Here is a 71,303-nt window from a genome sequence, read left to right as displayed (position 1 = left end):
CTCTATTGGCCGAGCGATGTGCGCGCCACCAGGAAGGACCCTGAGCCAGAATGATTGTCCAGAGACAACCCAGAAGCTAAGCCTATCACCATAAAACCCGAGACTGCGAGCCACGTGGCAGAGCAGTCCTCCTGGGTTCCCTTACCCTGTGGCTCTCTGCCCCAGCGCCCCTTCCCAATAAAGTCTCTTGCTTTGTCAGTAAGTGTGTCTCCTCGGACAATTCATCTCCGAGTGTTAGACAAGAGCCCACTCTAGGGCCCTGGAAGGAGTCCCCCTTCCTGCAACAATAGTATCTTACCTCCTCTTGAGAGGGGCCGACGGAAGTGATGTGAAGGCAAAAGCCCTGTACAGAGTACGGGCGTAAATGTCTCTGTCATGTCATTTAAAAAAGGACTTTGAGTACTAAATGCTTTGTGTGCATCATTTAATCTTCAGAACCATCTTCTAAAATAGAGAAGTAGAGGCACGGAGAGCTTCCATAATCTGCCCAAGGACCCACAGCCAGCAAAATGGCAGGGGTGGGACTATGGGATTAGAGCCAATTCCACCTTATCTCCCTTCCTCAGGGAGTCAACACACCCAGCTCCTGAGAGAGGAGGGAAGCAGAAGCTGTGACGAGAGGGGTTAGGGGTGGTGGAGTCGGGGGATGACTGAGACAGCAGTCTTCCTTCTGTCCTCAGTATTCCAAACTGGCATTCTCTATCTGGACAATCAAACCTCCTTCATATATTTCTTGTTATTCATTTATCCAGCAAGTACTCATCAAGCATCCTCAGGCTCCGGGCAGTGTGCTGGGCACTGGAGAAAACGAAATGACCCCTGCACCAGCCCTCGGCTTCCGGACCATCCTGTGAGAAACCAGACCGGCAGAGCACTGACAAGATTGTCTTAGGGTGGTGGCACAGAGGTAAACACGGGCTGCAATAGCACACAGACAAGTGCCCAGGAAAGGCCCCTGGAGGCAATGACATCTGAGTTCTGGAAGAGATGTCATTGGTCAGGTGAAGTGGAGGAAAGACGTCTGTCTCCAGGCAGTGAGTTCAGCAGGGCCAAGAGGCCTTATGGCATGAGTGGTTAAGAACACAGGTGTTGGGGCTTGAACCCCGGTCATACCAGTTAATGTCTCTGTGATTTAGTGCTCCCCTTGATGAAATGGAGATTAATACAAGTAAGCCCTTAACATGCCTGGCACGTGGTAACTGCTGTCTCTGCGCTGGCTGTTACGGTTGGAGCTTAGGTTTTACGTGGGCTGACAGAGTGTGTGTATGCATGTTTGTGTGGTTAAGGATGAGGCTGGAAGGGTAAACGGGAGCCAGATTATGAAGGGCCTTCTAAACTAAAGTAAGGACTGTGAACAGGGAGATAATGGGGAGGATTTGAAGGGGTTATTCCCTACTCGCTCATGTCACAGGCTCTGAGACTTACTTTCCCCTCATCCTTCCTCCCCCGCCCCCCCCCAAAGTGTTCTCACCTTGAAGCTCCATCTCTTTCCTCACTTCTTCCTCCCTGCTCACCACCACTCACTCCTCTTTGCTCAGAATTTGAATAATTCCCATCCAATTCTATGCACCGAATGGTCAACATGGGGTGGCAGAACCGGTGGCCTGGAATCCCGAGCTCAAAACTATAACCAGTTTCATGCCTAACAAGTCTCACTTTGCTTTCAGCAGCCTGAGGAAGGAAAAGAATCAGGAGGCTGTCCTAGCAGGAGGGTCTGCACCCGAGCCCATGCATTCATTCCCAGCCTGATTTGGGTTGCTTCAGGGAGTCAACCAGTTAGCCTCTGTCATTTCACCTTTTCCTGCCAAAATGAGTTAACAGTCTTCTTAAGCAGAAATGTTAATTTGACAAGCGGGCCTTCATGCTCCTCTGTGGTCTAGCCCAAACTCTTTTGCGTAATATTGGGGATGGCCATTGCTAGCAGAGTAAAATGTGAACTCTCGGTGTCCCCTAAGACCCTTCATAATCCATCCTAGTTTGCCTCTTTAGCCTCACCCCTCATCAATTTCAGCCTTTCTGAACTCACAGGACCCTTCCATAGCAGTCAAATTTAACACCTGGCTGTGATTCTACCAATGTTGATGTCTTTAGAAGATCACTTTGCCTTATCTCAAGAGTAAAGTGATAATACTTAGTCCGGCACCATTTTTCTTAGGGTGTGTCGTATGATACTCAATACCCCATGAAGATCTCCTACTCCTCTGGATTCCTGTCCTCTACTGGGAAATACTAGGTTTCCCTAGCACTGGCTTGTCATGTACTTCAAAACAAAACAAAGTCAATCATCCCCAAATCACCTTTATTGGGATGATTATTCACATGGCTGAAAAGTCACCCTTTTAGAGTGATTTTAATTCAGTGGCCTTGCTATTCAAATTGTTGTACCACTATCACCACGAACTCCAGAACATTTTCATCACCCCAAAAAGAATATGTGGCCCATTAGCAGTCACGCTCCACTGCACCCACTCATCTATGTTGTCTGTGGATTTGCCTATTCTGAACATTTCATATAGATTCATACCAAGTGTGGCCTACTGGGTCGGGCTTTGCCATGTACTCTTAATGAATCCTCAAATCAATCTTGAGGTAGAAATTTCCCCACTAATTCGTGTCCCTGGCTTCAGTTGTCCTTTATCTAGCAGCACCTATTGACTCAAGGAAATTGACAACCTCCAAAGCTGTTAAGGGACCTACCCTCACTGTGTTGGCCCCTGCACAACAGGAATAAAAAGTGTGGAGGTGGGTGAGCTAGCATGCTCGCGGCACGTTCTCTGGCATGACCACCCTGGCTTGGTGTATCAACGACAAAACCAACGCTCCGCAAACATTACTTAAAAGTATTTTTTTTAAATTTTATTTAACTTTAATTTCTGAGGTAAAATACTTTTTTTTCTTTCAACTTCCATAACAAAATACAGAGCTATCAGATACCCCTGGAAAAAATATGTATATTATACATATATTTCTATAACATTACATCATATATATATAATATATATATGCAAAAATTTGAATTTATAGAAAGCGGAACATCTAAAAGGCACTGCACAATGGAGTTAAGATTACTTACATTTTATGTACATATACACACTTTATTCTGCTTAAGCGGATAACTAGTGAAGTCATCTTTCACATGTGAATTCCCCAAAATCCCTGCATCGCAATTTTATAACTCAAAGAATGCCTAAATATTTCAAAACAAATGAACTGGTAACTTTTTTTCCCCCAAGAAGAAACAAAAAAATGGAACAGTTCTTGAAAGATTGGATCAAAGTTTTTTTTCTTTTGAACAAAATTTAAAAGTATGTTCCATTACTGTCTACAAAACAAAAAACACAAACATAATTATGGAATAAATAAAAAACAAGGGACAAACAGCCAACTGACTCTACCCGCTTGGTGAGAAGTGGTATACTTCAACTATTTTTTTTTTTTTTTTTAATGCTTCTGAAAGTTTCTTGGCCCACTGAGGACTAGGGTGCAGTAATTCCCTGTGTTAGTTAGCGAGCTGGGTTTAATGCAGTGCAGCTTGAAAACTGGGGGTTGAAGGGACTTAGTGAATTGTTTATATTTCACTCCTAGACGTTCTTAAAAAAAAAAAGAAAAGCTCAGCAAGGCTGGATGCCCTGAAGAGATCTCTACTGTTTTCTTCTCTAGAGTCAAAAAAGCAAACAGTTTGAACAGGTTCTTAATACATGTTCAAGATCTGTATTTGCAAAATGTTAAACATTTGGCACAGCAAAAGGTGGAAAAATTGGGGAGGCAAAATACGTCTGGTGTCGTCCCCCCCTTTCCACCTGCTGTTCAGTGATGAGATGCTCGCGGAAGAGAAAGGCCTGGCTTTGTGCCAGGCTGGTGACAGGTGCTGCCCAGAGTGGGCTCAGGGAAGAAAAACTATCTCCCACCCCTTTGCTCCAGGAAATATCAGTGACCTCCACATCCCCTGGTCCACTTCCCGGGCAAGCCCAAGTCTGGCTCTGTGTAGGACCCTCCCCCCAACCCCAGTGTGCAGTGCAAATCAACCAACAATTTACTGGTGGAATGGCAATCAAAGGAAACAGTTAAACACCAAACAATTTCTTAAAGCCAAAAACAGTTTTCATGGAGTTGAACATTTTTTGAGTGTGTTTTTTTCAAGTGTAAAAGCTGTGACTTTTTATTCAAACAGAAGCAGCATCTAGGAATTAATTCTGGCACTTGGGTTCTAGGGGGTTACAGGTTTGCATCACGGATTTTTCTCCCTCTTATTTTAAAGGCCTCATGTTTCTATTCCTGAGTTCATACTGACACCTGCCGGCCCTCCCCTCTAGTGGACAGAGACGGTGGGCAGCCAGCCTCCCTGGTTAGATTGGGCAATGCCAAGCAGAGATGCCTCTTCCACCTGCCTGGGCTTGCTTTCTGATTCGAGGTAAGTCGAGGTACAGAGAAAGAAACCGACAAAAACACAACCAACCAAAGGCAGCCTGACCAAAGCCTGAGTTGTTAGGGACCATTCTCCTAATCCTTTTCCCAGGGAAAGACAAGTCACTCACGGAATTTGAATCAAACAAGGGGGAGGACAACTGCCGAAAAAGAGCATGACGGACTCAAGTCCTCTTAAGCCACCTAACAACTCACCACCGGCTCGAACCTCTCCTGGGCCCCTCTCTCACGCTCGCACTCCAGTTTAAAATAGACGCCCCCCCTCACCATGAGAAGACAACCCTCAAGTGCTTCTTAGTACACTGAGTTCACCTAGGCTGAGATGGAGCCAGGAATCTCTCTCTCCAATTTCTAGACAACATCCCTGTGCCCACTCCTTGCCCCTATCAGAGACGCAGTTCTTTCTTCTCTCTGCTGCTCGTGGATCTGAGCCATGTTCGGTATTTCTGTATACTACTGTGTACTTACATGTGCATGTGCGCACACACACACACAGACAGACACACACACACACACACAGTTGGCTGTGGCTTCTTTCTCTCTGCCCCTAATCCAGGCTCCTTTCGATTCATGTAAGATCAATACTTTCCCATTCCTTTGAAGTTGCTGGAAGGGAATTTCCCATGAAGAAACAATTCCTGGGGTCTCATGCAGGATAGTCAATTGATCATGAGAATTAGTACAATCTAGGGGAATGGGTATGGCAAGAACGGCAACACCACAACAGGACAGACACCCACTGCTTCACTTACACCAGGCCTCTTGGCATCTGTCTCCCTTCTGTGTCTCCCGTCTACCGCTTCTTTCAGCTTCCTAAACATCCACTTGTACCCCCAGCTACCTTCTGTGTTTCCAGGTTTCATCTGCCCTTAACTCCCACAATCCTGCCTTTTTGCTACCTATCCCAATACATCAAGTGGGGATGATTAAATACCAGCTTAAAATTTAACCATCTTCCAACACTCCTGGATTATCCGAAAAGATGTCTATGCCCTTTTACAGGTTTACGTTGACAGACCCGTATCATGTTGAAGTATGTTCATTGTTAAGGCTTTGACTTAAGAAGACGATAAGAGAACCAGACACTGCAGAAAGACATCTTCAACTCTGTCACGTCTCTCAGTCAACTCGCTCAGTCACACGTTGGTTTGGCTCCCCAAACCCACGATGGAAAAAAAAAAAAAGAGCATTTTTGTGTTTTTGTTTTTAAAGGCATTGGGTTACATCCTCCTGCCCTCTTCTTTCTTCCCTGAACAAGAGTTTATAACTCCTCATGGCTTCTTAATAGGTGAAGTAGGTGAAATGTCCAAGAAATTCACAGCAGGGCTTCCTGTCTCAACAAGGAAGCTGAAGGCTCAGCGCCTGTGCCTTGCCAGCCCCGCTCTAACTGGCAGTACATTTCACGTTTCCTGAAAACATTTTATAAAAAGGAAAAAAAAAAAAAAGAAGCCAAACAACAACAACAAAGGGAAAAAGAAAAAGAGCAACACCTGAACATCCTCCTGCCCCCATAAGACTGAGATTCTTATTCCTCCCCTGAAATAATTATAAAGAAACATTTCAGGCAAAATACTTAGTATTAATGGTCTCTCACTGCTCAACCTCCCAACCACGCCCCTTTCCCTTTTATGTGTATGTCTCAGAGCAAAATAAATTCATTAATGGCTTTCCACATATAAATACAATAGAAAAGAAACAAGTCTGGAACCTGAACTATCATGGGACCAAACAGTATCTTGGCCCTCTGGGAGTTTGTCAGAAAGTGTAAGCCTCAACAGGAAACAGAGGCTCTTTCTTCTTTCAGTTCAATACCCTTCCCATGTCCTACTCACCAGGAAAAAAAGTGTGTTCACATCTCATCTAATTTACAACAGAAGATACCCCCATCCTATCCCCCAAACGTAAAAATACAAGTCTATGCCCCTAGAAGGATCAAACCAGCCTAATTCCCTCCCACCCCCCCACCCTGAAATCTTGCTACATAAATACATGTATGTGTTTGATTATAGTATAAACAGCTCCCAATCAGCTTCCAGTTCTAAGCGTCAGCAGCAGCCGTTGCCAAGCCCCGGGGTCCTGACCCATTCCAGAGGAACTTGCCATTCTTACTCAGCTCCCGGGCTTCGGGGTCATCATTCCAGCGCCGCTTCAACCGAAGCTTGGGGGGCATCAGGGCATCTTCTTTCTTCTCAGGTGCACCGGGCTCTTTGCCAGGCCTGTCCTCACTGTCTTCAGTCACCTCTAGGGGTTCTTCACTTGGGGTGCTAACGGGTACAGAGGGCCAGACAGGCGGTGCAGCCGGGCGGGCAAAGATGGTGCCTTTTTCCTCTTCTGTGGTCCTGCTTGGCACACTGCCCTCTTCTTGACAGCGCTCCTCCTTTTCTCGTGCCGACTGCCTGAGACTCTCAGGATCCTTCTCAGAGGCTGGTTCCACCTTAATTCTCGGGGGGACAGGAGCCAGCGTGGGAACAGTGACAGGCGCTGCCTCCTCGCTGCTCTCCACCCTCTCCCGGTTCTTCCGCCCGACAGGTGGGGGCTGCAGCTTGATGGAAAACTGGGTTGACTCCTCAGGATGCATCTGGCACTGCAGCGGTGGAACCATGAGCCCTGGGTAACGAGGAAATGTCCGCGGACTCAGATGGTAGTTGAACACAGAACAGGCTTGAGAATGAAGGTAGTGTTTCATTTCCTCAGGGTTGAAGGAGAAGCAACTGCTGCTGGTGAAGGGGCTCAGGCCTGGCGACGGGCTATAGGAGAAGATGGTGGGAGTCAGGGAGAGGGCTGGTGAAATGGGGACATTCAGGACGCCTCCACGGCTGGGGATGGGAGAGATGGCGAAGGGACTATGGGGGTCAGGGTACATCCCTGGCCTAGAGAACAGGGGAAGCATGATGTCAGGTTTGCGCTTCTGATGGCCAATCCCTCCGCCGACAGCATTTCGGGAGGACATGAGATCCACACCCCGGCGCCAGTCAGCGGCCGAGCCATCCTCCAGCTCCGAAAGCTCCACCTTTCTATCAGTGCCAGTGCTTGACTCCTGGCCAGAAGCAGTTAGGGAGCTAGCAGAGAACCGCCCTGGCTGCACATCACTGGTTGGAGAATGGGTGTCCAGAGGTGGGAAGTGGAAGCGGGAAGAGGCTGTTGGCACTGGTGGCGCACTCTGGGGAACCACACCTGTGAGGGAGGAAAAGACAAAAGGCCACTCTGGAGGTCCGGTCATTCATTATCAGCAATTTTACTTATGCTAAACAAGTACAAGATGTTGAAGAGCAACAGAAAATAAACATTCCGGCTGGACTGAATCCCTCAGCTGCCTGTCTCCTCAGCTTCCTATACTCAGTTTAGTCGCCACCTTTCTCTAGAGTCTTACTGTCTTCACAGTACTCATTACTATCCAAAATATCATTTACGTGTCTATCTGTATTCTAAAACATAAATCCCATGAAGGCAGGGACCTCCTATTATTTGCAAGTAGATTTCCAGCAGTTCAGGGCTTAATAATGAGTGGGTGCTTAATAACTACCAGTTGAATGAATGAATGGGTATTACAGCCTTCTCCTCTGCAACTCTAAATACTGTATATATGTCACCTGCTTTAACTCTCAGCTTTGCAAATCATCTTTTCTTATTTTCATAACTTTGGCCATATCTATAAAGTAAGCAAGCAAACCAAAAGCAATGAATGAAACTGGGAACGATATGTATGTAAACAATGCATTAAAAGGCTGAAGACCCTGCCCCTCACATATATGAACACAAACAAGACCACATTTTAAGAACAAAAACAGATCACAAAAAGAAGCTATGTTTGTTAAGGTAGGTTCTCATGGTGTACCTTTTATCATTTCTGATATACAATCACTACTTTGTAGAGATTCAAAAATTTTTAAATCTCTCCAATCTATTTTCTATTCTACATATACTGTATAATGATCTCCACTACCATCCTGCTTTCAAGCACTGAGGACGCTGCGAGAAAGTCGAGTACCTACCACTTCTCCCAAAATCACAGAGTAAAAACTGAAGCTCTAGGCCGAAACCAACACTGTGCTACACATGTCAACTTCAGAGCCTCACAAGTTAACTCCCCCAAAAGGTCCTCCTGACAATCAGAGCATAAGAGAGGTATGAGGCCTCAGGGACCCTTTGGGCGCCTGGGAGGCATCAGTGGCTTCTATCACTGATGATGTCAGGAGGGCTATTTTTACTCTGAGGGAAGGATAAAGGAGAAGAAAAAATAAGAAAAACCCAAATAAGTGAGGTGTGGTGATCCAGGAGAAGAAACAAAAAAGGTGCACGAGATACGATGTGGGTAGGAATTGCTTGCAGTCTTCTATTCTTGTTTATAATTGAGTCATCCTCAGATAGGACTCTGGAGTCGGTAGGTATGTGCAAGACTGTAGCTTTCTTGGCACATGTGCCTGAGTAAGACTGTGCCAGAGCAGCATTTCAAAATGATGTTCCACAGAAAACTGGTCTGCAGCTCTTTTTTCTAAAACCACTGATTTAATTGCACAATTAGGAAAAACAGATGGATGACCTTGAATATAATTTGAGTGGAGTCAAGAGGGTCTCCAAAGTATCACTTCTACTAGCTTATTACAATGGCTAAAATTCTATTCTTTTTTGATTCTCCTGGATCTTTATTTTGTATTAAGAGCACATCTTTCAAAAGCAAAAAAACACTTCTATGTGTTCTGAAGGACTGAATAAGTATAATGTGTGTGGGGGAAGGGAGGTGGTAGAGAAGGTCTCATCTCCTAAACAATTTAGTTCTTTGCTTTGTTTTTTCTAAATTGGAGGCTATCTCAGTCCCTACACAGGCTAAGGTACACTGTAAATCTGCAAAAAGGAGACAGAATACATAGCATTTTCCAAATGCATTTAGAGGGAGTGAAGGAAGGCAATTTGGAGGTGGCATTCTGGATCCCTCACCTCTGAGTAACTGCAGCAGCCCTATTTTTATATGTTGTATCAGTATGTTGAGATAACAAATCTAAGACTTTGTCTGAAAACTAAGTTTGCTGCTAAAAGAAGTATGAATAACACTGCTTTGAAGAAGACAACCTTCGTGGAGCCACTATGAAATCAGAGTAGTAGTAGTAGGTAACCAACTGGTTTTTGAACCCCTTTAGCAAAATGGAATAAGGCCCTTGTCTAAGTTCAAACCCCGGCCCTACCACTTAATAGCTGTGTTACTCTAGGTAACTTACTTACTTTTCCGTGCCTCAGTTTCATTACCTGTAAAATGGATAATAACAGGACTAATCCTCATGCTATGAAAACTACAAGAGTTAATATTTGTAAAGTCCTTAAACTGGTACCAGCGCATAGCAAACTGCATGTGTTTGTTAAAATAAATAATTTTTTATTAGACAATAATCATGATTAAAAAAGCAAAACTTTAAAAGGCATGTATCATTTAAATATGGACCATATATTAGATAATAGTATTAGAGCATGTTAAAACTTCCTGGGTATGGTAATGTTATTGTGAGTAGAAGGAGAATGTCCTTGTACTTGGGAGATACATACTGAAGTACACAGGGATGAAGTGTCACATCTGCAACTTAATCTCAGAAGATTGAAAAAGTATATGGAAATATAAAGCAAATGTTTATCTATTGATTAGTGAATCTAGATAGAGGATATATGGGTGTTCGATGTTCAATTTTTTCCTCAATTTTTCTGTAGCTTTAAAGTTTCCTAAAATAAAGATAAAAAAACTGGGGTGGGGTGAAGTGAGGTCTCAAGTCCATCCTTGAACTGGTCTGCTCTCTCCCCACACCCTGACAGGCAGCATTTTTACTAGTATCTTCTGTATCTTTCCAAGGTTTCCTATGTAAGTACATTTAAAAAATACATTTTAATGTAAATATTAAAAATACATTTAAACATTAAATATTAAAAAATAATAAAAAAATTTAAATGTATTGCTTCTATTTTTAAAAACACACAGTTCAAAATAGCCCAACTGTATCAACCCACCATCTAGACAATATCTCTCTAGCCTCCAGGATCTTAATCCACATAGCTCTGCTTCTTCGAGCATTTATCACATTCCACATTGTATTCCGAATTGTGTTAAACCTCATATATCTTATCTCTCCTGCTAAATTTTAAGTTCCTTGAGGGAAAGAACTCCCCCATAATCTTTTTCTTTTTCTTTAGGGCTTAACACATTATCTGTTGAACAAATGAATGAATCGAAAACCAGAGAAGGAATGTATGATCTATTTCAATAGCTCAATCTCTCAAGAATTGTTTCCTGAGAAAGTGTCCAACAGATAACTGTATTCAAGCCACTCTGATCAATCTTTGACTTTGCTGTCATCCTTAATTTTTTTTTTTTTGGTGGCACGCAGGCCTCTCACTGTTGTGGCCCCTCCCGTTGCGGAGCACAGGCTCCGGAGGCGCAGGCTCAGCAGCCATGGCTCACGGACCCAGCCGCTCCGCGGCATGTGGGATCTTCCCGGACGGGGGCACGAACCCGTGAACCCGTGTCCCCTGCATCGGCAGGCGGACTCTCAACCACTGCGCCACCAGGGAAGCCCTGTCATCCTTAATTTTATCATTTGTAAAATGAGGGTACTGAGATGTATACTTTATTTGGCTAGGAGAGTTGCATGAGTTAATTCACAAAAACACTAGGCAAAAGTACCTCCATTAAGTAGATGTTCAATAAATGTTACATTCCTTTGTCATCATAAAACAAAGTTAACCTGAAACATCTGGTCTATCTGGGTAAAAGTTCTCTATGAACTAATGACTCTAGTTCTTTGGGGTTATCTGTAACCAGGATGTAAAAACGAAGTAGTATCCCTAAAAGTTTTGCTTTCCCCATGACTTTTTGATTAGGATCTTGAGCTTAGTTAAGGATCAATGTTGGTTCAACTACCTTCAGGCACGATAGGCGGTGCTAGGCCACTACTGTTAGGTTTCTAGACCAGAGTCTTCATATAGTGAGGGTCCAGATTTCCTTTCCCTGGAAAAGCATATTACTCCCAAGGGCTGATGAATGCCCCATTCCAGGTTGTCCAAGTGGCTGGACTTGTGGGTTTTCAATAGAAAAGAAATGGGTCAAAGACAGAAGAACAAGACTCACACACTCTGGTATACCCAGCTAGAGTCAAAATTCCTCTAGGTACACAGGAGGGGGGTAAGGGTGAAAAATAGAGGAAACAAGATTCCAGTGGTTAGAACAGGTTTGATTTCCTAACGCCTCTCCCTCAGGCACAAGGAAAGAAAACAGGTTGTCATTAGAGAGATGCATTCCAATACCACTTTTATTTTTTTTTTAAATGCATGCCCCAGGGACAGAAGGGAGTGGTTACAGAAGAGATGGAACTGTAATGATAGCAGCATCAAGCTAAAACTGCCCTAACTTGTTGTGTGTAGTAATTACATATCTGCCACGGATCTCAGCATTATATTCTCTCAGCCACACCCCTGATCTAATTTTTCAGGTTTCTTCCAACTTTTCTCTGAGAAGTTGTAATACTACAGAATCACAATCAGATTTCTTGGCCTTGTACAATGCCATAAAGACAGAGCATTAATGGACTGCTCAGAAACTAGTTAAACACAATCTATTTTCTTAGGCAGGGGTCTGATTTGCATCTTAAAACAAACAAACGAACAAACAAACATCCTTATCAGAGACTGCTTTCTGCATCCCTGAGAGGCAGACCCAAAACCTCTGTGAGAAGCTGTCATGGAAACCTGTCCTGTGGAGAGCCTAGAGGGGAAGCCTTGCAGCACTTCAGAGGAGAGAAGGTCAAGTAACCCCAGAGTCCTGTTCTCTGAGGCGTTGTTGGTGCAGATCAAAGACACTGCTTTTCACTGCAAACATATGAACCTCCTTTCTGTGATCAAGGATGCTGTGGTTTTGATGATATTCACTTGATAAGGGTGAGCTTGGTTGTTTCATAGAAAATCGGAAGTGTTTGTAGAAGCTAGTTCTTGTCTATGAAAGAGCCACTGGGCAGGGTGTTAAAACTCTGAGTCCTGAACTTAAAGATCAACACAAACCTATGGAACACCATTCCTAAAGAGGACAATGCAATAATATCTAGGAGATGACAAATAATATGCAGAAAAAGGAACCAAATAAACCAAATCTATCTTGATGCTGCAGAGTCTATCACTTCCTGTGAGATGGATGGGAAAACTTGAGCAAGAACGCAGAGGAAATCCAGGGGATCATATTACTTTGGTGTTTCTAAATACCCCTTAAATGTGACAAATCCTAGACCTGGGTTGTTTGTTGTTTTTTTTTTTTTTTTTACACTGAAGGTCTCTCTCTTTCTGATCATTTCTACAACTGTCCATTCAAGGATAACTCAAACATGTGTGTCTCAAACTGAATCCTCCTCCAGAAATTTAGGTTCATATTTGACTCTATAAACACATGTCTCTAAAAGTCCCATCAACTTCCTAAATCAACATATGCTTCTGGAATCCTGAACCCCTGCTGGGATCACCTTTCCTTTTCCCAGTCACACTGAGCAGATAACAGAAACCATCGGTGTGTTTTCCCTTCATAATGTACCTATATCCTAGATTTCGGTTTCTGAGGGTCCAGAAGAAAGCTTCTGAGAGAAGCAACCAACTAGGCAGGGTATTACAGCATTATATACTGGGACTTACATGATCACATATTAGACCTGGGTTTTTAAAATTCCTTTTCAACTCAAAATTTATTCCCCACCAAGAGAGGTTTGCATCTTACCACTTGACCGTATGTTGATGAATGGGTAGTTGGGCATCACCAGCTTGTTGAAGTTAAATTTATAAGTAAACCTTTTCCCTTTTGTTTTATGAAGGATCCTCTTGTTGTAATAGTATCTGTAAAAACAGGAATGCACGTCAATTTATCTTCTAGCTACTGACAGTTTTCGATATACTTAGGTAACCACTAAGATCAACAATTCTTGCTGAGTATTACTTGCAAACATCACTATCATTCTTTTGCAGCCTTGCCCTTAGGTTAGAGCTGGGAGACCTAAGAGCATACTTTTCCCATTCAATTTTCAACTAAATTCTAGTCCTTTACAAAGACAATCTCACTTTGAGATCCTGAACACCTATCCTAGCCCCAACCACTTTCTTCTCTCTCTCTCTATGGTTTCAATTCTTTAGTCCATTTCCTTCCTGTTCCACTGTATGTCACTGCCTTGTTTCTCCTTTCTGCCTTGCCCAGGTGGGGGCAGACAAATCTCCTGGGAGACCTGATGTGGTTAGTCTGGAGGCCTAAGCTCAAGGCATAGACAAAGGAATGTAGAACTGTTTTATGGTGGCAGGTCAAACAATGGTACACCCTGATCTGGAAAACAGCAGTCAGCCTGGCCTACTTCACTTTCAAAAGGAAGTGAGAGGCTCCAGCGATGCTGCTGCCCAGATTTTACATTCAGGATCACTAACAGTGAAGGAAGGCAAGGGGATTTCAATGTACGTAGAATCTTGAGGCTTGAATCTATTCAGTGGCATAGGTTATAAACTGGCCCCTGGAGGGCTAAAGGGTTATGAAATGTAAAGACTGACAAGGGGAAAAGAAAACCTGCAAAAACTTATAGTGACCAATCTTTAGACATGCTGGAGCAACCTATGAACTGACAACTCACTGAGCTCACTGACTGGTTCCTGAATAGCTAGGGCACTACCATGCAGTGAGTGCTCTCTTGTGTGCTTGCTTCACTCTTTTTCTAGTTTCTTCCAGGAGAGCCTAAAAAAGAGAAATTCTAAGAGATTTCTAACAGGGAAGTGTAAATTAATCTTTTGGATTATAAATGAGCTCCAATCCAGGTTTCACCACACATTCTCGCCCACTACAGAGCAGAATTGGCTGTCAGGATCCAGTGCCAGCCACGTTGGAATTCCCTCCTACATATAACCAAAGATATGCCTTTTCTCCTCCTGTGCCTGTGCTACCCAGATTCAATAGCTCCCACTCCCACTTTAAAGCTATACCTAAAAAAAAAAAAGCTACACCTATTCACTAGTGTAGTCTCTTATCACCTGATACCTTTTTTATCTAACATTCACCAAACTACTTAAGTCTCCTTCCAATCTGTTAACACAATGGATTTGGGAATCCTTTCCCTCACCTCAGGGCCCGGCTCAGCTTGTCATAATTCATCTGTGGTTTGCACTTCCTGCGGCCCCAGAGGCGGGCCACCTCGTCTGGATCCTTGATGACAAACTCCCCGTACTCTCCCTGCTGCCAGGCGATGACATGGCGGAACTCCTCCTTCTGCAGCAGCTCCAGGATGAAGTGCCATAGCTGGATCTGCCGGGAGCCCGGGGACGACTCTGTTTTATAGGCCCAATCAGGAAACTGATACCCTTTAATATGAAAAGGGCAAGATCAAGGTAGTCAGGAGCTAGGAACATACATACCTGTATCCCCAACCTCACATTCCAATGCTCAGAATCTCTAGAGTGCTGTGCAAACATGCCACAAACACACTTTCGGTCAGCTGGGGCTAACCACAATAGCCGAGAGGAAAGCAGAGAGAAGTTACCTTTCCTTGTGGCAATCATTAAATCTGATAAGAGCTGGGCAGCAGCACCCAGGTGTCTAATCTCTTACCCTTTCAGATCTTACTAAATCTCATGCCTACTTTCTGTAAGGACTTGAAAGTTCCAAAGGGAACAAAAAGGAAAGATAATGTTTTAGGAAAATACAACCTTACCCTCAAGGTTGGAATTGTGTCTCTAACAGGAAAGAGACGCTAAAGCTCGGGATAAGGGTGTGGTGACCAGACATGTTAACATTCATCCACAGGAAACAAGCCTACAACTGTCCTAGCAGTATCTACCCTGTCAAGAGGCTGGCAGCCATGGTCTGGCATTTGTGAACCAAACCCAAGTGGAGAGAAAAGGAACCACTGAGGGACATTCCAGGTATGTCAGAAGATGATTAACTTCTGCTCACCTCCACCTCCTTCTGGCTTTTCCACGATGCTACAGCCTGCTTTCATTTTCACCCTCCTGCTGAGAGATACAAGCCACATCAATTACTTTAAGGTGCTATTTATTTATTATCCTCCCAATGTTTTCTGGCACAGCCTTTCCCCAAACTTCTTTTTCCCTGTCTTTCCCTCCTTATGTAACCCACTTTCTTCCAAACATGTCACCTCCAAACTGCTAATCCCCAAGTCATCAAATGATGGTGCTCAAGTCATCAGCTTCAAAGGCCATAATTATCTCCCACCTGCCTTTAAGCCACAAATTGTAAACACTGTTTTTAATATTTGCTTTCTTCCCCCTGACCAGTCCTTCAAATGTAAAAAAGAAAGGGTATGGTGAAATGAGTCCAAAAACGCAGCCAAAACAAGTCAAACAGTTTGTCTTCTATTACTAGACAGGCCCAGATGCCAAGATACACAAGTCTGAGTTCACCCAGATGTACCAGTTTAAAGAAGAGTTAAAAAAAAAAAATCCAAAGCCATCTGATTGCCACTCAAGAATGAACATCTGATTTTGATTTACTTTCCTGAATTATGTGAGATGGGAGAAGGAAAACTTCTCCCAGTCAGAAACTGCCCCTTCCTCCTTGAAACAACACCCTGGGATACATTAAGTAAACACACCATATGTACAGTTACTCTATACAAACACACGCACACACTCCCCCAATTTTTCTTTGAGAAAACATTTTACATTTTCTCCCTTTAACAGGAAGAAAAAAAAAGCAAGCATTTCTGGGAACCTTCTGTTCAACAAGTGGAGGGAGTCTGGCTGTGATTTGAATTCATTCCACTCAGATTTACAGTTCCTTAATAAATTTCCTGTTCCCAGCAGCAAGCAGCCTGTATCAGTCAATCCTTTAACAAAAAGGAGGGAAGGGTAAAACTGCCAGAGGGATATGCGGGCAGAAGGCAGATCTACCCTCAGCCAGGCAGTTCCCCAGGGTGAATGACAGGCCCTCAGTACCAACATTAGCAGGAGTCTGGAGGCAATGTAGGTGCCTTAGTGACCCTAGGGTGGGGTGGGTACAAATTCCTAATCTTGAAATTTCATCTAACCTAGGATTCCTCTAGATCCTTTGAATCTTTTTTCTCACCATACACATTAAAAAGACCAGCAAGTTTCGGGCTATGAAACTACCAGGGAATGAGGACGAGATACATACCCCAAAGGAAGGAAAAAACAAACATAAACACAGACACAGAGTCACACACACAAAATACACAATAACAAGGCCCCAGAGCTGAGGCAGGAGTTTCCTCTCCCGGCTGCTCCCATCTCCGTGACAATGAGAGAGGAAAAACACTAATTTCCCCACGGCTCCAGGAAGCTGCCCTGGACGCTAACAACTAGATTGCTCTGTCGGATCGCGGGGTCTTTATTCTGCCACCGGAATGCCTTCACCCACCACGACTCTGAGATCCAAACCCCGCTGCAACAATGACTTGCCCAGGAAGCTCTCTCCCGACATCCCAACTCCCCGATTTCACCCATAAAGGCCTCCCTCCCAGGGGCCCGGAGGCGCCTCTCCATGCCTTAGGCAAATTCATTCCGAGGACACTCTGTCCAAGTAGGATCACTCATCTCAACTCTGCAAAGCCCGGCAGGCCCCTCGCCTCCCTCGGACCGCGACCATTCCCGAAAGAGTGAGGCTTGCAGAGTCTGGTGCCGCGGATCCCCCGCTGCAGCTCCCGGTCCCGACTTCCGCAGCCCCGGGAGCCTCCTTTCTACCTGCCTCCCGGCCGGGCCTCCCTCGCCCCGTGGCCTCGAAGCTCCGCGGAGCCACCGCACGAACACTGCCTGGATCCCCGTCGCCCCTCAGCCGCGGGGCCCCCTCCCTCCCCCGCCCCCCGCACTGGGGGAGGCCCGGCTGGGTTGGTACGTGGCTCGCCGGGCGGCCCCGACCGCAGGGACGCCGTCCACGCCGAAGCCGGGGGTTCTGCCCAGAGGAACCTGGCGGCGAGGCCAGGACTCACCTCTCCCCCGCACGGTCCGTCTTCGGTCCGGTCTCCTCCGCGGCGTCTCCGGCTCCTCCTCATCCACCCCAGCAGGAAGTGACCTCCTCGGCTGCTTTCGTCACTTCCATCCTCAGCGGAGAGGGCGGGGGAGGGGGCGGCGCCCTCCTGCCGGTCTCGCAGCCGCGCCGCACCGCGCCGCACCCAGCCGCGTCTCCCTTTCCTTTCTCCTTTCCGCAGACGCCGACTTCCGCCCGCACCCAGCCCTCTGCGCGCGCTCCTCCCGCCGCGCTGCCCGCACAGCCACCCCGGCGCGGCGCGTGCGTCACGTTGCGGGGGCACGTTAGGCACGCTCGCGGCGGGCGGCAGGGCGGGATTCGGCGGGACTCGCACGGGGAAGCGGCTCTAGAGGCCAGCGGGGCTGCTGGGGGCTTTTCCGCCGGCTTGGTGTGGGCCACGCGCTGACCCGGGGGTCACGCCTGTCGCGGGAGGGGACCTCGCAGAACCCACGGGAACGGGCCCAGCGCCGGCATAAAGCTTCCGCCAGACCGCTGAGAGGGGGTCCCCCGTTTCTCCGTAAAAGGGCCCTGCGACCTCCCAGAGAGGAGCGCCTTCACAATGGGAAGAGATACCCGCAGACCTCAGAGGTCGTTCGCTGCCATCTAAGAAAAGAGTCTTTTCAGATACTTACAAAAGAATCCGCGAGGCTTTCTGTGAAGCGTCTTGCTTAGGCATTACACCCTCCACCTCGCTCCGTTAGGGGAGTGTGACGTTTCCTCGCTGACCCCCAACCCCCTGCATTTAGTCTTCATTTGTCCACATCTAAGCAGCTTGCAAGTTTTCTCCCTAAGTCATTCAACTACATCTCTCCTCTCTTTGTCTTCCGTCTTTTGTTTGTGCTCAAGCAGTTATAAGCATGTTATCCAAAGCATTTTTTGTTCTTCCTTTAAGGTTCACTAATGGTAAAGGATCTCAAACATCTACTTTATCTCCACCCCCAGCCCCATATGCCTGAGTGATGTCCAGGCCTGGTTTCACTCCAAAAGGAGAAAAAAGGGAGGAGTGGGGATCAGTAAAGGTGAAGTAAATTAAAATGAGCAATGAGAGTGCCAGAAGTGAAATGGAGTTGAAGGACAATTTGGGATAAAGGAGTAAACTTCTTTTTGTACCGCTGTTGTAACAATACCTTTATATCCTGAATGCCAGGAAGAACATGAAACATCACCATTAGTTGTTAGAAAAGTTGGCTTCCAGTTTTGGGTTTGCCACTAGCCATTCTCCAGTTACTGTAAATTAACTAGTAAGTTGGTCCCCTCTGGGCCTAAAGTTGCCTTTCCTGTTTAAAAAGAAAGGATAATAGCATTGGTGATACAAGGTCTTTTCTAGTGAGAAAATCCTATGTAGGTGAATAAAATGAGCAAGATTTAAGTGCTCTCATAGAGAGGACCACTGTAATAGGGAAGAATACATTACTTTAACCTTTGTATCCTATCGCGTTTGCTACAAGTTAATCACTAAAGGGATGTTGCCTATAACCTTAAATTATACATAATCGACTATCTCTGGGAACTCTGCCTCCCATGTAATGAGCGTTAAGCTAAAATACCTTTCTTTAGCTCACAGGAAACCTCCTGACCAGGTCCACCTGGAAATGACTGCAGGAAAGAAGAAATTAATACATCCTGGAAGCAGGACTTTACCCCCCTCCCCTTTTAGTATAAAAGAAGCATGAATTCTAACTCAGGGAAGATGGTTCTTTGGGACACTAGTCCACCATCTTCTCCATCTGCTGGCTTTCCAAATAAAGTTATTCTTCCTTGCCGCAACATCTCATCTCTCGATTTATTGCCCTGTTGTGCTGAGAGCAGTACAAACTTGGACTCGGTAACACTACCAATATTTTTAACTATACCATGAGCTCTTTGAGTGCAGGAGCTTTGCACTTCTGCAACGTTCTCCTTCACCATGGCACTGCTGCCTTCTTCAGCCACTGCAGACAGGCTTCACAACTTGGAAATTCTTGTTCCTGAAATGTGGAGAGCATGAGCTTTCTGAAAGCACAGGGGTGGAAATGCTCAGATACAGTCTGGGAGTCAGGACAGGTAATCTCTCTTGAATTCCCACTTGCTCAAAGCCCTCTTTGTCCACTGAATGCCTTCTACCCCCTTCCTACCCATATTTATAATTGTTCCATATGCCTAAGGATACATTTCTGTTTTAAATCTCACACTCTTAGGTCTGCTCCTGCCATAACACAGCTAATCCACTGCTTCTTAAAAAAGAGAAAAAAAAGAACTCTTAAACATTATTTTTCTTCCAAAAAACCCTTTGTGAATTGGGGTGTGTGTGTGTGTGTGTGTGTGTGTCTGTGTGTGTGTGTGTTCCTTCCCTGGCTCGCTTTTCTTTATTTCTCCCATTTTCATTTATGCACTTATATTCTCCACATCGCAAACTTAGCTAGCCATGTATGTGATATAAATGCTTTCCTCTCTATTCTTGCCATAGATCACTATGGTAGATCTACTGTAATAGATACCATTGTATGTCACGTACATATTTGTTCTTCTTAGTGTGTTTGTCTTAGATTGCAGGCCCTCAGAGGTTAGAGCTGCAGTCAGTAGGTCCCTACAGTGCCCAGAGCAGTTCTGTGTCATCATTTGAAATGCTTAATGATGATTATTTCCTTTTCTGCGAATGTGCTTCTGAGACTGGTTTCTTCCCAGCTCCCTCATACTCAAGTCTCCCAGTAAAAATCAGGTAGCCTCTTTTCCCCAAAGTGTGTCCTCACTAAACTTGGATTCAGAAGACTTGAGTTTCCATCTCAGTTCTGCTCTTTGCTAACAAACTGTTTTCTGACTAGCCTCTGAGTTTTGACCTCCTCATCTGTAAGGATATCCTTGCTGAGGACAGAGTGTAACAGCATCTGTGGAGCGCTTGTCCACTATGAAACCCTTTATGAAGGTCAAGGATCCCGATTACTCTTGCTACCACCCCATACCCTACTGTTCTTGGTATCAAGAACTCAAACTTTACTTATCTCCTAATTTCACAAACTTCAAGTGGATTTAATGTTTCAATCTTGGGTAGGAATCCAATGGAAAAAGAATTTTGCCTTGAGAATTAGGCTTCTTGAGTTTCTCATCTAGGCACTATTTTATGAAGGCTACACTGAGGCAATACATTTCAATCACTTTGTGCCTTGGTTTCCCCATTTATAAAATGATCATGACAAGAACTTCCAGAAAGAAAAATATTGTAACATTAAGACTATTTACATTGATGAGGTCAAAGACTGAAGGGTATATATGAAATCAACTTATTTCCACTCTGTGTGACTCAGTTTCCCCTTCAGTAAAGTGAAGATAAATGATTATAAGTGAATAAACTTTGACTACATATTATATATTTACATTTACCACATTGGACTCAAGTAGCTCATAAGATTTTGTGTTTTGGTTTATTTTTCCCATTAACTCAAAGTTGTTGTGAGGCCAGAGGAGTTAATGTCAGTAATATGAGTGGGGATCCCCAGTTTAAAGGTTAAGTGAGTCCAAAGCAGAAGTAACTTTGCCCAAAGTCACAGCTCAGCCAGGAGGAGCAGAGAGCCTGACTGTTATTTAGCAGTGACTTATGGACTCAAGGACTCTCCCCGATTCCACGTCCATCACAGTCCACAAATACCCCTTTCTCTCATTTCCCTTTTTTAGGTCTTGGTTCCCTCATCTCAAATCAGCACTGTGGAGAGGGTTGTGAGAGATCACGAAGGAACAGAACAGGAGAATAGGATTAACATGAGGAAATGATCACTTAAGCTATTTTGGCTTTTTTTTTTTTCCTGGCAGCCTAGGAGAAAGTTTCCCCTAACCAAATGTTTGATTGCCAGAATCTTTTTCTTTCTTTCTTTCTTTTTTTCCGGGCCATGCCGCATTGCCTGGCTGTGGGGTCCTAGTTCCCGGACCAGGGATTGAACCCGTCCCCAAGACAGTGAAAGTGTGGAGTCTAACCGCTGGACCACCAGGGAATTCCTAGAATCTATTCACTTATTTCAGAAAGCCTGCCGAAGTTAATTGGAGCAGAGGCCTAGATTTCCTGGTCTTAACTTATCTAGGATGTTTTTTTCCCAAGACCCTTGTGTATTTGTTCCCCACTTATAAGCCCTGAGCCTTGACCTGTTTGCCACATAAACCTTTTTGCTGTCTTTTGTATTTATTCACTATTCATATCTGGCTCTCACTGTATTCTCTTTATGACTGTCCACATCATTTGTCATCTGAAGAGGGCAGAGACTGTGTCTATCTAATGCTCATTATATAATGGCTAATAAAAATGATAATCACTGTAATAGACTTGGGGTTCATAGTCTAACAAACACCAGTAATGGTTGTCACGAAAAATGGAGCGAGGCCTCAGATCCTATTAATTAACAGGCAATCACCTTAAGAATATTTTTAAAAGCTTTCCTTTAATAATTGTGCACACATTCTTTGAATGTGTAGAATCTTAGAGATGGAATGAATGTCAGAGGTCATCTATCCCATCCTCTCTCTAAGTGCTACCAGCCTCTCCTGGAACCCTCATGATGATGAGAAGGTCACTGCTTTGCCCAACACCTAGTCAACCTAGATTTTTAAAATATTTTGTAAACTACATAATAGCCACAAAAGAGTATATGAAAATATATGTGTATCAGTTGAAGACAATAATAACACAAAGTACTTAAGTACCTACAACCCAGGCAGAGAATAGAAATTACCATACCCTAGAAGTCTTCTTTTGTCCCTCCTGATTCATCCAAGTTCAACGTTTAGATCACCCTAATTATAGAAAGTTCTTCCTTATATGGAGCTGAAATGTGTTCCACTGACATAACTACCCACGACTCCTAGTTCTGGCCACTGGGGCTACACAGATTAAATTTAATGTTTCTTCCATGTGACAGCCCATCAGCTCTTTGAAGACAGGTATTATGCCTCCCTAAGTAGTTGCTGGAAAAAAACAACCTTAGTTCCTTTTCTCTCCAAATGTGGCTTCAATAACTAAACACAGTCCTCCACAGACCTGGTCTGAGCAAAGTAGAGAGCAAAACTATTCTCCCTCCTTGAGTTGGTTGCTCTCCCTGCCCCCTCTTTTTTTTAAAGGTGGCTTTGGATAGGATTGACTTTTTCAGAGGCCGTTAGTACACTGCTGAGTAGATAGTCAAAATTCTCATGGCTTTCTTTTGGGAATTGTTAACCCAGGACTCTTCTGTTAAGTAGTTTTAAAATCTAAATGCCAGACTTTACGTTACATTAATTCTTGTCAGTTTTATTTGGTTGGTTTTGGTCTGTTATTCGTTCCAGCCTGTCTATATCATCTTAATTTATGAGAATGTATTATAGTGTAATTTATTGATAGATTGAATTTGGAGCAAGTGTGAAAAAAATGCAGAATACGCTGAAACGCCCATGTTAAGCTACTCTAAACACAGTCAAATATTTTCTAAATGCTTCAGAAGTCACTGCAGTGTCTCCTCAATTATTATACCTTTGATCTGCGAGATGCCAGTTAGCGGAGTTGCAGGTAATGGGATTTCAAATAGCAGAGTGCTTAGTGCAGGAGACTCTGGCAGAGAGTTAAAGCCACTGTGGAAAGCAGAGAACATCAAAGCGAAGCTAGTCATTATGTTGGCAGGCGGGAGAGGGGAGTGGGAGTTCATGTACAGTAGTTGGACATCATAAGGAACTGGGAATCTATCATATTTTGGCATCAATTCAGAAGGCGGAACTTCTAGATACATGTACTGCCAGGATATTTTTCTCTCAACAATAGATTATTGTAATAGGCTTGGCTAATGTGCTTGCAATAGTGCATTAAGACCAGGTTCATTGGCACAATTAAAACAAATCACCATCATTATAATAACAGGTCTTGATTTTGCAGCAAAAATCTGGGCTGCTAATACTTTAAGGAAAGAAGAAAAAGTCAAAACTTGGAAGGAAAACACCCTAGCACGCACGTTCTTCTCCTGGCTGTTAGCAAAGCACCTGGGGCACAGAGAACAGGCACCGCAGAAGCACAAAGACACACACAAGTGCCATCTTGTCCAGCTTCTACGTTATGCAGATGCTGTTTGCAGACCAAGTCCTCTCCTGCCCCTGCATGTCAATGTGGCCCAGAACAGTGCTAGTTTCTCTTACATCCTTTGTGGAAAATATTTTGCCCTAAGACTGCCCCTGAAACACTAATTGAACCTGAACGTTTAAATTGAACCTCATTACTTGAACTGCATGAAGGAGATGTGGGTCCCTTGGGTCTGAAATTGGGCGAAAGGAGACTGAACTCACGGTTACACAGTCTCATGGTGCCAAACTACACACTGTCTCTGGGAACCTGGTTACTTGTGGCAACTTTGAGTTTTCGCCTCCCTTGCTCCACACACCTTAGCTGCCTGGGTCCCTTCTCCTTGTTGCAGAGAGGGAAGTTGGAGTTAGATGGAAATCCTCAGAGGCTTCCTAACATTGAGGAACTGCCACTAAATCAGTCACTTATCCCCACAACTAATGCCATTCATTAGCTAGGTGCCTGGCTCTTCCCTATTCTGTAGAACATGGAAGATCAGATACTTGGGGATCAGTGCTTTGTGGGGAATTGTGACATGATTCCTGCAACTCCACAGAACCAAAATCAAACGTCACATAAATAGCTCAGTCTTATATTTGTTAGTCTATCTTTACTTCTCAGATGAAATTGGTCTAAGCATTATGGGCTCATTGGCCAATCTCATCAGGATCATTCTTTGTTAGAATAGAATAGGTGATATAACTACCTGGTGATCAAGAACCTTTAGAAATACCAACAGAGCAGAAGGGATGCCCAGTTCTGGAAGACATTTTTCTAGAAAACATAATAACTTCTTAAGTACGTAACGATATTTTTTCAAAGCATTAAATATATTCTAATTTTTAAATATTTTAATTTTTTTATCCATCGATCATTCATTCTACAACAATTCATGCATCAGTCGCTATATACCATGCACCCCGCCAGACTTTGGGGAAACAAAGCTCATGGACCTTGGTCTCTTCTGATTGAAATAACAGTTCCATTAGCCATACTCCCTACAGATATTTAAAGGTGTGAACCACAGACAAAGCAAGCCAAATATATGAACAGAGTTTAATGTTGTAATCAAATATAACATAAACAGGTTCATCGAGTTCATTAAACTCTATTTGTTCATTCCTTCAGTAGATATTGGCTGAACACCTACTATGAGCCAGGCGCTGTGCTAGTCATTAGGAGTACACAGACGATTGAAACACTGGTCTCTGCTTCAAAGAGCTGAGAACCTAATGGGAGAGACAGACACATAAGCAGACAGCCGTGACACACGTGGGGGAAAAGTGCAACAGACACTTTGGTAATCTACTCAGTAATTCCCAACCTTTTCTTTCTGTCTGGCAGAGCCCTCTTCCCATTATAAAAGTGAAACTGCTTTCCTAGCCTCCCCTTGTAACTAGGAAAAGGACATGCTACCAAATCCTACCCTGTAAATCTACTGGAGGGATACTGGGAAGGATTCTTCACTTGAAAAGTGATATTCCCAGAGGGGAACTCCTATACCTGCATCTCCTTCTGTTATGGACTGAATTGTGTCCCCCCCCACCCCCCCGCCAGATTCATGTGTGGAAGTCCTAACTCCCAGTATCTCAGAATGTGACTGTATTTGGAGATAGGGTCTTTAAAGAGATAATTACATTAAAATGAGCCCATTTGGGTGGACCCTAATCTAATACGACTGGTATTCTCATAAAGAAGAAGAAATTTGAACACATGTATACACACACACACACACACACACACACACACACACACGAAAGACCACGTGAGGACACAGGGAGAAGATGGCCATTTAAGATAGAAGAGAGACCTCAGAAGAAACTAACATGGCCAACACCATGATCTTGGACTTACAGCCTTCAGAACTGTGAGAAAATAAAGTCCTGTTGTTTAAGCGCTCCCATCAGTGATACTGTTATGGTAACCCTAGAAAACGAATAGATCTTCCCTGAATTTGGATGTTGTCATGAGTTTGGATCCACTGCAGAAATCTTGCAAAAGGTCCAAAAGAATTGCAGAGACGCTAACTTAGTCCCTGATATCACTGAGCCAATTCAGGAACCATCTTCTTCTGGACTTCTTGTAAAGAGACAATAAGCCCCTATTGTTTAAGCTGCTTTAGGTGTAGGAGTTCTGTTACCTAAAACCACAAGCATTGTGATCGATACATGCAAGGGTAGAGGCATTGTGGTGTGGAGATAGGGTACTGCAGGGAAAACAAGGAGAGTTGTCTAGGTGACGACTAAGCTTGGGTCTTTAAAGATGTGCAGAAAATTAATCAAGTTAATGGCCGGACAAAGGGTACTTCAGAAAGAGAGGATCATAAAAAGAGAAGCCACCAGCTATGAGGGAGAAACTTAGTAGCAAGAAGCCTTTGGTGTTGTAGGAATCCAAGTGTGGAGCCAGGAGGGACAATACTTAACCCGTGGAGGTTGGCAGGGTTTGGATCGTGGAGTGAGTCTTTGATTGCTGCTAAGAGCTGTGACTTTCTTCCTGTTGGCTTGGTTAAAATGATGTAAGTGGAGGATAAATTTGAGGGATCATAACTGGAAGTGGGGATCCCAATGGAGAGTTTTATGAAAGTTCAAAAGAGAGAGGAGAAAACGGAACTAAGGTGGTAGAATCAAGATGAAGAGGAGGAACTGATGCCTGAAAGTTGAGGAGACACGGAGTGATCTGCCCATCATTGTGCTGTATGGCAACTAGGCATAGATGGTAAAAGACTAGAATTATAATGTAATGGGTGGGCCAAAACTTTCGTTCATTTTTTTTTCCCTGTAAGATGGCTCTAGTAGCACTTAATTGTCTTTAACTTCATTCGAAACAATTTTGTTAGTTTGTATGGGACAGCTGTCATATCAGCGTGCATTTAAAAAAAGACTTAACAAAATTGGTGAATTTTTGTGTAGCTATTTTAATATTGAAGATGGAAGAAAAAAAGTAACATTTTTGGCACATTATGCTTTATTATTTCAAGAAAGGTAAACACGCAACTGAAAAGCACAAAAAGTTGTGCAGTGTATGGAGAAGGTGCTGTGACTGATTGAACGCGTCAAAAGTGGTTTGTGAAGTTTTGTGCTGGAGGTTTCTTGCTGGACGATGCTCCACGGTCGGGTAGACCAGTTGAAGTTGATAGCGACCAAATCGAGACATTAATTGAGAACAATCAACGTTATACCATGTGGGAGATAGCCGACATACTTAAAATATCCAAATCAAGTGTTGAAAATCATTTGCACCCGCTTGGTTATGTGAATTACTTTGATGTTTGCGTTCCACATAATGTTTTTTTTTTCGCGGTACGCGGGCCTCTCACTGTTGTGGTCTCTCCCGTTGCGGAGCCCAGGCTCCGGACGCGCAGGCTCAGCGGCCATGGCTCACGGGCGCAGCCGCTCCGCGGCACGTGGGATCCTCCCAGACCGGGGCACGAACCCGTGTCCCCTCCATCGGCAGGCGGACTCTCAACCACTGCGCCACCAGGGAAGCCCCGTTCCACATAATTTAAGCGAAATGAACCTTCCTGACCATATTTCTTCGTGCGATTCTCTACTGAAACATAATGAAAATGTTCCGTTTTTAAAACAAATTGTGATGGGCGATGAAAAGTGGATACTGTACAATAATGTGGAACAGAAGAGATCATGGGGCAAGCGAAATGAACCACCACCAATCACACCAAAGGCTCGTCTTCACCCAAAGAAGGTGATGTTGTGTATATGGTGGGACTGGAAGGGAGTCCTTTATTAAGGAGTCTCCTTCCGGAAAACCAAACAATTAGTTCCAACAAGTACTGCTCCCAATTAGAGCAACTGAAATTGGCACACGAAAAGAGTCCAGAATTAGTCAACAGAAAACGCATCAGGATCTTCCATCAGGATAACGCAAGACCTCATGTTTCTTTGATGACCAGGCAAAACCGTTACAGCTTGTCTGAGAGGTTCTGATTCATCCGCTGTATTCACCAGACATTGCACCATCGGATTCCATCTATTTCGGTCTTTACAGAATTCTCTTAATGGAAAAATTTTCAGTTCCCTGGAAGACTGTAAAAGGCACCTGGAATAGTTCTTTGCTCAAAAAGATAAAAAGTTTTGGGAAGATGGAATTATAAAGTTGCCTGAAAAATGGCAGAAGGTAGTGGAACAAAAGGGTGAATAGGTTGTTCAATAAAGTTCTTGGTGAAAATGAAAAATGTGTCTTTTATTTTTACTTAAAAAACTGAAGGCACTTTTTGGCCCACCCAATAGCTGGGAAGAGAAAGCTGAACTTTATCCTAAATGCCAACCTTTGTCTATCTGTGTCATCTTTAATAAAAAAATTTAAAAAATGTATTACTTATTTCCCTGTCTCATTCAACAGAGTCTACTAGGTGTAAACTAACCTTTTCTTAATGACTCACAGCCCTCATTATGAAAAAGGAGGCATCCTGATGTAGAGGAAAAGGCTGGGTCATGGTGTAGAGAGAAAGGCCTGTGTTAGACATCATAAAACCTGGGTTTGTTCCCAGCTCCAACGCTCGCTGATCTGTGTGACCATGGAAAAGTCACTAAGCCTCTCTGTGTAATTTTTTCTCCTTGGCGCCTACTTCATAGGCTTGCTGCGGAGTTGAAATGAGATAATGTGTGTGAAAGGGCTTGATAAACCATCAAGACACCAGACAATGAGGCATTATAATCCTTTTTCTAAAGTGAAGTGACATACAGCACAATGCCGCGTCTAATTTCGAGTCCTGTCGTCCTTTGCTGTTAAATGGTTTGCTGTCCCTTTGCTCTTAAAACACTTCCCTCTCAGAAGGTCTTTCACCCACACCCACCTTGTCCTCCCAGGGCCATGGGTTGGGAAGCCAGAGGTCAGCCTCTTAGAAACTTTGTTCGGTGTAACCCAGTAAGGCTCTGTGTGGAGCGCTAAGGATCTGGTTTTGGTTCGAGAGCTTTGTGTTATAGCTAATTTGGGTGCTTAAAGGCCTTTTTCACTTCTGGATTTGGGGCCTCATTCCACAGAATTGGGGTTGTCAGAGCCTGACTTCCAGCTAAGCGAGGGGTAACTCTGGTGCTATTATGCTGCCAGCTGAACTCCTCAGTTTCTCTCTTCCTGCTTAGTTCTGTTTTATCTCTCTGTAACCAGTTTTCTGTGGTATCACGTACAGATTTCTCCTCACCACTGACTCACACGCCATGGCATAAATTAAGACAGAAACCTTGACCATAACTTTTCAACAGAGAATATTCCTTGCATTCCCATCTTTAAGGATTTGGGGTCCCTGAGTTTCCTCCTCCCCTCTCTTGCCTTCTAATGGGGTCCTCGTTTTAGCATGTTGAGGGCCTTCCGACCCTCACATCCCATAAAGACACAGATGGGTCATTTAAATGGTAGACAATTGGAAGAGTAGATGTATAACCTGGTAATTAAAGGCTGCACTTTTGAGTTGGAGCATACAAGCTCAGGTGTGTTGCATAATCTCTCTGGATCTCCATTTCCTTATCTGCAAAATGAGAGTAATGCCTTGTTGCGAGGAGTCAACGTAATAATGAATTTGAAACACTTAGCACAGACTCTGGTACAAAGGAAGTGCTCATTAAATGCAAGGTGGTGATTATTGGTTAGAGAAACTAGTCCTGGGAGATAGTAAGGATAAGATGTACAGGGTCTGAATTCCTTAGGAGAAAAGGAGAAGACAGGAGGTGATAGGAGATGGGGAATAGAGGATCCTAGAAAAGGGGTAGGCGTTTGGGTAGAGTGGGTTCTAGACCATAGGCTGGGTTTTGAATTAGCCAAACTCCTGGGATCTTACCAGGATAGGCTAGGTTTGGGGTATAGAGAGAAGAGATATCCAGGAGGTTGAGGTATTTATTACCTTCTTCAGCGACCTCAGCCAAACCTGAAACTTCAACTTTTACATCAAGAAACTCTCCGTAGGCTTTTTCATCCCAGGTCCCTCACTTCCTCTCCCACACATCCTTCCTTCTAAGTCCCCATCAGGTTACTCTGGGTGGTGGATTAAAGATGGCCACAAATTCTTGGATACTCCTCCCTGGAGAGATGGGATCTATTTCCTCTTCTCCTGAATGTCGGCTGGGCTCTGATTGCTTTGACCAACAGAGTGTAGCAGAAGTGACACCGTGAGAGTTCTGGGCCTGGGCTTTGAGAGGATTTGCAGCTTCTACCTTTTTCTCTCGGAACCCTGAGCTACCATTTAAGAAGTCTGGTCCCCCTGCTAGAGAAAGCATGTGCAAAGACCCTGAAACTACATGGAAAGAGAAAGGCACCCAACTAAGATCAGTCTCTCCAGCATCTCAGGTAAGATACCACACAAATGAGAAAAGTCACCTTGGACCATCCAGCTGAGCTGAGCCCCCAGCTGAATACCACTGGGTAACTCCACTCAGTGCCACGTGGTTCCTGACCCACAAAATTGTGAGATATAATAAAATGGCCCTTGTTTTAGACAGCTAAATTTGGGGGTGGTTTATTATATATAGCAATAAATAACAGAACCACATAAGCACAAAATAAGGTTTATTTGTAATATTTTGATTGGGCACAAAGAATTTCAGGGATAAAGGGCTCCCTAGGATCTCTCCATCAAAATATTCTTAGAGATCGTTATTGGAATATGGAATACAGTCAATCATATCATTATTACTGATTGAAGGCCTAAAGTTCAGTTGACCTGGGAAAGGCAACTGACTGAAACTCACCTCACTGCTGCAAGACTCTACTACTCAAATTATTTCATGTTTAGATGGAATAAATGAGGGAAATATCTGGGAGAAGGGGTCTTGCCCTCTCCTCCCACTGACTATTGGAAGCTGGTGGAAGGGATCTGGGGTGAAAGAACAGGAAGGTCTGTGAAACATAGTTCTCAGATTTTGACAGTTTCATTTAGGGCCAGCTCTATTTTCCTACAATCATAAGTGGGCAAATAAAAGTTTCGCTCAGGCTTAAGGGATCTTGGAAGGGGCAGCCATATAAGGTCTGGGATGTATAGGCACCAGCCTTGGCACTCAGGAAAACTGAGTCATGGAGAAGTTCTTTGCTCAGGTAACCCAACATGTCAGGAGTGGAGCTGGAATCAGATCCTGGCTCTCCTGGGCTCTTTTCCAGAAGGATTTTTCTACTGCACCATGATGTTCCTTCACGCTCGTTGCTGAGGACAGAAGCACATTTAAATCATGATTATCTTGCTGTTCTCTGGATCCCTGATGCCCAGATGTTCAGCCTTCTTTTCTGAGTTACCTTCCATCACTCTGAGAAGGTGAGAAGGGGCGGGTGTGTTTCACTGTCTTTGAAAACAGAGCACGGAGAGGTGGGCTTGCACGGAGCTCATAGCTCAGAAAGAGGCATTCCGATGCAGTGGGGAGAATTTTAAAGGGGCCAGGTGTCTGCCCTCAGGCATTTACATTCAAGATGGGGGTATGGCATCTCTTTCCTCCAGTGGGTGGGGAGGCAGGAGGCCATGACTAAGCAAGGTCTGAGCGACTGCAAGGTGAGGCTGCCCCTGGAATCAAGGAGAGGAGTAGAGAGGCCTAGTCAAGAAGGCCTCCTGGAGGAGGTGATAGGCACGTATTGGGAAGGAGTGAGGGAGAATATCTAGGAGTGAATGTTTTGTGCAAAGTTTCGGAAGCAGAGACAAGCAATGCTTATGTTGAAGACATGATAAGAAAACTACTGGAGATAGAGCACAACCCTTGCTGAGGAGGCAGGAGAGGTATGATTAGAAAAGTGCAGGGAGGGAAAGGGTAGTTAATCATGGCGGGAGGCCTGGACCCTTAGGAGCTCTTTTCCTGATCTCTGGACCCCAGGTATGAGTTGTCTGGTCCCAAGGCCAAACCTCCAGCTCTTTCCAGCTCCACGTACATTCCCAACTCCCATCTGTGTCTCCCATCTCAGCAATAGTCACAACAGCACCCACGATGGCTGCTCTGCGTTGAGTGCTCACAATGCGACAGGCACTGCACGAAGCTCTTTACGTGCATCTTCTCATGTGGCCCTTGTGGAGACACTAAGGGGAATCTGCTCATGATAGATGAGGAAACGATGGAACTGGAAGACAGAGCTAAGAGCCTGTTGAGAGAGGTCAGCGAATTGCCCCAGAACTTCCTTGTCACTCATAAGTGGCAGAGCCAGGAAGGAGCCCAGGCTATGTTTTCACTTTCATTTGCGGGGACCTTCTGAGGGCTGGACCCTGTGTGCCTCTGTGTGGATTACCAACTCACGAAACCCCGCCTGATTGTGTGGGTCACTGCAGAGACACAGGAGGGTCAGACACATTGGGCTTAAGTGCTGTCAGCGGCCCTGTGCGCCCTCTCTGTCCCACCATTACCTCTCTCCTCCCCTCAAGTAAATCTCTTAGCACCCTCATCCAGGGAGGATAGGGAGGGAGGGAAGGACAAGGAACTGGCACTGCCAGTGGGGAGGGGACAGTAAAGCTGTCCTCTGGTTGATCTATCCTCAAAGGACCCTAGCTCCCAGAATCCTAGGGAGAAGCTGCCTTCAGGTGAGGTTTATGCTTGTCTGTCTGGGGTTACATATTGTATAGATATGCATCCGTACAGTAAGATACGAAGGTGATTAATCATCTAGGAATTCCTGCCTCTTCAATGCCTTTTATATCTCTGTTTATTTAAGGAGCACTTGCTGTGTGCCTAGCAGTCTGCGCGATGGGGGGAGGAGACAGAATAAGTGAAGGGAAAGTTAAGGTTCTTGCACTCAAGGAAGTTTTGCACTGATTGGGGATATACGATTTCTAAATATTAAATAATTAGAAGACAAAGCCAAATAATATATAATTACACTGTCATTTAAATATGATCAAGTGTCAAAATACATGCCACAAATGTGCTATGTGCTGTCTGGAAGAGACGCCAGGGTGGGCTTGAATGAATCAGTGTAGAGGGCTTCCAGAAACGCTGGGCCTTGAATGGTGGGTGGGAATCTGAGCAGTGGAGGTGGTCAGAATCAGAGGTGATGTGGAGAGTTGGTGGGGGTGGACATTAACAAGCGTGGTGAACAAGCATGGTGACTGTGTGAGCTTGGGGGGTGAGCAGACAGGCTGAGCCACGGGAGGGTGCAGGGCAGAAGAGAACACTCTGGTGTTGGACAGACCTGGGGTCAAGTTTAACTCTCCAGGGACCTAGCTGCATGACCTGGGGCATTACTTAACCTTTCTGAGCCTCCTTTTTCTTACAATACGATCATATCTGCCATTCAAGGTGGTTCTAAGGATTAAATGCAAGTAAAGTTATCAACATAGAGCCTGGCACAGAGTAGAGTTCAAAAAAAGAAAAACGTTAGTTATTATTACAATTATTTTGAAGATAAACTTGCATAGGTGAATATGATCGTTATGAAACAATGTCTTGTATCAAATCCCGGCATCAGTCCTTTTTAGCTGGGCTCACTCCGGCAATGTACTTAACCTCCCCGAGCCTCAGCTTCCTCATCTGAAAATAGGGATGATTGTATCCCATACCTCACAGGGGGCTGCAAGGACAAGATGACCTGTTACCTATAAAACACTTAGGAGAGGGTTTGGTACCTAATGAGAGCTGATAAATGTTAGCTATTATTACAGTTAATCCTCCCAAATCCTGCAAGGGTTTTTATCATTCTCCTATTGTTGTTGAGGAAACAAAGGCTCAGAGCATAAGTAACTTGTCCAAGGCCACCCAGCCAGTCACTGGTGAGTCCAGACTGTCTTCCTCATGTCCCCAGTGGAAATGCATCTCTCCAACTCCAGGGCTCTCTGTGCTTCCAGTATAAGACTTATTATAGTGCAACTAACACTGCGGTGACGCCCTCGAGGGCAAGGCCTGGGCCTTACTCATCTTTTGTGTATCAGCACCTGACACCAGTCAGGCCCTGGCAGGTGATCAAGAATGCTTGCTGACTTGAGATGAAGTGAGGTGACTGGGGTTGGAGCACTGGAAAAGGCAGGGCTGGATGTGAGCCTGTATCTGGGCTGTCGGAGGAAGGAGTCAAGATAACGCCAGGTTTCCAGCCTGGGTGGGTGGGAGAAGGGTGGACCTGTTAACTGAAAACCGGAAGTTGGGAAAGGCTGATGGCTTGGGTTTGAGAAGAAAGTGGGGAAAGGGGAGATGCAAAGGTCAGGCTTAGGCAGGTTGTGATGGAGAGATGGGGACCCTTTAATTAGAATCTGGGGCAGTGAAAATCCACTGGCGGCTCCCCCACCCCCTCCCCACATGGACTGGCTTGTGACCTGACGTCAAGGTCCCTGCCCTGGACTTGTTACTAATGGGAGACCCGAGACACACCCAGGAAGCCACAGGGCTTGGAACACTTACACAGCCACCTCTCAGCGCCCAGGAGAGAAAAGGGTGTCTGGCCATTGTGGCCGGATTGAAGAAGAGCCCTGGAATGAGGGGGTGTGGGGAGGTCAGTCTAGGAGGGCTTCCTGGAGGAGGAGGGAGGAGAAGGCTCAGCTTTGGTCAGGAGGGCAGTTAGCTGCAAAGGAGGGAGACAGAATGTGGGAGGGGGGTGCTCACTGCAGGGAAGACGAGGCTTCCCACCCTTGTCTGGGATTCTGGGCCTGGTCCCCTAAGCCGTCAGCAGGGGAACTGGAGGAGGAATACATCACAGCTGTTGTGAGGGGGCCCGAAGGAGATCTCTAGGGAAACAGGACAAGAATAACCATTCTAATGCCCAGCACCACCCCATGCACGCTGCCTTCTCTCCTGCGGGGGCTTCGCTTTCTGCCACGTGGACACCCCTCACTCTCACTCTCTCCTTCCTCCCTTCCCCATCTTCCCACCCCAGCCGACTGTGATGGGGGGAACGGCGGGGCCACCAGTCCCAGCGCTTGGGGGAGAGTGGGCCTTGCCAGCTGTCTCCTCCCTCCCCTTAGCCCATCACGATCCCTTCCTCCCGGTTCTGACAGAAATATCGGGCACCCGCCCCTCCCTGTCTCCAAGCCCCCTCCCCCTCCCTCCACTGTCCGGCCAGCCCTCAGCCCCTCCCCTGAGCGGGATGTCAGTGATGCAACCCCAAACCCAGAAGTGAAGGGGTGAACGAGGTCCCCTCTCCCTCCCTCTTGGGCCTCTGACCCTGCTCCCTGACGTCCCCCCAGCCCCTCTCTCACCCGGTCCCGCCCCCGCCCCCCCCCCCCCGTGCCCTCAGCCCCTCCCCCCGCCCCCGCCCCCGCTCTGCCGTGGGAGGGCCCAGCAGCTCCCTGCCCTGGCCTGGCGGGTGTGAGTCCCTGGAGGGCAGGGGAAGCTCGGCTTCTGGGATTTCCCCGGCCTCTGGCCAGCAGGAAGTCTTCCTCTAGAGAGGGGAAACCTTGCTCCTGGCCTCGGGCCAGCTGCTGAGCAAGACCAAGGTTCAGGGGAGGAGCCTGTTTCCCTGGTCAGCTGGGGACTCCCGCTGACCTCTGCTCCTCAGGTTTGGGGGTTTAGGCCTCAGAGGCCCAGAGAGCGAGGTCAGGGTGGGGGAAGAGGACGAAGGAGACGCTGGGGACAGTGGGGCAGAGAGACTGGGCGCAGACCCCCACCTGCATCAGCCGTCCTGGCTTTCCCTCCCATCCCCGGCCTGTGGAGCGGTGGGGTAGGGGCTCTCTGGACGTTTCTCCTCTCCCCGCTGGGTGTGTGTGCCAGGCGGGTGTGGCCTGGGCACAGGGCGTTGATAAGGGGCCGCGGCAGCACCGCCCGCCGCAGCCCTGCAGGACTCAGGGTGGCCTAGAGCAGAGCGCTGTGCGGGCACAGTCCACCCCGGCCTCGTCCTGACACATCCGGTAACCGGGGGCAGGGAAGGAGGGTGCCTGGAAGTCTTTCTCTGGTGCCTCGGTCTCCGCCTCTCCGAGGCTGTGGAAGGTGATAAGCCCTGCGAGTGGGGCTGGGGGGGGAGCGGCCTCCTTTCCCAGGGGCTCTGGCGGGCAGAGGCCCCCGCTCTCCTCTCCGAATCTCGCCTCTGCCCTTACTCCCCGGTTGCCCTGTTCCCGGGCTCCAAATGAGCCCCTGGGGACCCCTCAGCAGCAAACACAACAGGGAGAGAGCAAGAGCCAGCCCCCGGGGAGCAGGGCAGACAGCACTCGTGACTGTGCACATTCCACCCCGCCCCGCCCCGCCCTCAGCCACCCCTCCCCATCTCCCACTCCTCCGCCCCTCAAAACCCAGGCGGGGTCCCCTTCTCAGAGCTCTTCTTGGGCCTGGTCCCCCCCCCCCCCCGGTAGCTTGGGAAGAGGGGGGAGGGGAGGGGGAGAAGGAGAGGCAGGGAGGTTGGTTGAGACAAAGGGGGCAAGCCTGGGTGGGAAGGAGCCGCTGCGTGGGCTGGAGTTGGGGACAGAGCCAGGTGGCGACAGCCCTGCGGAGCCGAGATCAGGGAGTTTCCGGGGATGAAGGGAGAAGCTGCGCGCTGGGCCAGCGGCCCCTGGTGGAAAGTGCTGCAGCGGCAGCCACCCAGTCTCCCTGCCCTGCTGCTGTGGCCAGTGGGGTGGTCTCTCCTGGACACGTGGACAGAGTGGAGAGCATAGCCCTGCACAGGACCCAGGCAAGGTCCTCACTAGCAAGACCTGGCTTTGAGAAGCTGTACAGGAACCAGGTTCTATTCCAGTGCCCATCGACCCTGTCCACCTCATTTTCTCACCTGACCAGCAAGTGGTAGGTTATCATGCAGTCTTTGAGGCCCCTTCTGGCTCGGGCATCCCGAGATTCCAGGTCAAGATGGATCTGATCTGGCTCCTCGTTACCTGTCTGATCTCAGGTTCTCCTTCCCCTCTTGCCTGCACTCACATCTGCTCCAGCCACGCTGGCCTCCTGTTCCTGGAGCACACCAGGCACGGTCCCCCCTGAGGGCCATTACAAGGGTTGTCACCTCCACCAAGGAAGCTATTCCTTGAGATGTCCACTCCGTCACCGCCTCCCAGTCTTTTCTCAAAAGTCTTTCCTTGGATGAAGCCTGTTCTGACCTTCTGATGTAAAATTAAAACCACTCTCCCAGGTCTGGATCCTCCCTACCCTGCTTTTCCCAGCGCCCTTATCAGCGTCTAACACACTATACCACTTCCTTATTTATCATGACTGTTGTGTAGTGTCTTCCTCCTTCTAATGGAGTGATGCGGGTAGAGGGTGTTGCTGGATTCATTCATGGATGTGTCCTAAGCACCTGGAGCAGTGACTGCAACATAGTAGAAGTTTGTTAACAGTTTGTTGAAGGAATGAGTGTACCATTGAGGAGGGTCTGGGCTGGGGGCAGACAGGTTGTTATGGATTGAGTTGTGTCCCCCAAATTCATATGTTGAAGCCTTAACCCCCTATTTGATGGTTTTGGAGATGGGGCATTTGGGAGGTAATCAGGTTTAGAGGAGGTCATAAGGGTGGGGTTCTCATGATGGGATTAGTTGTGCTCATATGAGGAGAAACCAGAGAGTTGTCTCTGACTCTGCCATGTGAGGACAGAGCACAAAGGTGGCCTTCGAAAACCAGGAAGAGAGCTCTCACCAGGAAGTGTGTTTAAGCCACCCAGTCCCTGGCTGTTTTTTTTTTTTTTTTTTTTTGGCCATGTGGCTTGTGGGATTTTAGTTCCCAACCAGGAATTGAACCCGGACCCACAGCAGAGTGAGCATGGAGTCCTAACCACTGGACCGCCAGGGAATTCCCTCTGGCATTTTGTTATGGCAGCCTAAGTAGACCAAGAAGAAGTTTCGCCCTAATAGCTCCTATTTAGTGAATAGAAATGGTTGTGCTACTAAAGTAGGGTTTCATCGAAAGGATCACATTGCTGGTGAGCTTTCACAGGTGGGGAGGGCGAGAAGAAGGCGAGGATTGTGGAGAGAATACGACATAGCCTGGCTCCTGCCCTCACTGTGCTCACAAACTGACACCCAATTTACCCGTGTCAGAGATTCTCAGTGTGCTCCATGGGACATCGGTTCTGAGAAATGCTCCTCAAGAAAGGTAGGCAGAGATCAGAGAAGTTTAGGAAATGTACAGACTGATCCCTTCTGAGATATTCATAGTCCCTACTCCAGTGGGAACATTAATTTAAATTCTTCAGTCTGGTGTTTCACAACATGTATGACCATGGGATTCACATTCCTTCTGTCTTTTCTCAAGCAGAAGCCCTAACTGTCGTGCTAAATTAGCATTCTGACATCACACACTTTAGAAATGCCGACTTACAAGATAAACCTTTTTTTAAAAATAAATTTATTTATTTTATTTATTTATTTTTGGCTGCGTTGGGTCTTTGTTGCTGCGTGTGGGCTTTCTCTAGTTGTGGCGAGTGGGGGCTGCTCTTCGTTGCGGTGCGCGGGCTTCTCATTGTGGTAACTTCTCTTGTTGCGGAGCACGGGCTCTAGGCATGCAGGCTTCAGTAGTTGTGGCTCGCGGGCTCTAGAGCACAGACTCAGTAGTTGTGGCGCACGGGCTTAATTGCTCCACGGCATGTGGGATCTTCCCGGACCAGGGTTTGAACCCGTGTCCCCTGCATTGGCAGGCAGATTCTTAACCACTGTGCCACCAGGGAAGCCCAAGATAAACCTTAACACTGTGTGTGGCATCCAAGGCCTTCGTGGTCTCTTCCAGTCTTTCCAGACTAGTCTCAAATGTGCCCGACGTTTCAGCCATTCCACACAGTTCTCTATTTGCTCACAGTTCTTTTAGCTTCCCCCGCCCCCATCCCCCCCCCACACTCCTTCCTGGCCCAGCTCAAGTGCTCATTTCCCCAACCCTGCTTGTGTATATTGTCTACCCTCCATCACTGTGTGTGTCCCATCCAGCCCTGTGTCTCAGTTGCCTTGTTTTGTTTTGTCTGCTGCCCCTCTGGACCTGCTCCTCTCGGCAGATATGAAGTCTGCTCACTGCATCCCCAGGGCCTGTCCCATGAGCTGCTTCAGGGGACACAGGATGCGTGGAGACAAACAGAAAGGATTCTCACAGCTCTGCGTCTGCAGCCTGGGGAAGGGACACCAGCTGCTCCCTCCCGTTCCCCCCGCCCCTTTGGTATCTTTAGTATCTTCCTCTCCATGGACACCTCTCTGCCCTCAAAATGCCGAGGATTCAGCATCCCAAACAGGACTGGATTTCCCCAAAGGGTAATATTCAAAGATATGTATGGGTCATTCACAAAATAAAAATACAACCAACTAAGAAACATTTGAGAACATGTTGTAACTTCCTAGTAGTCATAGAAATGCAAATTAAACCGTGAGATCACATAGGGTCTGCGATATGCATCAAGAGCTGTAAAATGTTCATACCATCTGTCTCATTACCCACATCTGTGATAAATCCTAACAAAACCCCACAAATACTGGAAACACTTAATGCCCAACAGTTATCCACAATATTCTTTTTTTTTTTTTTTTTTTTTGGGGTAGGCGGGCCTCTCACTGTTGTGGCCTCTCCCGTTGCGGAGCACAGGCTCCGGACGCGCAGGCTCAGCGGCCATGGCTCACGGGCCCAGCCGCTCCGCGGCATGTGGGATCCTCCCGGACCGGGGCACGAACCCGTGTCCCCTGCATCGGCAGGCGGACTCTCAACCACTGCGCCACCAGGGAAGCCCTAACGTGATATTCTTTTGTTAAGAACTTCCTGATTGTGAAAAATAACACACACAAAGTGTATAGCAGTAAATGTATAGCTTAATGAATTATTATAAAGAAGTACTCAGTGTAAGCACCTAAGGTCACAAGATGGAACACCCCAGTGCCCCAGGAGTCTGTGTGTCCCTTAAAAATCACAAGGTCCCCCTCCCCAGAGATAAGCACTTGCTTTTCTCCATAGTTTGACCACCTCAATAGACATCCATGAACATGGTGGTTTATGCTGCCTGTTTTGGGGGTTCACACAAGTGAAGGCACAGAGTTTGTGTTCTCTCCTCTCTGGTTTCTTTCACCCAACGTTACGGGATCCTTTTTTCTTTTTCTTTCTACTTTACCCTCTTCCCGTCTTCTTTTATTTTGTTGTTGTTCATTTTTTGAAAATTGAAGTATACTTGCTTTACAATATTGTATTTGTTTCAGGTGTACAGCGAAGTGATTCCATTATTTTTTTAAAGATTATATTCCATTATAGATTATTACAAGGTATTGACTATAGTTCCCTGTGTTGTACAGTAAATCCTTGCTGCTTGTCTATTTTATGTGCAGTAGTTTGTATCCCTTTCCCTTTTGGTAATCGTAAGTTTGTTTTCTATGTCTGCAAGTCTGTTTCTGTTTTGTGTAGAGATTCATTTGTATTGTTTTTTGAGATTCTAGATAGAAGTGGTATTGTATAATATTTGTCATTCTCTGTCTTATTTCACTTAGTATGATATTCTCTAGGGTCCAGGAGCCTTTTTCTTGGGTCACCTGGAGCCAGGCGCATACATTTCTGCTGACCAGGTAGTTAAGTTATAGGGATTATGAGGGAGAATGTATATAAGCTCCTGTCACAGTGCCCTGCACTTAGTAGGCATTTAATACTGTTTCATTCTTACCCTCCCTCTATGACACAGGCCCAGCTCCATTTCTAAGCAAGATTCTCCACGCTTCCGACCCCAGTGTTGATCTGCTTCCTATCCTGCTACCACCACTTTTTACCACCACCTGGAATCCAGATTCTATCCCCCTGGCCACCAGGGACAGAGCAGTCTCAGCATATTATCGTCTGCTGTTCACACAGCTCCCCACTCCTGTGAGGGTTCTTAGGATTTTCTTCAAGAATAAGACAGGCAGAGCCCACCCCTCTATCTCCCACCCATCATTCTTCACTAAGACCCTTCACTGACAAGGCAGGGCTGCTTCACATTTCAGTAGGTGGATCTTTACACAAGGATATGGGAAGATTTAATCTGTATTTCGGAGGAGGGTGACTCCCCAGACTTTTTGACAGTTTCTCAAAGAAGTTGAGGCAAGAGAATGAAACCGGGAAAGGAGAGTCCAGATGAACGTGTGGGGTAGGAGGCAGGGAGGTGGGGAAGCAGGGAAGCTGCCTGGCTTGGAGAAGGGCAGTGGTGGGCAGAACAGGCATCTGCAGGAGCAGCTTTTAATCCCCCCTCTCTTTCATTTCATCCCCGCTTTAAAAATTACCTTTGTGTCCCCACTGCACAGTTTCCAGTGTCTTGTGCCATTTCGCAAGGTGAGTCTTTTGTGATTACCACCGTGATAGACTAGATCTCAGGAAGGATGCCTGAAAATTTGTATGGGTTAAGGGACAGGTTTTATCAGGGAAACTTACCAAGAGAAGGTGGCAAGAAGAGAAGAGGAAGTGACCCTGGCTCTCTCATCACCCCATGGAAATCAGTGGCTGGGCCTCAGTGATTTGCTGGACACACAGATTGGGGCTGTGCTCCAGAGGAAGGACCCTGCTCCCTTCTTACAGGGCAAGGGGTGAGAGCAGCCTTGACAGTGAGGGGACAGGCAGTAAGAGTTACGTGCCAGCGATTTATAATAGTTTTCTGGGAGTGCAGGCAGCCCAGCGCCAGGGACCTGGGGGACGTGGGACATTTGTAAGCCCTCTGTCCCGGGGATAGAGCTAAGGACCTCATGGGACGTTGAGGGTGGGTGCAGACTCTCCCAGGAGGAGGATGAACCCCCAATACCAGTTGGGATGGTGTCCAGGAAAACCAGAGTATTCAGTTCTGCTTCTGGCTTTCTAGGAGACCTGGGCAACAGGCAACCAGTGTTCACTGAATCCGTGGATGAAGTCCTGTGTTCAGGTTTGAGGGAAACACCAGGCTCTTAGCCCGCAGTCACTGTCCCCAGTCCTGAGCCTGCACTGCTCCTGGGTCTGGGCCGTGCTGGGGCAGGGGTGAAGCTGGTGCTCAAGGGGTTAGGTCAGGAGAAGTGGGGAGAGGCAGCCTGGCTGTTAGGACCTCTGGGAACTGGGTGGTTGGCAGGACGAGCAGCAGAGTTCAAAGCAGGCAGGCGCCTCTGAGCACTGACTGGAGTCAGGAATTCCTTCGGGGGAAAGGCTAGCTCAGAGGCCAAGGGGCCTTTATCTTCAGTGATACCTGGTGCAAGAATTCTTTGGTGGTTTCAGGTGGAAGCTGCATCATCCTCACATCCAGGAAGCATTTATTCGGCACCCGCTACCTGAAGGGCCTGTGGGAGGCCTGAGGACACAAGTGGAGCCTCAGGGCTCCCTTTCCCATGGAGGCTACAGACCCCGCCTGCAGCTGGACCGGGACCAAAGTCTTCTTGCTGGAAGGTATTAGTCTTGCTGCTCTCCTGTGTTTTCATCACGTGGATGTGGCTGTGACACTGGGCTCTGTCCACATTCCCTGGGTCCCGCTGGCCCTGCTCTCCTGGCCTCAGCCCCAGTCTGCTTGGCCCGGCTCTGCTGCCCTGCTTGAGGGGCTTCTCCACACCCCTCCGCGTGGCTGGTAGAGTCTTGATCTGAGTGGTGGGTTTACCGGGAACTCACTGCTGCTGGTTTTGCTCATTACCCTTGCCTTGACTCCTGCCGTGAAAGTCCATCCTCTTAGGGCCTGGCCACGCGACCCACCATCCCCCGCATTCACATCAGCCCTCTGCACACTGAGTTGTATGGCTGGAAGGGGCCGTGGAGGGAGTCATTTCTCCCCCACCCGGTACCGTTTGCTTCTCTCCCCAATGCTGAGACCCCCAACCTTACCTGAACCTTACGAGTGAGGAGGGATCTGGGGAAAACCTAGGCAGGCAATAGGCTCACTTACTCCCCTTTTGTCCTTTCCCCCTCAGACTGTCATGCTCCTGGTAAATTTTGATGCCTGAGAAGCTCATTTTTTCCTTTTTAAATTAACCGTAAGGCCATTGCTTTTGCCATTTCTCACATGCCTAAAGCACTCACATGCAGACTCAGGAGGCTGCGTCCCACACACAGCACGTTGGACCAGTCTCCTCCAGTTTACATCTGCCTTGGCTTCCATCAGGAACAGAGACCTGGGCCACAGGCCCCCCCAAGCTACATCTCTTTCCATTCCTGCAGCCCCTTCCTCTCCCGGTGTCTGTGCGTGCTCCACCTGCCCCTTGCGGGTCATCCTGCATGCTTCCTCCAAGAGGCCTTCCTGCTTTATTCCAGTTTTCACCTGTTGCTTGCTACGGTCTCCCTGCTAGACTACGGGCTCGTCTAGGACAGTGGCTTTGCTTCCTGTCTCTGTATTCAGGGTACTGCACACAATAGGCGCTCATCACGTTTTTTTGTTTTGTTTTGTTTGTAGAATGTCGACGTGCTGTTGGAAGGCCTCCTTTCGGGAAATCACTAGCGGCAGTTTGATCTTCAGCCGCCAGGTGGCACTAGTGCCCAGGCGCTGCGCGGCCAGTCGGGAGGGCGGAAGGATGCTTTGAGGGAGGCTTCGGTGCTGGTTGCAGGTGGTGCTGCGAGGTCCGTGAGTCTTTTCCTTTCATTCTCAGATTGAGCACAAGAGTCGAACCAGAGAAACGGGGAAGGGGTGGCAGGTTGATAGCTGGGGCGGCAGCACAAGAGTAAACCAGGATTCAGCTATTAGGAACTAAATCCTGGGCAAAATGAGCTTATTTTGAGTGAGAGATCCGTGATCTGGATGAGAAATCAGGGGCAAGGTCCCCATGTGGGAGAGGCCTAGGCTAGGAATCAGGGTGGGGGGACCTGGAGGTCCACGTCTCAGACTGGGCTGGGTGAGAATTATTTTGGGCTAAGAGTGGGGTGGGTTACCACTGAGAAGGGGGGACCCTTGAGGACCCTATGTTTCAGATCTGAGTTCTTGATCCAAATGAGAAACTTCTGAGGTGAAACAGCTTCAAAGAGGAGAGTGGGGGAACTTCTGCCTCACCCCTTGAGACAGACTCTGAGAGGTGAAGGCAGATTGCCTGGGGATGGGACACAGGGGCTTTCCTGGGGCTGGGGTTCATTCAGGGGAAAATGCCCAGCTCTGGAGCATTTCCCTGGAAGTAAGAGTGCTTTGAAGGACTGAGAGAAGACCGCATGTCAATATCAAACCCAGCTGCCACAATTTCGTATCAGGCACCCTTTCCATCTTCACTTCTTCACCTCTCTGCGCTGGTTTTCTTCTCTGTAGAGTGGGGAATCCTCGCCTCTCGGGTCAGTTTGGAGACAGCCTGAGGTGAACAATGGGCAGTGCTTTGGAACCTGTAGGGCACTTCCCACCTGGTTCTCATTTGGAGCACTTACAGCTGGGCACCTGCTGGGGTTGAAATCCTGGCTTTCCCCTCCCCCACTGCGTGACGCTGGGTAAGTTACCCAACCCCTCAGTACCTCCGATTTCTCATGATCCCAATGACGATGTTAATAAGGACAGACCTCATGAAACTGCTGTAAGGATCTTTAAAGAGGCTCCTAAAAATGGCCTTCATAGGCTGTTTTCATTTCAAAGTTTCTTCATCTTGTTCTTCTGAATGTTGAAATATTACAAGTGTGCATAGGTGTGGGTACCAATCAGCACCACCTCTATGTATTTGGGAAGTTACATTTGAAAGAAATCTCCTGGAAGGCATAATTAGATACTGCACACGTGGCCATGGAACGCATCTAACCTTCTGGAACATACCCAGCTGACTGGTTTGGATTTAGGGGACTCTGCTAGATGGAGGCCTTCAACGTCACACAGATTTCACGTTAACCGTTCCCACAGGCTGCTCATATTTTCCAAGTCATTAGAGCTGAGGCCCCTTTCTTAGGCATGATGCCACCAGACAGTGGCCTGAAGGGGATAGCCAGAAAATTGATTAGCATCATTGAAACTCCCGTGGCAACAACTTTTTTCAAATTTCTTAAAGATACCCTGGAAGAATTGCCTTCCAGAAATTAAAAAGCCCAGAGCCACAGTTGGAGCTGGACCCCCCCGGAGATCTTCAGGATGTAAAGGTGGGTCTGTCATTGCAGGAGCTGAACTGAAGGTGGGGTGTTCCTTGGAGAACAGATGCAATAGGCCTCATTTTCATTTTTTGTTTGAAGCAAAAAATGCCAAACAGGACTCTTGCCACCTCGGTGTGGTACCTGTCCTCCATGATGACCTTGGGGCTCCAGGAGGACTTGCCACCATTTCTTCTGATTCTGGGGTCAGTTGGGACCATGGTCTCCTCCATGCCTCTCAGCCCCTCAGTGAACCTGTCCCAGCCTTTGGGACAATCTCCCCGTTCTTTATAAAGACCTGGCTTCTCTCTTCCTCCTGTACAGACCATCCCTAGCCCTTAGGGCTGTAGGCTGGTAGGTCTGGGACTGCCGTGGATGGGTGGTCTGCATTCAGGGAGGACCTGCATTTGGGAAAGGCCTGACGTGACCCTGAGCTGCACAGTAATCCGAGACTCCCAGCAGCTGTGTGGTCAGCACTGCATTTTCCAGGCCAGGCTACCTGGAACACTTCTTCCTAAAGCTGTGACATGTCACTCTCCCTATCGGCCAACAAACCCACTGACTCACCTCCATAGACTCCCTCACCCTGCTCACTGCAGAATGTCACATTTCATCACAATCATGGTTTCCCTCCCAATACGTTCCCCACACAGCTGAGCACCACAGACACTACAGTTTTCACCAGTGACCTCAGGAGCTGCAGGTGCTTAAGACTGAGACACTCTCCTACTTGATGGCTGTCTTTCCCACAAAACCTTATCCCTGCCTTAAATCAAAGATGGCTTCTAGCCATTCAGAGTCCCTGATGGGGGAGTGGGAGAGGGAATAAACAAAGACAAAGGCCTCATTGGAGAAATGTATTCCCTACACATAGAGTAGACAGATAGCTATTTTCCACAGTATACCGGGAACTCTTATAAATAAATATGAAATAGACTAACAATCCAATAGAAAAGTGTGGAGAGAATATGGAGGGTCAGAAGAATAAATACAACTGGCCATTTAACAGATACTAGAATTTTTAAACTTGCTAATATTTAAGGCATGAAAATCAAAGCAATGCGCTATTTTCACAGAGATTGGTAAAATTAAAAAATTAACAAGGTTGATTACTGATTACTGAAGGTTGATTAGGGTTTAGGGAAACTGGCACTCTCATATGCTGTTGAGTTTTAATTTGATGCAAAATTGAGAAAAACTTGACAATATTTATTAAAATATATAATGTCTATACCCTTTGCTCCAGCAATTTACCCTTTAGAAAAATTTAAGAAAGATCACAGTAATAAATACACAAATAAGTTCAGTGTAGCATTTTTTTTTTTTTTTTGGTAATAAGAAACAATCCAAACGACCATCAATAGGGAATTGTTTAAAGAAGGAAAGAATGTCATTGTTAGGACAAATGAGTAAACCTAGTTGTACCACCAAGTGAAGATGTCCAAGATAGGCTTGTCAATGGATAAATTTACAAAACTATGCATTCTATGATCTCATTTCTGCAAAAACACATAGGTAGATACACACACGTGGATAGATACATGCACAGGAACAATCTAGACTATAATTGTAGTGGCTCATTCAAAGATAAGGAATTGATCAGCGTTTGCTTTTTTCATTTTATGCAGTGTACATTTCTATGCTATTTGAATCTTTTTTAAGTATAAATACTTAAAAAAATTTATTTATTTTTGGTTGCTTTGGGTCTTTGTTGCTGTGTGCAGTCTTTCTCTAGTTGCTGCGAGCGGGGGCTACCCTTCATTGCGGTGCGCGGGCTTTTCATTGCGGTGGCTTCTCCTGTTGCAGAGCACAGGCTCTAGGTGCGCGGGCTTCAGTAGTTGTGGCTTGCAGGCTTTAGAGCGCAGGCTCAGTAGTTGAAGCGCACGGGCTTAGTTCCGCGGCATGTGGGATCTTCCAGGACCATGGATCGAACCCGTGTCCCCTGCATTGGCAGGCGGGTTCTTAACCACTGCACCACCAGGGAAGTCCCTACTTTTTTTTTTAAAGAGCAGTTTAGGTTCATGGCAAAATCAAATGGAAGGTACAGAGGTTTCCCATATACCCTCTGCCCCCACCACATGCATAGCCTTCCCCATTACAACATCCCACACCAGCGTGGACATTTGTTACAACTAATGAACCTACGTGGACACATCACAATCACCCGAATTCCATAGTTTACATTGGGTTCACTCTTGGTGTTTTCCATTCTATGGGTTTAGACGAGTGTCTAATGATTTGTCTACCATTACAGTATCATACCAAATACTTTCACTGCCCTAAAAATCCTCTGTGCTCCACCTACTCATACCTCAGTCCCTGCTAACTCCTGGCACACACTGATCATTTTATTGTCTCCATAGAGTTTTTCATCAATGGATGTTGGTGCTTACTTTTGGGGTTAAAGAAAACAATAAAGAAGATTAATTTTGTAGAGAAATATCACTTAGGCAATTATCATTTACCTGCACAGGTGAACTTTCTCTGCTTACAGGAACATAAAGACCAGATTCTCTTGTACCCTACACAAACACCATATGTGCCATTCAAGTTGCCAAGAACTAACTAGAGCGAACTAGTTTAAAGCAGAATCTATAGGCTTCAGTTTAATTTTTCTTCCTCAGAGAAGCCTCCCTGCCCTTTCATGGCCCCCCTCCCCTCCCAGCAGCCTGCACTTTCCCTTCTCTGTAACTGTCATGATATCTGAGAGGTGACTTTTGGCATTTCCTTGTTTGGTGTCTGTTTCCCACTGTGGCGTGGACTCCATGTGGACAGGGAACAGGGAAGTTGTGTTTACCTTGAGTTATGAGCATCTAGCCTGTGCCTGGCACCCAGGAGGGGCTCAGTAAACATCTACTGAATGAGTATGGAATAAACACCTGTGAAACAACCCTGGGGACAGATTCCAGTTTTCAATTCCGCTTTCATGGGATCGGCAGTGGGAACAGGGTTTATTTGGGAGCAAATGTTCCTGTGTATGGGGGGAAAGAGATTCACACATAAGTCTTGTTGGCCTTTGTGGAAACGGTGATGGACATGCTTGAATATCTTTCATGAGCTGTTATAACCAGAAGGGATATGAGCTCAAGGAGGGGTAGCACTTTTTAAAAAATAAACTTTATTTTATTTTATTTTTTCGGTACGCGGGCCTCGCACTGCTGTGGCCTCTCCCGTTGCGGAGCACAGGCTCTGGACGCGCAGGCTCAGCGGCCATGGCTCATGGGCCCAGCCGCTCCGCGCATGTGGGATCTTCCCGGATCGGGGCACGAACCCGTGTCCCCCACATCGGCAGGCAGAATCTCAACCACTGTGCCACCAGGGAAGCCCTAAACTTTATTTTTTAGAACAGTTTTAGATTTACAGAAAATTGGGAAGATAGTAGAGTGAGTTTCCATACACTCACATATCTTCCCCTATTATTAACATTTTACACTATTAACATTTGTTACAATTCATGAGCTGATACTGACACATTTATAGTCCCTATTTATTCCGATGTCCTTAGTTTGCCTTGATGTGCCCTTTCTGTTCCAGGATCCCACCCAGGACACCACCTTACTTGTAGTTGTCATGTCTCTTTCGGCTGTTGTCGGCTGGGACAGTTTCTCAGACTTCTAATTTTTTGATGACCATTTTTTTTTAAAATTAATTTTTATTGGAGTCTAGTTGCTTTATAATGTTGTGTTAGTTTCTCCTGTACAGCAAAGTGTTGATGACTGGTTTGAATACTGACCAGGCATTTTGTAAAATGTCCCTCAACTGAGATTTGTCTGATGTTTCTCTCGTGATTAGACTGGTGTTTGGGTTTCTGGGAAGAAGAGCACGGAGGTAAAGCGCCATTTTCATCACATATCAAGGGTACATACTACCCACGTGACTTACCACTGTTGACCTTGACCTCCATCACCTGGACAAAGGGAGTGCTTGTCAGGTTCATCCACTGTGAAGTTACTCTCCCCTCCCCCCGATACTGTCCTCATTGGAAGGAGGTCCTTATGTGCCGCCCACACTTAAGGAGGCGGGGGGCGGGGGGTGGGGGGTGGGTGGGGGGGTGGGGGGTGGTTATACTTCACTCCTTGAGGGTGGAGCATCTACACACATTATTGGAATTCTTCTGCAGGGGAGATTGTCTCATCTCCATTGATTTATTTACACAATCATTTATTTATATCAGCAAACACTCACTGACATTTATTTCATACTTTGGATGATAATCCAAAATCACTGTTTAAATCTTTTTTTTGGTCAGCTTATTCCTAGTTTGGCCATTGGATGTTCTTTAGCTGGCTCCTGTGACCATCTGACGTGCCCCCGTCATTTCTTTTTTAAGAATTTCCTTACGTTATGGCACTTACATCTAGGCTCATCTTGTATATTTCCTGCTTCAGTCCTAGAAGCAGCCATTTCTCTAAGGATCTCTAGTTTCATTTATTGGGGAATAGTATTAGGTGTGGTGTGCTTGTTGCTACTTGGGGGTGATAGAACTTTTTCAGGTATTGCAGATTGAGAGGGGCATTTCTTCTCTACAGGTATAGATTTTAAGTCCTAAGTCCATATAGTCTTATTATTTTCCTGCTTTGTTGGACATGAGTAGACTTTGAGTACATAGATCTGTCAGAAATTCATCACAAACATCTTTAGACGGGAATGAGACTGGCTAAAATAAGAGTCACTAAAGGAACGTCGCTTGGCCATCCCTCAAATATGAAACAACTGATATATCAGGCAAAGGAAACATAACATAGAAGAGTCTGTTGTTTTGTTATTGGATAGCTGGTAATAGTTATCATATCACAGATGTTATTGTAAAGGTCTGTTGACAAAAGCAATCAAGATTGTACTGAAAGTATTGGACAAGAACGTTGCTTTGGGGCCAGAATGATGTGGATTTGAATCCTTTGACCGTTATCTATCAGCCTTGGATTTTGGACAAGTCATTCTACTCCTCTCAGCCTCATTTTTCTCATCTGTAAAGGGGATATAATGATCATATCTACCTGATAGAGTTGTTTGAGGATTAATGAGATATTGCACACCAGGTGCTTAGTCTCAGTGCTGGACAAATGGTAATTACTCAATAAATGTCAACTGCCTGAAATATTACCAGGGAGCACCTGGTCGGGGGAAAACACGTAGAGCAGATGTCCTATAGCACAAGTCCTATTCAGACACCTGAAAATAAATTTTATTAGGACAGCAGACTTTGGCCTTTCATGTGGACAGCTTTAGGATATGGGTCAAAACTATTTCAAGGCCTAATAAAAACAAACAAATGGGACCTAATTAAACGTAAAAGCTTTTGTACAGCAAAGGAAACCGTAAACAAAACAAAAAGACAGCCTCCAGAAGGGGAGAAAATATTTGCAAATGATGTGACAGACAAGCGATTAATCTCCAAAATATACAAATAGCTCCTACAGCTCAATATATGTGTGTGTGTGTGTGTGTGTGTATGACCTAATCAAAAAATGGGCAGAAGATTTAAATAGACATTTCTCCAAATAAGACATACAGATGGCCAAAAGGCACATGAAAAGATGCTCGACATCACTAATTATTAGAGAAATTAAAATCAAAACTACAATGAGATATCACCTCACACTGGTCAGAATGGCCATCATCAAAAAGTCTACAAACAAATGTTGGAGAGGGTGTGGAGAAAAGGGAACCCTCCAACACTGTGGTAGGAATGTAAATTGGTACAGCCACTGTGGAGAACAGTATGGAGGTTCCTTAAAAACTAAAAATAATGCTACCATATGATCCAGCAATCCCACTCGTGGGGATATATCCAGAGAAAACCATAATCCGAAGAGATACATGCACTCCAATGTTCATTGCAGCACTATTTACAGTAGCCAAGACATGGAAGCAACCTAAATGTCCATTGACAGAAAAATGGATAAAGAAGATGTGGGGGGTGTGTATATATATATATATATATATATATGAATGAGTGGAATATTACTCATTCATAAAAGAGAATGAAATAAAGCCATTTGCAGCAACATAGATGGACCTGGAGATAATCATACTAAGTGAAGTAAAGCCAGACAGAGAAAGACAAATATCATATGATATCACTTATGTGTGGCATCTAAAAAGAAAAGATACAAATGAACTTATATACAAAACAAAATAGATCCACAGACATAGAAAACAAACTTATGGTTACCGAAGAGGAAAAGGGTGGGGAAAGGGATAAATTAGGAGTTTGGGATTAACATATACACATAACTATATACACAATAGATAACCAACAGGGACCTACTGTATAGCACAGGGAAATATACTCAATATTTTTTATTTTTTTAAAATTTATTTTATTTTTGGCTGTGTTGGGTCTTCGTTGTTGCACGCGGGCTTTCTCCAGTTGCGGCGAGTGGGGGCTACTCTTCGTTGCCGTGCACGGGCTTCTCATTGCGGTGGCTTCTCTTGTTGGGGAGCACGGGCTCTAGAGCGCAGGCTCAGTAGTTGTGGCGCACGGGCTTAGTTGCTCTGTGGGATCTTCCCGGACCAGGGCTCGAACCTGTGTCCCCTGAATCGGCAGGGGGATTCTTAACCACTGCGCCACCAGGGAAGCCCTATACTCAATATTTTGTAATAACCTATAAGGGAAAAGAATCTGAAAAAGAAATATCTATATATAGTATATATTCTCTATATAGTATATATTCTCTATATATACATACTGATATATATAAAACTGAATCACTCTGTATACCTGAAACTTACACAAAATTGTAAATCAACTATACTTCAATAATAATTTAAAAAAACGATTTCAAGGCCCAAAATATAGCAACATCCAGGCAGAGCAACTAATGGTAGATATTTTTCCCAGGTGGGGTGGTGGGCTCTCCCCCGTTTCTCAGATTCTGATAAATGAGTCCCCCTAGATCTGCCAACCCTGCAGAGAATGGGGAGTGGACCTGCCCGCCCACCCACTGTCACATTCCCCTGGCAGATGGCCCAGGGGAAAGAAAAGGTGAACATAGCACTGGGAATAGAGGCCAGCTCTCACCCCAGGTCTTGATGAGAATCAGAGGCAGATCTAAGTAGATGGATGGGTTTGGCCCCCAAGAGTGTCATTGCTAGAAGGGAGAGGTTATCCATCACTCATGTGGGGAATTTTTGAGGAGTTTGGCAACAGACACCAATATCATTTGTGGGGTCCATGACTTCTGAAGGTGAGTAGGGGAGGCGGCATTCACTTCTTGATGGGGCCGGTGTCTCAAATGACGATGGTGGCAAGGACAGGGCTGCTCTCTCTAAACGGATCCCCAAATGGGATGGAGAGGGCCTGTCTCATTATTACACTGGTCTTATCTCTGATTGCTATTTTGGTTGGTGAGTCATTGTGAAGATGCCACGCACTCAAAATTCCACCCCAGAGACAGCAGCCCTAAGGGCAAACATTTACTTGATTACCCCATGTTATGGACTGAATTGTCTTCCCCCCCAAATTCAGATGTTGAAGCCCTAATCCATTATATGACTGTATCTGGAGAGAGGACCTTTAGGGAGGTAATGAAGGTTATCTGAGCTCAAAAGATTCGGAGCCTAAACTGATAGGACTCTTGTCTTTTTAGGAAGAGGAGGAGACACCAGAGCTCGCTCTCTCTGTCTGTACAGAGAAAAGGTCATGTGAGGACACAGTGAGAAGGTGGCCATCTACAAGGTAGGAAGAGAAGCCTTACCCAAAGCCAACTCTGATGGCATTTTTATCTTGAACTTCTAGCCTCCAAGAGTGGGAAAAAAAGTATCTGTTGTTTAAGCCACCCAGTTTGTGGTAATTTGTAATGGCAGCCTGAGCTGTCTAATATGCCCCGTATTTTTTCCACTGCACGTGTGAAACAATTGCATTTCTTGTTTTGTGATCTGTTTGCTCCTGTCCTCTGGCCACATAATAAAAGTTACTCTGTTTATCCATTTGCTTAGGTTTAATGGCATTTCTTTCTGGTGAGTGAAGAATTTACAATCCAGAAATGAGTTGGTGAAGGAATTAGTGAGTATCTATCCTCAGTTATTTTCTATCCCCAAGGATAGTCTTAACTTTTTAAAAGAAAATTAGGAAACTGTGGTCCCATGAGGGGGTGCTCCGGGAAACCTGGTCTAGTGGTAAAGCCAACCTTTCATAAGAGGAAGTGTCTCCGGGAGAATGGATTCTGGAGAATAAGTGTGTTTATTGAGCATTTGTGGCCTCACTGGGCACATGCACAGGACCGCACTTGCTAAACCCAGAGACTCCTGAAGTAGGAACACATCCCCAATGCTGTGACAGCTCACGGGCTCAGAAGAGTTCAGATATTTGCCCAGAGCCACTCAGGTAACAAGTAAATAAGATAAAATACAGACCTAATTTTGTTGAGTCCTAAATCTTGGGCTTTCCCAGCACTGAGGACTGTGGCACTGGCCCATCAGGGAGGGTTTATAACCTCAAGGACACTGGTCACCACTGAAACAATGCTGGTCACCGTGTCCTCGGCATCAGGCTCACAGCAATCTGCCCACCAGACAGGTGCTTCCGGTTGGGTCAGGAAGTTTCAGGAAGTTCCCGAATATGGGAGAAATACCCCCCCTCCTGACCATCACGGGGTCTTTGTCCAGCAAACCCCCTTGTTGTTGGGGAGAGAACTTGTTAACGGGAAGGGGGTGTTTAGGGTCCCTGGTTTGACACCTGTCCCCAGACTGGGAGTCTTTATTACAAATAAATATCTTGACATTTTACTCTATAGATCATCCTTGACATAATTTTGTTGACATGAGTATATCACCAAGTGTGTCCCTGTTATTGAATTATTGTAAAAATTTAGAGCTTTGGGACATCTCTAAGTCCATATGTGGATGACTGTGGACTTTGAGATACTTCCTCTAGGGGAAGATGAGACCAAGGAGGAACTACTAAGGGGACCTGCAGAGGCAGAAAGGTGATATTTATTGGGATCTAGAAAAGAGGGGCAGGAAGAGGGTAAGAGCAAGGAGAAGAGCAACGAACACTTACTGAGTGCTTATCTAATGACCCAGAAAGCATTATGTCCATTTTACAGATGAAGAAACTGAGGCTTAAGAAGTTAAATAACTTGCTGAAGTTCAAGCAGCTAATATCTCCAAAACTGTTTCCGGAACCTCATGCCAGTGCCCAGTGTCTTTCCATGATACCAGGCGTCCTCTCAGAAACCCTCGTCTTGATTCTCACCAGCCCCCACCAGCCCTTCCCTTCTCTAAGCAGTTTCCCTCAAATCCAGGAACAGCTTGCAATTCTGATCTTAGCCACAGGGTGGCGACATTGTCCGACTATGGCTCAGGTCGCCTCCCCTGGGAGGATGGGAGGAGGTAAGCAGGGGCCTGTGTCTGGTGGGGTTGCCCTGCGCTGGGTGCTTTTAGCACCACATTTACTCAGTTCTCCCGACAACCCTGGGAAGTAGCTATTACCCCGTTTTACAGATGAGGCCATGGAGGATCTGCCCACAATTACCCGGTCTGTAGTAGAAGCAGGAATGGAATCAAAGTCTGCCTGTCTGTCTGCAAGTTCCCGCCTCCCAGCATGCTGGGCTCCCAGAGAAAAAGTCGTTCTGTGCCCTCAGGATGCACAGTCTGGTGGGGAGGTAGACGGGGTGGGCGGGGGACCCCACTTGAGCCTGGGCCGGGGGTGTGTAGTGAAGGAGGAGGGTGGGTGAGGGGTATCCAGGCCTTCGCTTTGGTTAACGAAGGGGAGAGTTAGGTTTTAAGGTGGGAATAAAGTACAGTTAGAACCACTCCTGTGAATCCCTTAGGATGCTGCTGTGTTGTAGACCGACGTACCACCCTCAGCAACTTGTCCTCCTGCTTTGGAAGAGACTGCCTTTTCCTCCTGGTAGACGGTTGGCTGTGTTCCCGAGCAAGGCTACATGAAAATGTGTCTGCAGATTGAAATGTTAGATTCCTGTCCCAGACAGGGACGTGCTGGAAACGCCTGGAGCTGGCTTGTGAGAGCTGGTGTTACGCGTCTTTTCCCGAGTCTGTGCTCAGGGTCATAATGGTGGTGGTTTGAAATGAGCCATGGAGGGAGTATCCATACCACAGGGATTGGCAAATGCTAGAGACCAGGGCCTTGTCCTCCTGAAGAGCCAGCTGTTAAACAGGTCCTGACACAGCCCTGCCCCCGGGGAAGGTGGGTGGGAGCAGAGAGATGGACCAAGGGCCCCAAGGGAACCCATGGATTTACAGCTTCCGTCTCAAGCTTACTCCAAGCTTTCAGTTTGTGAAGAGAGTAGATTCTCCTAGAGTGGAATCGCTGCATAATTTAAGTTGCTACTTTCCTGTCTCTTCTTTATTGCTCCTGAGAGCAAGTAACAGACTTTGAGTAGAAAACATGCATAAGCTGTGTCTGCACTGGAAGCAAGATGGCTAACACGGACTGTGTCTTTGGACCCAACCCGTGATGGACTCTGCCCAGGTCCTAAAGAGGTGGGGCGCCCACATGGAGCAGAGTGGCTGTGGGGTTAGCTGCGGAGGGAGGGCACACACGTGATGCTCACCTCGGGGCTCAGTGACCACAGCAGATGGTGACTGGACGGGAAAGGAGGGCCCTGGCTGTGCCGAGGCACTGGCGTGCTCAGTAAATATTTGCTGAGTGGAAACCAGCCATGGCTGCCATGTGCACCTTAGCTGAAAGCTGCCTGTCGTGTTCAAGAGCGTATGTGACACCCCAGCGTCCTTACAGGAGGGCTGGGACCAGGGTGAGTCAACAGGACACCCACTCTCAGGTGCCGACCCTGCACTTGCACCAGCCTGAGCGTGGGGTCTCCTTGCTTCCCTGTTCACAGGGCCTGGGGCCTGCATCAGAAGAGGGGGAGGCAAGAGCCTGTGACCCGGTCACATCACAAGGGGGGCCATCTGAGCTGCATCTGGAAGGGTCTTCGGGCATTGGGCGGGAGGGAAGGTCTTACTCCAGGGAGTGGGAGCTGGTGTGCAAGCTGGAGGCTGATGGGGGTTCTTTCTTAGGCCCATAAGGGATGGGGAGTGACCCCTAAAGTGGGGAGGTTTTCCCAGTTATCTGTTCCTGCTGGGGCTCTCCCTCCCTTCTGTGCTCCCAATGGGAGGGTCTCAAAGGTCGGTGGGCACCTTCTCAGGGGTCATGAGTGGGGACCTACCTCTTCCCTGTGGGGAGGTTGGTGTACCCTGAGCCCCTGGGGTGGGTAGAAGGTTGTGCTGGATGTTTTGTTCTGTCCAAACCCTGTTGGTTGCAAGAGAGATGCTGAGAACTTGTCAGGCCAAGAACCACAAGGGAACCCTTGTGATAAAGGAAGCCCAGCAGAAAGAGGCCGACTGATGTGGCTGGGGAGAGAGTCACCCACAAACTGAGGTTGGGCAGAGCCATGCATGGGGGCTGGGCACAAGCTCAGCATGGGGGCAGTCCCTCCACTAGGGGGACTTCTCCAGCTTTAAAAGGTAACGTACTTGGTGTGACTAATGGGATGGTTAAGACTAAGGTGAAAAGACCCTGTGAAAGCTGGACCATGAGACTCCCTAGGAGGACACTTCAATGCCCCAGGAAGAAGGGCAGGTCCACCAGCCTGCAGCTCACAGACAGGGAAGGTCCCCGGGCCCTGCTGGGAGACCAGCTGAGGGTTGCCAGGCCAGCAGCCTTTGCAGGTCTGGGTTGCAGCCGGAGGTGCACGCCTGTTTTTGACACGCTGAGTGCAAGGGGAGGCGGCTGTGGTTGACCAAAAGTCACCTTGATCTCAGAGGCTGCTGAGATGCAGCCACAGGTCTTAGTTCCTCTCTGGGGTGATGCGAGGGAGGCAAGAGGCTGCCCTGGGACAGTCCTGGCCTCCTGCCCCCTCATGTGGCTTCTCAAGGTCTGAAACCATCTTGCGTGGGAGATAAACTGCCCTGAGAGGGGCTTGGATCCGGAAAGACTGTTGGTCTGAAAGGGCAGGGACCTGGTCTTAGGCCAGGCTCTGCCTTGGACTGACTTTCCACATCTTGCGGTTTACCAGTTAACCAACGTCTCTGGAGCCTTAGTTTACTCATCTGTAAAAGGGGAAGGTAATCCCAATGGTACTTATCTGCCTCTCATAGGTGAAAGTGCTTTTGCACTGGAAAGTGCTAGACAAGTGGGGTGCGTTGATGATGGTTTAGCTCCCTGGATGCCTCTGACGGCCTGGAGACCAGGAGGAATGTCTGTCGTGTAGATACAGCAGGAACAGCAGTGCCCTGTGTATCCAGGGGCCAGACTTCTCCCATCCTCAGCCCTTCAGCCCAGGGCTGGGCTCCCACCTCATCAGCACAGGGGCCCGCCTCAGTGACCCGAGCGAGGACCTCCCACCTCCCACCTTTGGGGGCCCCTCACCCACCAGAAGACTTTCTCCCAGGCTGCTCGGCCTTACAAAATGGAGGTATTTTCCAACTGTCTCACAGAGAACCATGCAGCTGTTTTTATTTTCTTTTTTATTCTAACGTACAGCAAATCACATTACAGATTAAAAAAAAAAAAAGCCCCGTACAAGCAAAAGACTTAAACATTTGAAGGGCTATAAAATGGATTCATCAGTGGCTCTCCTGAGACCATGCATGTATTTAGCATTTTATCTCTGGTCTGTAAGTGTGTGGTGTTGAGGTGAAGAGACAGAAGTCACCCTGAGGGGTGTCCCCATCTTCCCTGCTGCTCTGTGCCACCCTGACCCTTTTGAGGGCCTGTGAAGGGAAACTCTGAGCCCAGGTCACAGAGGCAGGTCATGCTTCCTTGAGAATGAGGTCTGTCCTGGGTCTTTCTCTGGAAGGGCCGGAGTCCTCCTCTTCAGGTCAGCCTTGGGTCCTGGACTTGCAAATGTGCCCTTAGCATCAGAGATGGAGCCAGAGCGCGGTGAGGGGCGCAGGAAAGAGGCTGCCTGAATGGCCTCAGTGTGACCCTGACAGCTGGAACCCATGTCACATGCAGGCCCCGGGCATGCTCCTGACAAGGGACAATTTTTGGTATTTGTGAGTGATGGATGGTTCCTACCTTTCGGTCACTTCCTCACTGATTTCCGCCTCTTCTGAACTCTTGGTCTGCATTACTGTGTGGGAAGAACTCATTCCTCCCCCCGCCCCCCCTGCCGCCACCCCTTGTCCCTCCTTAACTCTTACACTGCTACTACTACCAGCACTCACAGCACTTCTGACACCAGATGTGTGGGGTACCCCAGCACCAAGCAAGTCTGTGACACCAGCTGGTTGTCCTACAATTCAATTCAGTTCTGACACTGTCCACTTGGAGATAGGCTACAGGTTAAGGGCTCAGTCCTGCAAGACTGCCCCACCCCCCATTAACATGTCAATCATAAGTCCAGGTTGTCACTCGTGCTTCTGATGATGTTATAACTCGGAGGTTCCCAAAACCTCCTCCTTGGTTTCAATTCATTTGCTAGAGCAGCCTGCAGGATTCAAGACAACAGTTTATTTACTGTTTACCAGTTTATTATAAAGGATACAGACAAACATGAAAAGGGAAGATACGCAGAGGGCAAGGTATGTGGGAAGGGGCGTGGAGCTTCCGTGCCCTCTCTAGGTGCCCCACTCTCCCAGCACATCCGTGTGTTCACCATCGTGGAAGCTTTCCAAACTCCATACTATTGGGATTTTCACGAAGGCTTCCCCGTGTAGGCATGATAGACTAACAACTCCATTTCCAGCCTCTCTTCCCTCTCTGGAAAAACGGGAGTGGGACTTCTAATCCTAGCCTGGTCTTTCTCGTGACCAGCCCCCGCTAAGGATCCCACCAAGAGTCACGTCATGAGAACAAAAGACTCTGCTATCAGCCCGGAAATTCCCAGAAATTTAGGAATGCTGTGTCAGAAACCAGAATCAAGGCCCAGTGTTAGAACAAAAGATGCCCTAGTCCTCTTATCACTTTCGGAAACTGCAAGGGCCTTAGGAGCTCTTTGCCGGGAACTCAGGGCAGGGACCAATATACGTTTTTTCTATCATCTCAAAATTACCAAAAATAGTTGGTCCCGCAGGATCCTCACACTCAGGCCCCCCAGGCTGGGCTCCCCTTCCTGCCCTGAGTCTCTAAAGGCCCAGCACCCTCTCCACTGGACAGCTGGGTTCCTTCTTGCCTTCACCCCTCACACCCAGTCCTTTGCCAAGTGATTCTACTGCAGCCGTGTCTCTCTATCCTGTCACCTCTGCCCTCCGTCACTGCCCTGACTTAGCCCCTCATCTCTTGCCTGGATTTTACAATGTCTCCTTTCTGGCCCCGTGCCTCCAGTGTCTCCCGAGAGGCCATGCTGCCCTGATTAATCCACCTCAAGCATCTTCTGATGCTGCCTCTCCCCGGTTCAAAGAGCTTCACTGATTTCCAGTTACCCACGGAATTTATTTCAGATGCCTCAGCCTGGCTTTTAGCATCATCTATGGCCCTGCTACGCAGAGTGCGGTCCTCAGACCTGAAGCTTTAGCATCACCCAGGAGCTTGTATGAAATGCAGACTCTCAGGCCCCCCAGAGCTACTGAGTCAGAACCTGCTATTGAACAAGATTGCCAAGTGAATCGTGTGTACATTCAAGTTGGACAAGTGCTGCCTTATGATTTGATTTCTTCCTTTTAAATATATATATAATCAGATATATAATATACATACTTATAGCATACGTATATATGTCAGCAAGTCATACATGCATATGGTTTTAAAAAATGTACTGAAGGGGCTTCCCTGGTGGCACAGTGGTTGAGAGTCCGCCTGCCCATGCAGGGGACGCGGGTTCGTGCCCCGGTCGGTCCGGGAGGATCCCACGTGCCGCGGAGCGGCTGGGCCCGTGGGCCGTGGCCGCTGAGCCCGCGTGTCCGGAGCCTGTGCTCCGCAACGGGACAGGCCACAACAGTGAGAGGCCCGCGTACAGCAAAAAAAAAAAAAAAAAAAAAAAAATGTACTGAAAAGTCTCAGTCCCCTCCTGGCCCCAGTTCCTCTCCCCAGAGGCAACCACTTGTATTATTTCTGGTTTTAGTTTTTCCGTGTTTACTTCTGTGTCTGATGTGTATTTGTGATCTGATCTGATAATGTGTCTGATGGTATTTCTGGAGTTTTCAAACTGAAATATACCTAATGGCTTCTTGTTAATCTAGGGTGGATTTAACTCATTGATTCCCCCTCCCCTCTAACCTGCCTCTTGTTCTTCCTGCCAGTGGTTGGAATTGATCCTCTGCTGCCGGCTTTTGTCACGCGTCTGGTGGAGCCTTGGTTTTCCCCTTTTGTTTGAAAAGGATCCAGGCAGCTCTGTGGGCAATCAGGCTCCACTTTAGGGTGGTGGCAGGGGCTGGCTTTTATGCTGGGGAACCCCTAAATTTCAGAATGAGGAGGCTTTCCTGAGGCCCCAGGACCCACACAAGCTGCTGAGTTCTCTCCAGACCATGCATGCATTCAGGGTTTTTGGGTTTTGTTTTTGTTTTAGAAGAGCCTTTATTTGTTGACATCTGAGAAGGAAATGCCTGGCTCCTTCATGGTCATGCATGGGCTGGGTGAGGGCTGGGAGTTGACTATTCCATGCCCAGACTGCCCAGTAGGCTCCCTGTTTCAGCCCTGTTCTCACTCCACCCTCTTTCCTACCCGGCCGTCTGAGTTCAGAGGCCCCGCGCTTCCTCTGGGCAGATGGCTCCGTCCTCCACTGTGCCCCTAGGTGTGTGTTCTAGGTCATTGGTTCTCAAACTTGGCTGCACGTCGGGCTCACCTGGATCATTAACAAAGTCCTGTCCCCTGGGCAAGACCCCAGAGATTCTGATGTAATTGGTCTGGGGTCTGGCTCTGCCTTACTAGGCGGTCCTCTTCCTTTTCTCTCTGAGATTCCAGGCGTCTCTGGTCTGCTGATTAGTTGCCTCCCTGTCTCTCTTTGATGTGATCGATACACTTAAACAAAATACATTTACTATAGTTTTAAGGTTCCAGGGAAGGAGAGGACACACGTGCATTTACTTCGTTCATGAACATCTTGAACAAGAAGTGCAAAACCTAATTTCAGTCCACGTGTCCAACTTCATCTGCAGCCTCTCCTTTGCACTCTGTAATTTAGCAAATACCAACAAACTCCAAAACCATTCCCTTTCGCCCATCTGCACACTGCTCTTTCCCACATCTGTGACGTCACTCACGCTGCTCCCCGGGTAATGTCTAAGCCCAGAGACGAGCTGTGGGTCAGCCTCTGCATCTCCTGACCTTCCCTCTGCTCTGAAACGGCTCCAGCAGTTTCAAGCTCCTCGCTTTCACACAGCCACAATCAGAGGCAAGAGCCAGTGGGCAGCGAGGGGCACGGGCTTCTCCTCTCCCTCCTTCCTCTTGTCAGGTGGAAGTCATTCTCAGAAGCTCCCAGGAAACTTTTCTTACCTATCATTGGCCAGAATAGGGCCACGTGCCCGCCACCAGAGAGCAAGGGAGTATCCCCACCTACATCCCTGATCCAGGTATCTCGTCTTGACAGCAGAGCCAGTTAGGGCTGTTAGTAAGAAGAGGGGAGGCTCTGGGGGAGGAAGTGCATGCTGTTTGACCACAGTATTGTATTTCTCTGTTCATTCTGTGTCTTCTTTGGGGAACTAGTTATCTACAAGTTTGGTCCCCATTGTCAGTCCATTTTGCTCTAATTGCTTCCCTCTTGTCTTCTATGTTATTTTCTCATCGTGTTTCCCATCACTGATGGAGTTTTCTGTAGTGTTGATTCTGTTCTTTGTATTTTAAGTTCTGCCAAAGAATTAATTTTCTCCTCAATTATTTTATTTGCTGCTCCATCCTCCAACCCCCTTCATATTCTGATATTTTCTTTCACCTCTGGTTTCATCAGTCTTTTGCAAACTGCTGTTTCTTTCCTTTATTTTAGAGGACCAAATATTGGTGTAGGTCTCATGTTAGGTTTTTTTTTTTTTTCCTGCTTTTTTCATCTTTGATTGGAGTCTTTCTATTTGTTCTGCTAGTTGGCTCAGCAAACCTGTGTATCTGGATTCCTTTTGCCTTTGCTTTCTGTCAGGACCCTGAAGTCCGAGCATGAGTTAGAGAACTAGATGTCATGCCTTGTATCCTTTGCTTGGCCTCACAGCTGCCTGGGGAGGCTGGGAAGAGAGCCTGGGCTCTGGGCAATGGGAGCTGGAGAGCCCTGTCTGCTCCGCCTGCCCCAGGCCTGTGAAAGCCACAGAGAAACAGCCTCCTCTGAGTGGCGTCTTCCTGTTCCACGAGGAGCCCCCTGTGGGATTCCACTTCCTTCCCCTCCACCCCTTCTGACTGGGCCGGCCATGTGGTGTGGCATCGTGTGGTTCATGAGCTTTCCGTCCCCTCACCCCTCCTGCCCCTTTGTCTGCTGCCTTTCCCATCTGGGTCCATTGCTCCTGGAATGGTGTTTCTCAAACTGGTGTGCTTTGTAGTCTCGGGGTCCTGCAGGTGCTCTGTTAGAATGTTTACATTTCATGCTTTCATTTCAATAATAATCTGACAGTTAATAATCTGGTAGTTCATTATGTGCATATTTGGATCCTACAGGTGCCCACCTATAACAAGGGCGTTTTCAGGGCTGCGTTTGCTTTTGTGTTACAGCATCTTCACAGGGGGACCAGATAACGGCACAGAGCATCGTCCTGATGGGGACCACCTGGTGCATGGTTTATGTGGAGGAGACAGGTGGGAGGACCGGCCATCAGGCAGGACAGGGCAGAGTGACAATAATAACCTATGCTTTTGATGCCGGCACTGCTCTGAGTGCTGTGAGTGTGTTAACTCAGTGACTCTGCCGACAGCTCTGTGAAGGAAGACCCTGACTACTGCATTCTTACAGCTGAGGAGATGGAAGCACTGGGAGGTCAAGGCCCTGCTCAAGAGTTTGCAGCCGGTAAGTGGACTGAGGGTTTGACACGGGCAGCTGGGTCCCAAAGCCTAATCTCTTACCCATTAAGCTGTAAGGCTCATGTACATTCACCCAAAGTTAATTCAGCTAAAACCAGTTTGCTAAAAGACAGTTTACACAGAAGTCCATTGAACAACCAATTTGCTGAATTTGATAAATTTATAAAATATTTACTTCTGCCAATTACTGATAAAATTTGGACTTCCCACGTAGTGCAGTGGTTAAGAATCCTCCTGCCAATGCAGGGGACACGGGTTCGAGCCCTGGTCCAGGAAGATCCCACATGCCACGGAGCAAATAAGCACCACAACTACTGAGCCTGCGAGCCACAACTACTGAAGCCCGCGTGCCTAGAGCCCATGATCCGCAACAAGAGAAGCCACCGCAATGAGAAGCCCGTGCACCACAGTGAAGAGTAGCCCCGCTCGCCGCAACTAGAGAAAGCCTGCGCGCAGCAACACAGCTAAAAAATAAATAAATTTATTTAAAAATAAAATAAAGTAAAATTATTGATAAAATTTACAGTGCTTTGAGTCAGATGGATTACCAGAACCTGTGAGGGCTTTGGGGAAGACCCCAGGGATCTGGCTTCAGACTGCCTCCCTGGCCTCAGGCCCTCTCCCTCTGCCTGTCAGCCTCTTCATCTCTCTGCCTCCCAGTCTCCCCTCTCAGGCCATCTTGTGAACTGACTTCTCTTTCTGTCTCCAGCAGGGAGCTGGGTAGAGAGACATGAAACATTGCTTTAGGTGCTCTTAGGAAGAAATAATGAAACCTGTCAACCAAAATGACAGAAATCTTTGAAATCTGTTAAACCATTTTTCCAATATGAATTGCTTTAAGTTTTACACATAGTTTTTAAAAAAGAAGTTTCTGGTAAATGGATAGATTTGATAATTTTGATGACTTGAACATTCACTAAATTGGCATCTGACAAATTGGCTCCCTTCTGCCCCTTAGCACCTCTCCAAAAGGCTTGTCACATTAAAAAATTCCTGCCCTATAGCTGTCAGGGGCGTATCTGACTGGTAAGCTGAGGTATGGGATTCTATCTTTGTGGCACCAACTTATAAAAGTTCATTAGCAGTAATGTTGTAAACACCCACTACGGGTGCAAATACCCAATGAAGAACGTTCTTGTTCTATGATTCCAATGGCAAGTAGATAGATATGTGTTGAATGAAGACTTTAATAATGTTGTCATGTTAATTTTTTTTCAGGTGAATAATGCAATTCTACAGATCTATCAATTGTCACCTGGCAGAGTTTTGGTTAAGATGAGGTTCTGGTAAACAGAGACTTTAATCAAGTATTGGTACAATAAATGTATGTGAACTAGCATTCTTGTATTGAAGTTAAAAAACTAAATAAAATACAGAGCCTGATGGGAGCCTGCAATTTTCTCTCTTAATACCAACACCAATGGTTTAGTTTCAGCAAAACAAAAACATTCATCACATTACATTAAAGTTGCATGTTTGAATATGTTCGAATAATCATTGCTTTATTATTTCGTTGCTTTGTATTTATTTACTTTATATACATTTTTTGTTTATAATATAAAAGCTATAAGCACCAGACATTAATACATAGTCTCATGTTTATACATCTTTAAGTAACATAATAAAAATTAAATCAACATTCAGTAATGAGAATTATTTTCTTAAAAGGAATCTTTTTTTTACTATAAAGTGAATTTTAATTGAATTATTACAAGAAATGAAAATAAAAGGGATCTCTGATAAGCATAACACAAATACCAAACTGACGAAGTAAAGCATAAAAAAAAGTACAGAATTTCATTTATAAATGAAAAAATCCCAAGTAAAAATATTATCAAACAGTAGTACATTTAAAGAATAATATACCAACTGAGATTTATCCAAATAATGGAAGAATAGTTCCATATTAAGACATCTATTAATGTATTATTAGTAGATAAAAAAGAAAAACATATGCTATGTTCACAGATGTTAAAAAGGAAACAATAAAATTGACCATTTTACTCTTGGTAAAACTCTTTTTTTTTTTTTTGCAGTACGCGGGCCTCTCACTGCTGTGGCCTCTCCCGTTGCGGAGCACAGGCTCCGGACGTGCAGGCTCAGCGGCCATGGCTCAAGGGCCCAGCCGCTCCACGGCATGTGGGATCTTCCCAGAGCGGGGCACGAACCCGTGTCCCCTGCATCGGCAGGCAGACTCTCAACCACTGCGCCACCAGGGAAGCCCTAAGACCCTATTTTAATAGCAGCAAAATTATGAAGCATTATCATTTTCAACAAGACATGCCTTTTCACTTTTGTACTGCAGGCATGCATTATTGAATAAAAATTAAAAAGCCTGTAAATTAATTGAATTTTGAGAACCTAGATAGTACATTTCATGTGCTTAGAATTAAGCCTAGTAGGTGACAGAGCTCAAAAAAATGTTTCCTTCCCTTTCCACTCCTCTCCTCTACAACACATCTGGCCCTGAATCTTGTATCTGCAGGTCACTTTTTTCCACAGTCAAGGGCCATTCTTCCCTCTATTCACATGTAGCGAGCTGGGCTGTGAAATCCTGAAGGTCCTCCACCCAAGGCCCATCCTTCTCAGGGCCCCCAGGACCCACCCCGTTCCAAGGAATCATCTCTCTCCCCGAGCCACCCCTGTGCAGGTCCTGCCTGGCCATGAGTGTTCCCTGATGGGGTCAAGTGGCTCACAGGTCAGAAGTGTGGCCAAAGGCTGAAGGGTTTGCTTCTCATATTTGGTTATTTGAGTAGCAGAGTCACCACCCACCATCTGTGATGTGAGAAAATTTTGATGGAGAACCCAGGAGAGCAGCTCGTGCTGCTCCGGGGTCTCGGTGAAATTGGTCAGGAAGACCTAGGCTTTAGCCCCAGCTCCACCTTAATGAGGGATCTGTGGGGACCCAGGGGAACAGGGTGGGGTGGGGCAGATCTTGCCAAGGCCCCTCCATGCTCCAGTGTCATCGTGGTCTAGGCGTCCCCCTGGGGCTCTGGACTTCTCCGGATCTTCTCGTAGACAGTGTGGACGGCCAAAGTACACTCCGGGCTATGTGAATGGCAGGTGCCCTTCTCCCTGTCTTTCTACAATTCAAGCAGAGCTTAGGAGTGGCCTTGGTCAATTTCTAAGCATTAGGCAGATGGGTCAGTCATGCTACATCTCTTCATGAGCTTCTTGTCCTCAACTAGGTATTCTGCCTCTCAAAACTGATAACTCCCCAAAATATAGCTTCAGCACAGACCTCTCTCTTGAACACTGCAGAATCTTTGCACTGCTCTGTCTTCTACCCAGGATGCTATCTCTCTCGCCCCACTCTAAGACTTCCACTTTGCTCACTCCCTCATCTCTTTCAGGGTCTGCTTTATTTTCTCATAACACTTATCATCGTCTAGCACTTCATAGTTTGCTTATTGATTCGTCATTCTCCCCTCCCTCAATCTAGAATGTATATTCTGTGAGGCCAAGGACTCTTCTTGTTTTGTAGACTTCTGTAGCCCAGATCAGAACAATTCAGGGAACACAGTAGACACTCAACAAATAACTGATGAACAAATTTGTAAATCACCTTGACTGCTCTCGTTGCAAAAGTGCTTTGAAAAACTGAAAAGCATCAGATAAATGTAAGTTATTATTATTGTAATCCTCATTTCATGAAAGAAGAAACTGAGGCACAGGGAGGAAAGTGATTTTCTAGGGTTGATCAAGAAGTCTGTGTCACAAACTTATTTTACGAAATAGAAACAGACTCACAGACATAGAAAACAAATTGATGGTTACCAAAGGGAAAAGGGGGTGGGGGAGGGATAAATTAGGCATTTGGGATTAACAGATACAAACTACTATATATAGAATGGATAAACAACAAGGTCCTACTGTATAGCACAGGGGACTATATTCAATATCCTGTAATAAACCATAATAGAAAAGAATCAGAAAAAGAATCTATCACTATCTCTATCTATCACTGTCTCTGTCTATATCTATATATCTATATCTATATCATCCATATCTATATATCTATCTATATCTGAATCACTTGGCTGTATAACAGAAACTAACACAACATTGTAAATCAACTATACTTCAATTAAAAAAAAATCTGTGTCAGAGCTGGGCCTCACATCCATTTCTGCACTTAACTCCCTGTCTCCTTGTAGGGAATTCATTTTCTCCATCAGACTGAGAGCTTCCCAAGGGCAGGGACTGATGTGGCAGGGGCTTCAGGACAAGGTTGTGTATCTGGGTCAGATGTTGCCTGATCTGTTTCTCTATCCCAAAGCCACATATTGCTCGCCTCCTGTGCGTCTCTGGTAGGGGTATTAGGGTTTGGGTAACAATGACCTATTTCCTGAGTCCCCCTGAGGCCCAGGTTAGATAGGGACATAACTGAGAGGGACTGACATGGGAAGTCACAGTTTGGCAGGCACTGAGGCAGTTGGGGACAGTGCAGGGAACACTAGGCTGGGAATGAGGACATCCCTATCCTGTCTTGTGCTTTGCCATGGTTCTCTGATAAGTCCAAGTGTTCCCTCTGTGTCTCACTTTCCCCCACTATAACTTGCTGGGACTGGACTGGGTCCTGATGTTTTGTGGAGCAATGATCTAGCATCGTCCCCTCTTTAGGGAAGTCAAGGATGAGAGAGGAGAGGACCTGGCCACTGGCTACTCCTGGGCATCCTGACAGCAGCTCTACTTGCTTCTCCTCTGCTCATCATTTTAGCCCAGTAGTTGTCAATGGGTGGGACCAGGAATATCAACATCACTTGGGAACTTGTTAGAAATGCAAGTTCTCAGGTCTGCCTTAGACCCACTGAATCAAAAACTCCGAGAGTGGGCCCAGCAAACTTTATCTTACCAAGCCCTTCAGGTACTCCCGATGCGAGCTCATTTGAGAACCGCTGCTTCTGGGAAGTCCCTTAGGTGTCCTCCCCTCCACCTGCGAGCCCTGTCTCCTGGTCTTCCCCCGTGAAATCATTCCATCTGTGACCATAGCACCAATTTCCAACTAAGGGCAAATAGCCACATGAGATGCTCTCCTAGGGACATCTCATCAGCAGATATATCAAAGCCTTTACGCAAAGAGGTGGTATTAATGGCAGGATCTCAGGCAAGTAGGAGGGAGAGACTTCAGGAAGGAGAGAGGAGGAAACGAGCCTTTCCTGATGCTTCTCAGCTTCTTGGGTTTGCCCTATATCCAGGCCCTGCTAGTGTGCCCTACTTTTTATTTCCTTGGGTCTTGTATAGATGACAGGGTCTACCAGACACCTGGCCATTTACACTTTTGCTTCTTTCGCTTTGCCATCCCTCCTCCTTGGGTGGTAGCAAGGATCTGATGAGGCTGTGGACGTATGAGTGGGGTATGTTCCCCATCAGTGGTTTCCTCCTTTTGCCCCTCAGCTCCCAGCATGTTGTGGGCACCCAGGCACAGCAACCATATTGTCCAAACCAAGGACTGGACCCAGAACTTGATGGGAAACAGAATACTCCGGACTCCCCAGCACTCACTGTCTCTGAGCACATATCAGTTGACCCTAATTTGATTCCCTTAGACCCACCTTAGGGTGTCTCAGGAAGCTGATCTCTTCATAGGGAGGGTCATGGCTGTTGGCCACACCAGTCTGAAGGTTAGCAGATTCCACTGCGAGAAGGGCCTGGGGAGTAGCTGCTGAGCCTGGCACCACTGGCAGGAGAGTGGACCCACCTATATATAGCAGATGCTAGTGAGAATGGATGAAACTCGAGGTGACCCCTCATCAGTCCTTGGTTGAGAGCCGCCATTGCCCTCTGGTTCATAGGATCAGGTCCCAGAGCCCTGTCCTGTCCCTGCCTTCCTCCACCCTTCCTTTCTGGGCATGCATACAGCTCCCACCTCCAGCATTGCTCTCCCCCAGGCTTCTACCAGGAATGATTCACAAGAGAGGTCAGTGAGCCTCTATCTGATCATTGCCCTGCCACCTTCCCTGGGGTCTCCATCTTCTCCTTTCTCCCAGATCCACCCCTATCCCAGGGCTCCCCTCAGGGTCTACCCAGCACCTGCCCCTCCCAGTCTGCATCTTCTTTCTCATCCAGATCCACACTCCAGCCACTAGGCTCACGTCAGAACCATGAGAAGGATGCCTCTCCAAAGCCATTTGCTCTGAAGAGAACCTGGAGTCAAAGGCTAGTGTCAGATCTGCCTCAGTCAGGCCTGTTGGGTAGGCAATTGGGAGGAGGTGGGGCCACCCTGGCTCAGAGCCTGTATCCCAAGTGTACATCCTTGATGCAACCCTGACAGGTTTCCTCCTTTCTAGCCTCTCTACACACTAGCTGCTGTTACTTTAATGTTTCTTCACTAGGCTTTCTGTCCCATTTCTGCACAGGAAACTCAGAGGCTCCCGTTAGCTGCATGTGCCGTTGCTCATCCCCTCAGCCTGCCTCTTTTCTCTTCTCAGACTCCCAGAAGAAAAATACATTCTAAGAGGAGGAAGGGATAAAAAACTCTGGGGTCACCAGACCTCAGGGTATGTCCTTTTCTCTGTTTGGGATGTCTTTTCCACTATGCCACAAGAAAACTCCTATTCATCCTTCAAGGCCCATCTCAAGTATTCCCTTATCTGCGATGCCTTTCTCAACTCGGGCAGCAGTTACTTAACATTTTTCTTCCTTCCATCCTTTCTCCCTCCCTCCCTTCCTTCTTTCTTTCATACCCAAACCATATATTTTGTAGTTGCTCCAACTTTAGCGTTTAACATCTGCTTTTATGTTTAGAAATTTACTCCTCCCCTTCTTTGAGCTATTTCAAATACTGACATATTATGTGTCATGTACTGTGTTGATAGCTCTATGTAGATTATTTCTTTTCATTATCACAACAGCCCTATGAAGTAGATACAATTATTATCCATATTATGGAAAAGCTACAAAAATTAAGTAAGTTGTGCAGGGTCACACAGCCAGTGTGTGGTGAAGCCCCCATTGCAATAAGCTCCTTGAGGGCAGGGGCTTATCTTATTTCTCACTGAGCCTTTTCCCCATCACCAGCACCTAGTAGGCACTCAGTGTGAGGGTTGAATGCTGCGTGAGTGAAGAAATGAGAAGAAAGATTGTTCAGATGAGAGCCCCACCTGAGCGAGCAGAGGTCAGGAAGGCATTGGTGGGATGGGGCAGCTGAACTGGTAATTACACCTCTTTCTTAACATCAGTTGTTCCTGCTCTGTAGCCCTCAGGATAGTAGGGGATTTGGTATTTTACGACACCAGGGCCTGAAGTTCTTTCATAAGGGTTCCCACCCCCATAACCTACCCAGTACAGTCCCTTTATGTAGCTGAGGTGATGCTCCAGGCTGATGGGGGAAGGGTGGTAACTGGGTGTAGTGACCACAGGTGCTCACACTGCTCAGAGGAGGGCTGAACTGTGGTTTATGTATGCAGAGGTAGTAGCCATCCTTTGAACGGGCAAGTCTGGTATGCAGCAAAAAACGGGCATCTATCTGCCTGAACGTGCTATGCAAGTGCCGCCCATCCAGGGTTGGAGCCAGAGTCTGGGGCACGGGAGCGTTCCAGGGCTGGGGGTAGAGTTCCCTGAGTTCCTCAGTCCTTACTCCTCAAATCCTTCTCCTCCCCTGCTTGGATTCTTGTTTTTTTTTTTTTTTTTTTTTTTTTTTGCGATACTGGGGCCTCTCACTGTTGTGGCCTCTCCCGTTGCGGAGCAACAGGCTCCGGACGCGCAGGCTCAGCGGCCATGGCTCACGGGCGCAGCCGCTCCGCGGCATGTGGGATCTTCCCAGACCGCGGCATGAACCCGTGTCCCCTGCATGGGCAGGCGGACTCTCAACCACTGCGCCACCAGGGAAGCCCCCCCGATTGGATTCTTATGTGTAATTCAGCCTCCCAGGCTCCTTGATGCTGGGAAAGGGGGTGCACACAAGCCAGTCCCACATTTATGCTCTGGGTGACGCATTAGTCTCCATATATCGGTCCAACTTCTGGACTTGCAGGTTTGAAGACTACAATGAGACTATGGCCATTCACTGAGGTGGGGACTTTTTGTTTGCATCACATAAACTGCCTTAAAATGTCCCTCAGTCCCCCCATTTTCCCCAAGTCCTCCCAGCCTTGCCCTCCCCTGGTCTCTGCTGGCCCATTTTCATCACCTTCCTAGCAGATGGCCATCACCCCTCCATGGACAGATGTCCTCCAGGCGTAAGGCTGCTTTCTTCTCATCCGCAGGGCTGCTGACCACACAGGTGATGCAGCTGTTGAAGCAGCCGAGGGGCGGGCTCAGGCTCAGCTTCCGGGAGCTGGGGGCTGGCCCCAGTGTCCCTCTCTGCTCTAGCTCCCTGGGGAGGCCCCGGCTCAGCCAGCTCACTGTCGGGTTCCCTATGTTTCCTGGGGTCCCTCACTCTAGACTGACGTTGCAGCAGCCTGATGTGTTAGATGATGAATGAATCTGGATCCTGGGGTTGGGGATGTGCTCTGGGGTGAGAGGGGACAGAAGAGGAACTGAGCTTCGGGGTTAGAGACTCATCCAAGTATATCACCTCTCTCACCTATGTGATGCATCTGTGTAGGTTTCTAACTATAGGCCTGGGGAAGGAACCTACTCTCCCTGGACTGAGGTTCTGATTCCCAGCCCACAGCCAGATGGTTGAGTCCCTTCCATGCTCAGTTAAGTCTAGATAACTAAATTATCATGATGTATATGATAATTATATAATTATATGTATACATGATAATATATATGGTCACCATATATTATTGTATATATAATAAATAAAACATGCGAGGCATTGAGAATACAGTGTAAAAACATGATAACGTTCTTGTTTTGTTCAAGGAATAAAAACATACTGATTATCTTTAAATGCTGAAGTAAAAATGTAAGTTTAGTCATCAGTGGGATAAAAGTACAATGTTGGGGCTTCCCTGGTGGCGCAGTGGTTGAGAGTCCGCCTGCCGATGCAGGGGACACGGGTTCATGTCCCGGTCCGGGAAGATCCCACATGCCGCGGAGCGGCTGGGCCCGTGAGCCATGGCCGCTGAGCCTGCGCGTCCGGAGCCTGTGCTCCACAACAGGAGAGGCCACAACAGTGACAGGCCCGAGTACCGCAAAAAAAAAAAAAAAAAAAAAGTACAATGTTGTATAATTTCCTAACTACTAGAGAAGTTTGGGTCAAAGAAAACTGTATTAATTAAACAAAAGGCAGAAAAAAAGATGATTAAAAAAACATTAAATAGGATGTCTGGAGTAGGTCCATACATGTAAAAA

General features: G+C 46.8%; 1 protein-coding gene and 1 long non-coding RNA gene across 9 annotated transcripts; one reads left to right on the top strand and one right to left on the bottom strand.

The window, feature by feature from the left end:
• Positions 1 to 2,834: 2,834 nt before the first annotated feature.
• Positions 2,835 to 17,520, bottom strand: LOC101329565 (ETS variant transcription factor 3). Of its 5 annotated transcripts, none has more exons than XM_019933029.3 (5): positions 17,373 to 17,520; positions 15,362 to 15,420; positions 14,532 to 14,769; positions 13,157 to 13,272; positions 2,835 to 7,599 (listed from the first exon to the last, which is right to left on the bottom strand). In XM_019933029.3, exons 2-5 carry the CDS (start codon positions 15,405 to 15,407, stop codon positions 6,464 to 6,466), a joined length of 1,536 nt encoding a protein of 511 aa, XP_019788588.2. In that variant the 5' UTR covers positions 15,408 to 15,420; positions 17,373 to 17,520; the 3' UTR covers positions 2,835 to 6,463. The 5 variants fall into 5 exon arrangements, with proteins under 5 accessions (XP_019788588.2, XP_019788595.2, XP_019788604.2 ...); XM_019933036.3 differs by having other exon boundaries at positions 15,362 to 15,417; positions 17,373 to 17,517; XM_019933045.3 differs by lacking the exon at positions 15,362 to 15,420 and having other exon boundaries at positions 17,373 to 17,518.
• Positions 17,521 to 35,088: 17,568 nt separating this feature from the next.
• Positions 35,089 to 63,445, top strand: LOC109549610 (uncharacterized). 4 transcript variants are annotated; one of them, XR_012332405.1, is made up of 7 exons: positions 35,089 to 35,196; positions 41,426 to 41,593; positions 42,585 to 44,227; positions 51,808 to 51,896; positions 52,157 to 52,223; positions 61,952 to 62,043; positions 63,276 to 63,445. It is a non-coding gene; the product is annotated as an uncharacterized lncRNA (long non-coding RNA). The 4 variants fall into 4 exon arrangements; XR_012332408.1 differs by having other exon boundaries at positions 62,272 to 63,445; XR_012332404.1 differs by having other exon boundaries at positions 61,752 to 62,043.
• Positions 63,446 to 71,303: the final 7,858 nt, after the last annotated feature.

Source organism: Tursiops truncatus, chromosome 1 (assembly GCF_011762595.2).
Source record: "Tursiops truncatus isolate mTurTru1 chromosome 1, mTurTru1.mat.Y, whole genome shotgun sequence".
NCBI classification, from domain to species: Eukaryota; Metazoa; Chordata; class Mammalia; order Artiodactyla; family Delphinidae; genus Tursiops; species Tursiops truncatus.
Note: the sequence above shows the minus strand (reverse complement) of the source record. Positions and strands in the feature narration are given on the sequence as shown.

Coding starts and splice junctions, on each gene's coding strand:
- LOC101329565 (XM_019933024.3), bottom strand. CDS start 15,440: ATGTGGCTTGTATCTCTCAGCAGGAGGGTGAAAATGAAAGCAGGCTGT. Junction 14,770..15,361: donor AAAGCCAGAAGGAGGTGGAG/GTGAGCAGAAGT, acceptor TTCATATTAAAG/GGTATCAGTTTCCTGATTGG. Junction 7,600..13,156: donor CATCAACATACGGTCAAGTG/GTAAGATGCAAA, acceptor CCTCCCTCACAG/GTGTGGTTCCCCAGAGTGCG.